Genomic DNA, 71,897 nt, shown 5'->3' with positions numbered 1-71,897 from the left:
GTTATAGGCTAGCCTGACGTTAGTTGAGAGCTACCATCAGCTTCGGGTCATTTGCAAATGTGTGTTGCTCACATAGACGAGTGCCTTGCTAGGATGTGAAAAATATATCTTCGTGACTGTGGATATCTTTTATCTATTTCTTTCAGTTATTCATTTCCCCCAGAGGGTCATATCGAGTGTACTACGAAAGGTGTTTGAGGGCAGTACTTCAAGTAAAAAATGTCTGAAGAGCATTGCAGTCAGCAGTACTTCCATGCTGTAACCGAAGATAAACTACAACGTTAACAGGCAACAGATGGAACCATGAGAAAGTAAAATTTAGAAAATGCAAAGTTAGGCGACAAACCAGATACAACTATACTTGCGCAACCAAATAATTAATAGAAAGACGGCGCCGCATGGGAAAGATTTCGCATATGTTGCTTTAAGTTGGCACATTGCGTTGTTTGTTAGTAATTGCGAGGATCAATGGTAGACATAAAGTATGATCAGACCTAGTAGATTTGTAATGGCAAACTGTTCAGTACGAAGGGCGTGGCCTTAGGGATAGCAATTATGATAGTCGACGCATGGCCTTTGTAACAAAGTTCATGGCGTTAGAAACAAAATATGAGTTCCCAAAAGAACTTATTTTCATGTCGGATTTGGTTAGGAGGGTTGATAGGGATCTTGCGCTTGTTACGATTATTGTAACGGCCATCGCTTCAAGCGAATAATCAACGCTGAGACGCGTGCGAAAACTACGATCTCCATCTGGCGGTTGTGGCCACGGTGCAGCAAGGTGTTCACCCTGGTGCGGCAGCTACGCAACGCCACAAATCCGTCTCTGCTGGAGCCCTTCTGGGCAAAAAACATCTTTCATTTCGGAATCCTGGACACGGGCACAAGGAACGTGAGACAAGCTGACGTGCAGCTCGCCGTTGAAGTCTTGGAGGTGAGTAATGCGTCTAGAAGTTTCCATGATCTTGCACAGAAAGGGAACCAGCGAAAACAGACTCAAGACAAGAGCAAAGAAGGCACACACCACAACGCTGGACTTACAACTGATTTATTGCGATGAAGAATTGCTCATATTAAAAGAATTTCCTTCCTGCGCACACACCCTACAGACAATACACTTCGCGCACCACATGGTGACAAGGCTACTATAATGATAAAAACTTGCACTCCTTTTCGGTGATAATTACGGACGGCTCACTGACGCATTTCTCCTTATTCTTTCTGATCATGAATGCCTCCAAAGGCTCACGCTAAACGTGAGCGTGAGCTTTTGGAGGCACTCATGATCAGAAAGATTAAGCAGAAATGCGTCAGTGAGCCGTCCGTGATTATCACCGAAAAGGAGTGCAAGTTTTTATCATTATAGTAGCCTTTTCACCATGTGGTGCGCGAAGTGTATTGTCTGTAGGGTGTGTGCGCAGGCAGGAAATTCTTTTAAAATGAGCAATTCTTCATCGCAATAAATCAGTTGTAAGTCCAGCGTTGCGGTGTGTGCCTTCTTAGTTCTTGTCTTGCGTCTGTTTTCGCTGGTTCCCTTTCTATGCAATATGAACCAACTAGCCCAGCAGTTTGCTTTCCATGATCTACTACAGCGCATGACGATAACCAGTACATGAGCTGGCATTAACTTCGAATAATGCAAGTAACTAGGTGCAGACGACACAACACGGCGTTAGTGCCCAAATTTTCCCTACTTGCAATACCAATCAGGCGTCCCCGTTCTAGTTTTGAAGAAGCGCAGCTTGTTGGGCCAGTTGGTGCATGGTAAGTGGAAAACCAGCGGAAAGGTCTTTTCTGCTGGTTTTCCACTTGTCATGCACCAACTGGCCCAACAAGCTACGCTTCTTCAATGCTATGCTTCTTTTCTGGGCCATCTTTCTACACGTTCAGCCTCCATCAGACCAGGCTGCCTTCTGCCTCAGCACCATCGCCTACCTCTCCTGCAAAGCCCAGTTTTATTCCCACTGCATAAAAAACGGTATTCCGCCACAGGACGTCATTGCTTTGTTTGGTTTCCAGCGTTGTCCTGTCTACTTCTCCTGCATGTGAACGGGTCCTTTCCGCTAGTTTTCCACTTACCCCTTCTAGTTCTACGGGCAATAGCCTGTACCTGTTGATTGGTTTTGGACAGCGCTTGTGCAAGACTTCCGCTTTTAGTATCTAAACAAAAGTTATTAGTAAAATACCGAGCACTGGTCAGGATCATGAACAATTGTCAAATAACAGTAAGAACGAAGCGACAAAGGCCTCTAAAAAGAGGACCTCCAATCAGTGCCGTCGGCCGGTTCTTATGATGTCGTGGGAAATCCCATTTGAACCTGGAATCATGGCATTGCAGGGGACTGGCAGGTGCAAGGTATTAACAATGTATTAACGGATTAAGCACGAAGGCATTCGAATGCACCGACGCCATCGGTTAGAATGCTTATTTTGAGGGACATATTACCACTCCTCTCTCGACTTGAAGGGGGCTGTGACACTCGCGTTCCTCGCAGGTATTTGTTGATATTTAGGTGCTTCGTTTCATGTGATGGGAATAACCATTATCCTCTACCTAGACCCCTCTGTTTTTCTCTCTCCATCGCAATCTAACTTTCTCTTCATTTCACATTATCTGGCACATAATCATGCAAACCGGGCAGGACATTTATTTATTTTCAATTTACAGAATACCTGCGTCCCCTTTCGGGCATTATCGTAGAGGAAACGGTTTTAGAATGATGTGCATTAATTATTCACAATGCTCTAGAGGATGAGATCAGGAAAGATATCGAAATCCAATGTTTGGTTTGGGATGTGTTAGTGTGGACTTGGCTAAGTATTCGGTTACTGGCCGGTACAAGTGCGAAGCGTCTTAATGAACAGACAAAGCATGAGAAAGGCGCTCGATGCGAAATGTAAATTAGTCCTGGCTTTCTTTCAGTGTCGTTTTCTTTTTGCGCTGGTCAAGAAGCCTTACATGAAAAAAAAAAGTAAAGTACGGAAGGTCTCCCAGCGGCTTCAACGAAAATCACTTCACAAGTCCATCGAATGTGAAAACCGCTTCGAAAGCGAACACTTCAGAATCATGTGTTTGGAATTCATCGAGTTGATTTGCGGCAGTATATCATTTTGGATGTCTAGCCATGGGTACAAAATTTGTTCAGCTAGTTCCTTACGATCCATAGGTGTTCTACGACCTATGCATAGAAATTTATACAAAGAAAGGCCCCAGTAGTAGATAGCGTGTTTTTCGCTGAAGATAACCTCAAATTCCTGCTTATCTTCAGCGAAAAACACGCTATCTAGTACTGGGGCCCTCCTTTGCATAAATTTCTATGCGCAGGTTGTAGAATCTCTATGGATTGTGAGGAACTGGCTGAAAAAATTTTGTTCCCATGGCTGGACATCCTTCCAAAAAGATATACTGCAGCAAATGAAGTTTGGTTTGGTTTGGTTTATAGGGTTTAACGTCCCAAAGCGACCCAGGCTACGAGGCACGCCGTAGTGAAGGCCTCCGGAAATTTCGACCACCTGGGGTTCTTTAACCTGCACTGACATCGCACAGTACACGGGCCTCTAGAATTTCGCCTCCATCGAAATTCAACCGCCGCGGCCGGAATCGAACCCACGTCTTTCGGGTCAGCAGCCGAGCACCATAAGCACTGAGCCACCGCGGCGACAAACATGATTCTGAAGTGGTTTTTGAAGCAATATTCAGGAGAAGATAACAAGGAATTTGAGAAGATCTACGCGTTCTCTTCGACAAAACCTTTACACAACTACACAGGAAAACTGGGCGGCCGCATCATCGTTTTTAAGGTATGAGTTTTTTTTAAAATGTGTTTTCGTATTGCATTAAAACGCAGATATACTGTAGACGTCTGATTTGAGCGAGTTTAACGCCGGTACGTGCGAATCCGGATACTGGCTTCAACTGATTTCGTTGCTTAATTCCTTTCAGGCCCTCGACATGCACGTGCAACGGCAGAGACAGCTAGGCAATCCATCCTTCATTTTTTTCGCTGGTCTAATTACCGAAGATAGCTGGCTCACGTTCTATGAAGACAAATTTACGTAAGTAGTACGTGTGGTCTGCGCCAGAATAAAAAAAAATGGAACTTTTAAAGTTCGCATAAGAGCATGATGCGATAGCTTTAATGGGTGAATGCCGATGTAAGCGGAATTGGTCAATGTCTACTTTGCATTCATTGAGAGGACACAGTAGTAGCGCTAAAAAAACAGACACGACAGGATAGATGAAAACACTAGCGTCTGTGTTCTCTTTTTCTATCATGTCGTTCCTGTTTTTTATGTCTTATAAGGGTCAGGGTTCGGGCTAGTGGGTAGTCAACATGAGGATCCATAGCGCACAAAATTGAAGGGACACAATAAAAGCGCTAAACTTCCACTAAACGATCTTTATTTGGCGCGGACAACCTTATAAAGATCATAAAGATTATAAAGAGTGATGAAAAAAGTGGGATTGGAAAATTGCGTTAGTGATCCTTCGGTGCCATTATCAAGGAAAGGCTTAGATTTCTTAGATTCAAGGCAGCCTGCGACAGTGTGAAACGTGCTCATTGATTGGTGGCTTGCATTGTGTTTTTCTTATTCCTTGACACATCATGAACTTGACAAAATAATCATTGTTAGTCATCTATACCTGTACCATACGTGATCTTTATAAGGTTGTCCGCGCCAAATAAAGATCGTTAAGTGGAAGTTTAGCGCTTGTGTTGTGTCCCTTCAATTTTGTGCGCTATGGATCCTCATACTATGTCTTCTCAATGAAAACACCAAATAGCGCAACTTTCTGCCTCAAATTTACATTCATAGATCCTTGGTGGTCCTCATACCACGCCTGGAGCAGTGGTGCAGCGGTTAAGCGATGCACCACTGCCCTGCGTAGGCATGTGGGGTCACCCATGGGACTTCCGAGAACGAGGTTTCCTTTTCAGAGCAACTTAACGCGACCAAAAATTAATTTATTTTCCACCTGCAACGCTGGGCGATTTACTCACAATTCGGTGGGCAGGCTATGATGACGCCATAAGGTAACGTGACCTAGACGGCCCACTTTGGTTGCACCTCCGGTAATTTTTCGTAGATTTTCTCCCGTGGTCCACGACGCAGACAGCAAGCGCGGACGCTGATGACGACGCCGGCTTTTCCGGGACATGGGCTCCCTTAACGCTATAGCGTAAAAAAAATTATCCGCCTAAACAGTGGTTTGAGACAAGGGGCATTTCAAAAACTCGCATTGGTTTTCAACAATCGTGAGCAAAACCCGATTCTTGAGCATTTTTGACAGTTACTCTTATAAATTTTTTTAGACAGTCTATAGACAGTCTATACACTCGCGTCTATAACGTCTATAAACTCTCTATATACAAATCCTATATAGTAGTCTACAGGCAATACAAATGCTATAGACCGTCTATAGGCAATTTATAGATTTATGGCCATAGACATTTAGTATAGTTTTGTCTATAGAAAGTCTGTACGCTATTTATAGACTATGGTTTGGTTTGTCTATTGGGGTTTAACGTCCCAAAGCAACTGAGGCTATGAGGAACGCCGTAGTGAAGGGCTCCGGAAATTTCGACCGCCTGGGGTTCTTTAAAGTGTACTGACATCGCACAGCACACGGGCCTCTGGAATTTCGCCTTCATCGAAAGTTAGCCTCCGCGGCCGGGATCGAACCCGCGTCTTTCGGGTCAGCAGCCGAGCGCCGTAACCACTGAGCCACTGCGGCGGGACATTTATAGACTATGAATTGACAACAGAAATGTCTATAGTAAAAAAATCGAGCATATAAGAGGTAGCGCGGAACGTTGGGCCAGTTCGTGTAGAGACATATTCAGGAAAACTTTGCGCAGAATAAAACAGGATCAACAAGGGGAAGCTTTGGGCCAGTTGGTCTGACATGTTGGAGAGGAGGAGTAACCGCGAGCTTGGACAGGACTGAAGAACGAGAAGAGGACAGGACGAGCGGTAACTAGCAACTTCAGTTTATATAGCAACTTCAGTTGCTAGATACCGCTCGTCCTGTGCTCTTCTCGTTCTTCAGTCCTGTCCAAGTTCGCGGTTACTCCTCCTCTCCAAAAATAAAACAGGACGGGAGGGATACACACGCACACACACACGATCGCTCATGTGCGTGTCTGTCCCTCCCGTCCTGTGTTATCCTGCGCAAAGGTTTCCTGAATAGAACCGACCGACCGACCGACCGACCGACCGACCGACCGACCGACCGACCGACGTTTCGGGCGTGCAGAATCCTAAGTGCCGGTCTTTGAACCACGATGTCTTTGGGAAATGGGGTGCCGGTATTTGAACCACGACGTCTATGGAAAACTGAGGTCTCGGCTTGACTCGGAGCCAATATGTTTCATATTTTTTTTTTTCAGCCGCTAGCAAATCCCCTTAAAGTGAACATCAAATTACTTTGAGCTCAGACATGGCTCTTACATGGCGTCACATATCCGTCCCAGATGACTCGGAGTGGACGTTGCACTGAACCACACGCACGCATGGTTGCCGCAGTGCCCTATTCATGTGTCGGTGACCTATGTGGTGACATGCGGAGGTACAGTCCGCGAGCAAGCTTGAGAAGGTGCACGACGGTCTCGTTCAGTCCGGACAGCATACTTAGGAATCTGTAAAGCTTCCAGGAATATGAAAGCAGTCCAGTGGAAAGCGAAACTTCCGAGTTCCTAACGAAAAGTGCCGCCGTATTTTGGAGACAGCGCTTCTAACTTGGGGACGCCATTTTGGGCTGCTGAGCTCGTAGAACCTCTATTGATTGATTGACTGAAAACATCTTTATTTACTGAATATTATTGGAACATGTGGGTGGGCCGCCTAGTCCGGTAGTCTACTGGCTATTGCTGCTGCACTGGCCCTCCCCACCAGCCAGATGCTGAGGGTCAGGATCATCGCTGAGCAGAGCAGCCTCCCACTGCTCCTCTGAGGGGTTTGGAATGGGGCCAACTAAGGGATTAAATTGGGATGCCCACACGATGTGGTAGAGGTTAGCTACCTCTCCACAGTGTGGCAACTGCGAGAGTATAGTGTAGGGTACCACTGGTGTAACTTAGCTGGCGTTGGGTATGTGTTGGTTTGGAGTCTCCTAAGAGTGTTCTGTTTGTGCAGGAACTTCTACAAGCCGGATCTGTTCATCGCCCAAGCCCACTACTTCTACGGCGACAACACCTTCCGCAACTGCCGTGTGATGCCGCCCACAGTGTTGACCACGCCGGACGGAGTCAACGACACCTACCAGAACGACCTGGTCGGAACCGCTCTCTTGGCGGCCCCCTTTTAATCGCTAAGTGCTTTTTCAGCTGGACGTTTACAGCGTGTCCGGACTAGGCTGTAAAATAGACGCAGTGTCCTAGACGAGCGATAACAATTGCGAGCTGCTCATAGTCAAGCGCCTTATTCCGTACTGTTCTTTTTCCTTGTGAGAAATTAATTAGGAAATACTAATTACCGAACTGCGTAGATCGCGCCTTAAGGAATAAGATGAAAATTAGGAAGTTGTATGTCGTTTTGAAAATGAGATGGCTTAAATGGTTACAATGCACCAATTTATTATTATTTTTTTTACCGGACTTAATAGCAAGTCTTTTTTGTTTTATGGAACAGCGAAACTTCCCATAAAGTTAAAAGCGGCGATTTTATTGGGCGAAAATGTGGAAGTGTATAAACTCTCGCGATGTCCGCGGTCAGTTACGTAAGCAGTGTTCATGTTACAAGCTGCGAGATTATTGACAAGCGTAGAACGACCAGACAACAAAATCAGTGACTGAGACGCAGTAACAAAAACTTGCGAGGACACTTTGGCAACTAAGGTGTTGAGAGGCGTATAAGCCGAGGACACTATACTCTGACGACTTCCGGTGGATGTGCCGTCACACCGTTACCGTGGCTATATCGATACCCAAATTATATATCTTTCGGGGATCTAAAGTGTTTATTACGCTTAATTACTCATTTTTCCATCTATTGTGACACAAACAAAACGCTTTCGCGTCCATTCTGTGACAATTTTCGCTATGCCGTGACGACTTCCGTTGGATATGACTTCCCACCGTTCCCATGGCTATATCGACATCCGAGCTATTTCGACGCAATTTCAACATTTTTGCCTATAATTAAGTAACTAATTGCGCTACAGGCATCAAACTTGGGTTCTTGATTAAACTTTTCCTCCTCTATCTGAAGCGACTTTTGTTTTTCTTCTATCTTTTTTAGTTCCTGAGTTAAACGCGTGTGACACGCTTTGTTAACGGATGGACGACAGTATGAGCCATTAAAGGGAAACTGCATAGGTTTTAGAAATTAACGAGCTTAAAAGAGTCGAATGTGCGAAACTTGCAGGTAAAGCATGCGAAGTCTTTTTGGGCTAGCGCTTGAAATAGTGAAGTAGTCGCTGATTAAAATCCGGACGACCTTCAAGCTTCTCCGCCGAGCACAACGCCAAGTGGGGGTGCATGATGACGTCATCGAAAGTATCGGCATAAATTTCCAACTCGCAAACGCCTGCTTTGAAGGAAAAAAGCAACGCCACCGAAGGCAAACCCTGCCGAGAGCTGTTTGGCAGCGTCTAACGAGTCAGGGCAGGGTGTGGCTGACGACAGCGGTAATTTGAAATCATTCCTTCCGTGACGTCACGCTGAACTTTCTTGCACACCTCCAGTGCATTGAGCAGAAGCGCAAAATTGAATCGCTGATTACGTCCCTATTTTAAATGCTAGTGCAAAAACACTTGGCATGCTTTACCTACAGCCTATATAGATTTGAATCCTTGAATATCGCGAAATTCTGAAAAAAGTGCTGCAGTTGCCCTTTAAAGGCTTTCGCCCCAAAAATCAGAAGTGATAAAGAACAGTGCGACCCTAACCACTTGAGGCCTTCTCCCAGACCGTGGCAGCCGCCACCCTGAGCAAGCTATCGGAGCGGGGAGTACCGATAATCTGGGCGATGTCGGTCACCATGAAGGGCCGCTGGACGATGACCCCGCCTACGCAAGGACCCGCAGATTTCTTCTCCAGCTGCGTGCAGAACATCACCGCGCCTTCCTTCGGTAGCTATACCGAGGTGAGCCCATTGTGAGCAAAATGACGTTTGAGTAGCAATTATCTGGGTGTAAACAATATACCGTGCACTCATCAACATCATCATCAGCCTGACTACACCCACTGCAGGGCAAAGGCCTCTCCCATGTCTCTCCAATTAACCCTGTTCTTTGCCAGTTGCGGCCACTGTTTCCCTGCGAACTTCATAATCTCATCCGCCCACCTAACTTTCTGCCGTGCCCTACTACGTTTGCCTTGTCTTGGAATCCATTCCGTTACCCGTTACCATTAAGGACCAGCGGTTATCTTGCCTTCGCATTACATGCCCTGCCCAAGCCCACTTCTTCCTCTTGATTTCAACTAGGATGTCGTTAAACCCGCGTTTGTTCCCTCACCCACTCCGCCCTCTTCCGATCTCTTAACGTTACATCTATAATTTTTCATTCCATAGCTCGCTGCGTTGTCCTTAACTTAAGCTGAACCCTCTGATGAATACTGCCCCATAGATGAATACTGGTAAGATACAGCTGTTGTATACTTTTCTCTTGAGGGATATTGGTAAACTGCCATTCATGATCTGAGAGAATCTGCCATATGCTCTTCACCCCATTCTTATTCTTGTAGTTATCCCCCTCTCATGATCCAGATCAGCGGCCACTACCTGCCCTAAGGAGACATCTTCTCTTACTACTTCCAGCACCTCGCTACCAATTGCGAACTTCTGCGAACACTCATCATCAATGATCACTATCTAGACCAAAAAAATCTGGCCAACAGGGCACCTCTAGTGGACACCTATTGATCTTGACGACTAGATGGCGAATATAGCAGGTTGTACTGTTAAAGAAAATTCCTAACTTGTATTGATGACAATTATAAGATGTAAATTTTAATTGACATCAGTTTAGATATACAGTTGACTTGATCGATAAAAATGTATTGCCACAGTGTAGTGACTGCAGTCGAGAGGTCAGGAAGAGGGCACCAAAACTTTAAAATGAAGCTCATTATTTGGTCTGACTTGCGCCCGCAAAAGAAATAAACAGCACGGAAGCGGCGTAAGCAACAAACAGGAGATGGTGGTTGCTGTGACGAGTGTCTTTTCTTTCCTTTGTCTTCTTCTCTTTCCTCTGATCTTTTAACTCTCTTCTATCTGCACGTGGCAGCGGTGGTGGCTCGCCTGGAGCCACTTGGCAGGCCCGTGCACTTTCCTTTTCATCCTTCTCTCAGTCGCAACAACAACACAAGCAACAAACACGCTTGTCAGTCGTCAAACTACGAATGCCCGCCGCTCGCTGCATCGCTCAATTTAATGCCGGCAAGGAAACTTCGAGATAACCGGTCAAAATCAGGTACAGTAATCTGAAAAACGTAGATGCAGTTCTTCATGGCTGTGATCTGTCAAGATTAGTCCGGTCGCTTCTGGCGTCACGAACAAAAATTATAACACCCCTTTTCTGCGGCCTTGCGCGAACGATCGGACACAACAATGATACGTGGCAGTATATTTTAATTGGTGTATATCTACCTGACTGGTGGTGCCATCAAACGTTTATTAATTTCAATCAAGGTAGACACCCTAACCTGTATGAAAATGTTTGACGCTGCTACGAGTCCAGTAGGCATGAAGCAGCCTCTAGAAATGAAGTTCAATAAAACTTTTTGCTGGGCGAGTTGGTTCATTTTGCTTGAGGGGATGTTTGTAGCGCGACAAAAAACAGACAAGGGAACAGTCCCGTTCGTCTTCTGTCCCTTGTCAGTTTTTTGTCGCGCTACAAACATCCCCTCAAGCAGCCTCTAGAAATTCATGCCAAATTATAGGAGCCGTGACTAGGCGAAATAATTTGATGTTGCTACTAATGAAGACTGTCTATCTGTGTCTGCGCACATCGAAATTGGGAGTCAGTTTTTTCAACTCTGCGTTTCCTGGCTAAACAAAGAAGCTGGTCGGGGTACACCATTTGCTGTTAAAGGCGCCCGTAACCATTCTTCATTACGAGTGGAAAACTATTACGTTGGCCTTAGGGCGCGTCATCAGCGATGCCACCTCACAATTAGTTTTATTAAACGTGCAACAGGAGCGAAGAAGCTAAATGTACAGTAGTGAGGTTTTTACCTTAACATCAACGGCAACAATTCTCAGGTTCCCGTTGACCAACGCCTTCTGGAGAGTCGTACCGTTTACCTCTAATGCGTCCGGTGTGATTGCCATGGCAACTCGCTTAAGCGACGGAATCGATTACATGTAAGCGCCTTGAAATTTTGACGGAAAAGTATTAGCTGATCTTATAGAATAGAACGGAATGAGTTTTAAAGGAGGTTACCGGACGTAAGCGTTGCCCCACGACTCTGGATCCTTAGTAGACGAGGCTAGCGATGTACAGTCAGGCCGGAATGAAACGCGAACAGAGCATGTCAAGAAAACAAAATATTTTACCTGCCTACTTTCAGCTGAAGTGTACAACTAGCCTGATTCATGTGTCTGGGTAAAGGGCCTACTGAAATGAATAATCGAAAATATGTTGTAAAGGAATATCTCGCTGCAAAGCAGATATGTATGACATATGCGTGTTCGCGTTTCATTCCGGCCTGACTGTGTAGATCATTACAAGAATGGAGTTATGTTAGCACACTCGATTAAACTGGAGAGTTAGTAATGCGCTAACAGTAAGACGCATTTCATGAGGGTTTATATAAAGTTTAGCATCATAATAAACTCGGACACATTCCATTCCAATTTCTGTAACAGGGCAAGGGATTTATAAGCCATTCTTTTCTCTTTTGGTCCTGTCGCAGATCTGCACGAGCTCAAGCTTCCGTCAAAGAAACTACAGCCAGACCTTTGATGCCATTCTGGCCAGGCACAACACAGACAACGTGCTGTTCGCCTACGACGACGAAGTGGGCCTATGCAGAAAGGTGCGTTTAAAGAGGCACAGTCTTGGTCAACCGTCTTAAGGCCACAGGCTTTTCGGGGGTCGACACCGCCTCCTGATTGTGGGCGATTTCAACGCTCCCGCTCGGATGTGTGGTTACTGCCGTGAAGAGAAGCGGGGACGCAAGTTGGCGGAGCTTGCGTCAACGCTGGGCCTCACTCTTCACACTGACCCAGTCCACCCAACTCGTATAGGCAACTCCGTGACTCCGTGAATTTTTCTTTATAGGTTGAAAGAGCATGTCCCAGAAATATTAAACACTCCGGCTGGCAAGAGAATTGCGTGCCACTACAGCTACCGCTTAGGTCCGCAGTACCAAAACGGCGAACTTCGAAAAAGTTTTGGGAATAGCCCACGCAGTCAAATTACCGAAGTTCCACACCACTTAGACGGTGTCAGACGCTGTAGACATTTAAAAATACAGGCGTTCTTTCGATGTCGTCTGACTTTAATTAGTGACTTTCTTAGGTTAAGGTTGAGAAGTTTTTCATATAGAAAAAATAATTCTTTAGAGTTCGTAGTTTTTTTATTGACGAGAAACTTATTTTTCATCACGTATTTTTTTTCCCTTTCTCAAGCAGTTGTGTACCATCAAGTCTCAGGTGCCTTTCCTCCGTTTCGGCATCACCGTTTACGATCTGGACTACGAGGACTTCTCGAACACGTGCGGGACGAAGAACAAGTTTGGAGCCTTCTCACGGCTGCATGCGATCCGGGGCATCCTCAACTTCTTCAGGACGAAGTTCCGAAGTACCACACAGTTAAGAGAGTGCCGGCAGCTCATCACTTGAAGTTCCCTGACGAACTGCGGCCAATGGGGCTACTAACAATTCGAATAGAAAACGTAAAAATTACAAGATTGCACTTGTCTGCCTAAGAGCGGAAATGCGACAGCCTTTCCCTGTCCCCTTTCTTCTTCTTCATTCTTTTGTTTTTATTTGTTAAATATTTTTTATTTTTGTTCTTGTTTTGTTTGTTCGTGTTATTTTTTTTTCGGATCACTCCGGCGGCCCACATTGGAGGAAAGAGTAAGCAAAACATCCACGTACTGTATCGATGTCCGTGGCTGCTGCGACGTCCATGCATTATTTTTTATTTTTTATTTACAGGTACCTTACAGGCCTCCAGGGAGGCATTGTGTAAGGGGGGAGCAATAAATATGTGCAACAGTAGCTAGAAAAAACCAAAAATGTGTAGAAACAGACAGTGTTACGTTCTAAAAGCTGATTACAAATTATCACGACAGTACAAAATACATGCAGAAAAACATTGAATAAAAAAAAATATAAATACGACATAATAGTAACGGGGAAAAAAACGAGCAAATACACAGGAAGGCAAATAGGCTGATAAACAGGGTGTGACAAAAAAAAAAAATCGACTCCATGACTATTTCGACGTCTAAGAGTTTTTTTCTCGCTTTTTTCGCGGTTAAATAATTACGCCTCATCAACCAAATTTTTCCCACGGCAACATTTTATCACACAGCATCTTTCACAATCACAGTTTCACACATTTCAGATAACCGCGTAATCTTGGGGATAAAATGGCGGACACTTTTTGGTGACGCCACAGAGCCCGCCGCAGTGGCTCAGTGGTTACGGCTCTCGGCTGCTGACCCGAAAGACGCGGGTTCGATCGCGGCCGCGGCGGCCGAATTTCTAGGAAGGCGAAATTCTAGAGGCCCGTGTGCTGTGCGATGTCAGTGCACGTTAAAGAACCCCAGCTGGTCGAAATTTCCGGAGCCCTTCACTACGGCGTCCCTCATAGCCTGAGTTGCTTTGGGACGTTAAACCCCAACAAACCAAACCATTTATCTTCAGATAACCGCGTAATCGTGCGGACAAAATGGCAGACACTTTTGGGTGACGCGACAGAGCCATATAATGCTCCCGCTTTAAAAACGAAGAATTTAGTGTGTAGAATTCTTAATTGTAAGTGAGAAGGTAAGAAGATAAGTGAGAAGGTATGATTTGTTACGTGAGGGGGGCAATATATTCATGCGAGCTTGCGTGCAAAGAGAACGCAGGGAAGACGCAAAGGAAAAAAAAAATTCTGTGGTTTGACCAGTGGCCACCCTGAGTAGAACTGCAGAAGCAACGGCGCGGCAATCGCAGCGGCGGAGGCATCTCAGGGGGTAGTTTGACTGTCTGAAGCGCGTAGAGGCGAAAGCGTTTTCCGCACCACTTTGACTGCCTCTGTGGCACTGGTGATGTCACCACCGGATGACGTCACACATAGCTAATGACTAATCACTAAGTAATGACTAATTACAAATTGATGCCTATTTACTGATTAGTGGCTAATACTAATTAATTGCTAATTAATGACGCTTAAGCTTCGCCTTCAGGAGTGGAACGCGACAGAGTGTTGTAGCGCTGCCAGGCAGTCCACGGAACGCCACCGCCCGTTCGGCGCGATGCCTTGCCATTTGAACGCAACGCTCTTTGAGGAAAGGAAATGGCTCAGTAATGACGCAAGCGGCTTGGCCTGGGATGGCTGTTTCTATTTTCGGTAGGGAATCATTAGTTTACCATCAGATACCCTCGACTGCCTCCAGCTTGTTTGTGCAAGCACTGCAAAGGAAACTTTTCCGTTTTTATATTCACCTTAGTTTCGGGGTATGTAGTGACAATAAGGAGGCTAATGAATAAATTCCTTGGACCATTTCTTTGCGCAACACATCACGTCGCGCGATACTTCGTGCCGATGAAGAAGACGTGAGCCCCTTGCTTCAAGCTCTCCCGTGTGCTTTCCTTTTGCCTTTACTACGTACAGGTGAATACCAACCTTTACCACCCGATTCTAGGCCGATCCCCCAGAGTGGGTATGTGCCATTCTGTCGTAGGCTACAACAACAACAACGACAAGCTGTGCCTGCGATCCGCGCCCTGCGAAGAAGGCCCCACCCAGGCCGGCGTCGTCAATTGTAGTGGGTTTCTTAACACCGGTGTGACGCACCTTTCAAGTGCGCGTGGTGAGTCACTCTTTGCTGGCTTCCTCACACGTTCGTTTTCAGCATAAAGGTGTTGACTTAGTGCAAGGCAGTGTTCCGGTATGGCCTGGACTTAAGTTACGCTTAACTCGGCCGCACTCTGGGTTGTTCGGAGGCTTAGCCCGAGGTCGGGGGATGGAGCCCCGACCGTTGCGGCTGCATGAGTACTCTGACATCTGCTCTGGCGTTGTGGTGCGCCCGCGCGCTATATATGCGATGTCAGTACATGTTAAATGCTTCTAGTGGTCGAAAGGAATCTCTAGCTATTAATAACGTCCTGTTTCATATCTTTCACTGCAGCTTTCGAACGTTGAACCAAACGCCACATGCCATATTGTTTTGTGAAAATTTTCACCTCAACAAAAGCATGAAGCCTATATGTGTGTAATACGTTTAAAAGCATTTTTTTTCTGGCCGTGGCCAGCTGTAATGGCTGATGCAAGGAGGTGGGGGGGGGGAGGGGAACAATTTAAGGAAGCGAAAAGGGGGGGGGGGAAGCGCCATGGTATCGTAGAGCAATCTAGCTGCGAATGCATGCCATGTGTACCTTCTTCCTCTCACACGCCGCAGAAAACATTTGCCCGAGCGCAATGTAAAGATAGACGCCATGAATTAAATGAATTTAGGTGCGGTTCGAAATACTTCGTACGGAATTGCCGAGAGAAGCGGTGAGTGCTTAGGAGACCTCAAGTGCTGACAGTGCCTTAAGAAAGGGGCCCCCATGTTTCGTTACTGGACGAATGCATATAGAAAATTCCATCGCTTCATGTCGCAATGAGGCACTTTCTGTGTCAAATATGAACCCTTGAATTCCGATTCCGCTCCTCCGCAACCATTATAAGCCTTGTTCTTATCAATAAGTTCTGATCACTTCTTGACGCGGTAGTTTATGGCTCGAGCTGCTAAAACAAACCAGCGCCACAACAAAGAGAACCAAATGAGCGAAGTGCTTGCTTCGGACTTTGATTATTAAGGATCGAAATTAAAAATGCCGCTTTTACCTGGTAACTGTCTGTATTCTCCGGACCACATACTGACGACCAAGAAGAAACATTCGCCAGTTGGTGCTTGTCGGATATGGCTCAGGTACGATAACTGTCGCGCGAAACACGCAGTGGTCGAGAGCTGAAAACTCCGCAGGGGAGGTGCTAGATGAAAGCTCAAGTTGACTAAACACAGTTCTGGCGAAAGGATGAAGCATCCACCCACAAATACCAATTTTTTTCTTTTCTCTTTAGGCAGATCTAGTTGCTGCAGAGCCGCGGTCCACCCATATTGTTAAATACCTGCTTTATTAAAACCACGTTCAATTTTTGTGCGATCTCTGTGCTTTTCCGAGCCCTTACGAGACAAGCCGTATATCTTGTCAAAGCACGTGGGTTAGAGATGCGTGTCGGCTCCATGTGGTGAATGAATGAAGAACTAATTCATAGCTCAACCTCATCTTAGTTTTCTGTGTACTCTTTTATATAGACTTCATTTCACCTTTATATCGATAATTCCGTGAATTATTCCGTCGTTTTTCTTTTCCGCGTGAGAGTAGAAATGGATTGGCCATTTATTCGGGACACAGAGCTCGTGTTGACACCATCATGTTTGACTGCAATTTCCGAAATTCTTTTCAATGGCAATTGAGTGGTGAGTGACAGAGCGAAGAAAGCAGCTGGGATGCAAGCTTCTTGAGTCTTGTGGAAGATGTTCGTGCTTGCGCGGAAGCATTGCTTTTTGAGCCAAGTAGCTATGGCCAGAGGTCTCTTTTTTAGCGCTCTATAAAACACTTAGCGCTCTAGAACTAGAAGTCAAGAGACTGACGCGTTGTGTACAGTCCACGTACACCTCTCCAGAATTCGGGAACGGTACGTGCCAAGGAATGCAGGAGCCTTTGCCGCAACCTCCTTCATTCAATAGACATTTTCGAGGTATAAGAAGCAATCTAGAAATCACGAAAAAGCGCGCGAATTCTCCGGCATTGCTCTCAGCCCGAGTTCACCTCTAAATTGAGCAAACAGTACAATGTCTAGTACACCTCCATGCGCCCTATACACCTACGTAGATGTCTACACGATTCAAGAAAACCAATCGTCGTCGTTGTCTGTTCTCCGAGTAATTAACCCTATTTTTCCTTTGCATGATGCCAGTTCCCTGATCAGCATGTCGACCGAAAGTGTGATCTATCACCGGGCGCCGGGCGCCTCCGATCAGAGCGGACAGGGCCCGTACGATTACACTGCAGCTAGCACGCAGTACCTCACGGCCGGACCTCCAGGTACCCATTGCTGATGACGCTTCCACCCCAAACCATCGAGTTGACCTGAGCTTGCAGATGCTAGCTTCATCATTCGCTGTCTATGGGCTAAGCAGCAACTTTTACGTACTCATGAGCAGTTCATCTCAGTGTATATAGATGGCGCCACGTTTTGTAGATTGGTAGGTTTTCTAATGCAGCATGCAGGTTGCTCTTGGAAGCTTTTGGAGTGCAAGGCCAACGGTGATGTTCCGCAACCTCGGGCAGGCGACGCTTTCCAAAGCTTAGAAATATTAACCTGCAAAAGAAAAGTCAAGCGCCATGCATAGCCGTGCTAGATATCGCACCTGGCGTGCGTTGGAGCTGCCCCACTGCGAAATCTTGTTTCTGCTGGTGCCACCTTTGCAGCATACAGTTAATGAATGCAATAATACAGTGGTTTGGAGAGAATGAAGCTGTGGTAATAAGATGAACATATTTTATTTCACGGTATTTTACATATTCAGTTATTTCAGTTTTTCAAACATTTCATTATTTTGGTTGAGGGGAGCTCCAAGGGGCATTGTGAACATTAAAAACCTCGGGTTCGGCAGACGCAACTGCTACGGCCATCAAGCACATTCTTCAATGCTATGAACGCGCGCCCAAAACTATTGTCACTGAATGGACTCCAGGTCACGCGTACGAGTTAGGGGGCAATGACGCAGCATACGTCGCGGCTGCTTCGGCAGGTGGATGTCCACGTTCACCTCTCTCCTACCATTCCTTCATACTTATTTGACATTGGGCGGTCAATACACCCCTTCACTTTCCCTGATGCACAACAAATGAACCTGACTTCGCAACCTCAGTCGGGGTTAAGTGCAGGCGGCCGCGCCCGCCTCTCTTTTTACACTCAAGGCCCCTCTCACCCGATATCACGAGGTCTTTCTGATTAAGCTCCTCGCCCACGCGGCTTATACACCCCATGTTCTGGCTCGCTGGTGTCGCTACACAGAATAAATGATTACTCGCCCTCATCGCACGATGCTAACGCACGTCGGAATATCCCACCATCTTTGCGACTGCCCTGGCTTCGCTGGCGGAAGTGTCACCGTTAGTGGCCTGATTAGAGCAGTTTGAAGCTACTGACTTTTGAGCAAACATTGATTGAAGACACTGTCGACTATTCGTTACCCCCTCTCATGACCATGCGGCTTTTTACCTAATGAACGACTTTCAACTCAACTCAATATTTTTGGGAACGCTCGCTGCCACAGGCTTATATTTTAAACTTCAAAATAGATAAATCGATGGTTTCGAGTTCTGCCTTAAAAAATGCTAGTGGTTCAGCATTGCTGAGCGCGAAGTGTTGTGCGAGAGCACGCTGGGCCACTCATATTTCGGGTGTGGGCCAAGGAGATTTTAGGGGCGTCCCAGGTCGGTGCCGAACGTAGGTGCACCCAGTTGTCAAATTTTCGGAGGTGGATCAACCCGATTTGTGGAGGAGGCTAATTCTATTTTGATACTCGGCCAAGCCCTCCTTCCACACAGGCACACCCATATTCATCGGCAATCAAATTAAGCCAAGGTCATTCCAAGGGCAAATTTCGGCTGTCCTAACCATATTTGGGGCATGTGCGTTACCGTGTGTTATCTTTCTTATCCTGCAAGACCATCCACAAATTGAGTTTTTTTTTGGTGTCTCATACGTCTTTAAAGTCTTACCAAGGTCACTCCTTGGTCGCATTTCGGGTGTTCCTAACCATGTTTGGGACATGTCTCATGTGCCATACCATGTGTTGCCTTCCCTAGGACCACGGCCATCCCCAAATTTGAGATTTGCTTTTATCCATTGCCTTGCACACCCATTCCCTTATTAAGACTGGCTGAGGCCTGAATTTCTTCGCGCGAGACATCGTCGAAATTACTGGGGGTAAGCTAGAAGTGCTTTCGAACTAATAAATCTCATTTCCCCTCAAATGCATTCTTCAGCGCATTTACACAGGAAGCAACACAAACCAAAAGACAGGCACACAGGACGAACGTTGAAGGATGCTTTTGGTGTTCCGTCTGTGCGCGTGTAGATTAATGTTCTGCCGTCCTGCTTAAATGACCCGAAAAAATTTCTTTCAAACTGCACCAAGAAATATCCCGTCTCTCTGCAATAGATCGAATCACCGATTCTATTCTGTTTGTTGAGCCTGTGCGTAGAAATTGTTCACGAACATATTACTACGTGAAGCACACGACACAACGTGAAAGACACCAGAATAGCAACTGGTGGCTGTTCTTAATTTCTACATATAAAGTGGAGGCACTAAATATGATGCTGGTCTTATTCACATGGGTGTAGTGGATTCAGCCGCCAATTGCGGTTGACTGCTCGGTAAGAACTATTTTCAGCGTGCGTAAATAAATATATATATTTCTCTTAGCAAACTGGCATAAAAAATAGAATACTTGCAGTGCATTTTCCCTAAACATTCTCTTTGGGTGGCCTCTTTAAATTGGAAAGTGAGGTTGAAATGTTAGTGTCTCTGCACTCTAAAATGACTTTTTCTCAAACTGAGGTGGAGGATTTTTAAATCTTGCCTCATCCCATGCCAACATTTTAAGAAGCTCTTTTGCTCAAATTTATTTTCTATTACAGGGGTGCGACTTGAGCACCTTAAAAGATAAATTTTTCTCCTGCATATTTGTTCACGCTGAGTGCTGAACACTTGTTTAAGCCCAGATAAACAATGCAATGAGTGTAAGGCTTACTATAGCGTATTTAGTAGCACGAATTTCTTAAGATAGTCTCAAAGCATCCTGCTTAGAGTTTTTGTTTTTGTACCGGACTTTCAGATTCCAAGCATCCGTCGTAAGTATAGCCATTTTTCTTGTAATTAAAGGTAATTAGCTAAAGTGAAGAAGCGCAAGTGCTTTTTTGTTGCTGAGTAATTTGGCTGAACTCGATTGGACTTTGTTGGTAGTTTGTTTGGAACAAAAATTATATAACAAATGATGTCGTCTTAAAAATAACAATATAAAGTCGAAGAAAACTTGTTAAAATGCCACAGTAATTTAATCAGTACCGTCTGCACCATGGTTTACATCAGCAGAAATGTTCACGGTGATACTGTTGTTGGCTACTTCCAGCAGTTGTCGGGAACGAGCACACAGTGGCCATGGAATCTTAAAGCGCTAAGAAAATCGCAGAACATTGACTTGTGTAAAATCATATTAGCATCCACTGAGATGCCATGCAATTTTATGTTGTACAAATGACTTGAGAAAATAGCTCGTAACATTGTTATCACTCAACTAACATGCATCGTGGAAGTAGTGGTGAAGAACAGACTCAGAGAGCACATTTGTCACAGCATACAAGCTTCTTGTGTTCCCATTCACTACTTCAGCTGCCAGACTTCACTCCCCTTGCAACAACTATCATAATTCAACATGGCACTATGAAGAGCATTTTTGGATAGCCTGCAACCTCACGCGGCACACAAATTGCGATCCAATATGTTTTATTTGTACGGATTAATCAGGGCCGTGTGTATTAGTTTTCTAAAATTCAAAACAGCGTCCAGGCTATTATGTATTCCGATTTCTTTCCGGTTGGTTTGGCACCATCAAAGAGGCTTCTAGAATTCGGATTGCAATGCCGGATATTTTGTAGTAATTATTTCCTTTAGTCTGATGCAGTGGTCCACGGCTGGTTTTCCCTGACAAAAAACTGCCATATGGTATGTTTAGCTGCGTAGCACTCTTAATGGAGTGAAACCCGTGAAGTACATAAACATACCCAACAGTTCTGGACAAAAGCATTTCTGAGTGGCAAACCGTTTATGACGGCACTTTTTTTCATATAACCCAAAATTTCACTATAAGAATCAATATATCCGCAGACCAACCGACGGCAGCCTTGCATTTATTTTTCTATATTAACGTTCTTGCTACCGCCAGAAGCGTCTCCCATTCGTTTTCTATGGAAGTCTCATGTGCTCATTGCCGTCGATGCAAACACTCTAAAAGAAAGATATCCTACATATCAGAAGAATGGACTATTACCTTCAATATTTCTAAAGCAGTACCTTACAATTTTTCGATTTTCAAAATTGTTGTCCCAGAATGTTGCGCATCTCTAAGACCGACCTCATGGTAGCCCAACGATCGCAATGGGCGCATGGTGACGTGTCTGAGGCTTCGCATGTCGGGCTGCTGAAGGTCTGAAAGGTTTAACAGCTTGCGCTGAAAAATTAAGAAGTGCTTACACTATGCTGCTTGACATACTAAGCGGAGCTGTCGCCATGCGGCCGGCTGTAATCCACTAATGCCTATAACCTACAGTATAGTTTAATACCTACAAACATTGCTGCCACCCGCACTACCGCAACGATAGCAATGAGTGCTCGATCACGTGAATGGCGCTGCTCCCTTTGGAGGCGCATGTAAGGTGATAACAGGTGGTCGTCACGTGACTGATCACATGACCATTCTCTCAATGATGATGGTCTACGCATTGAATCTGGTGGAGAGAGCTCTGTATAACGTAGTGGATTCTCATGCTCCTGTCGACACGCGCGTCTCCCTGGCACCCCCGTGGCAGTGGCGATGTAGCCGCACGTGTTACGTGTTACCACCGGTAATCCGAGTGCATTTAGATTGACTTTAATTAGAGAACCTCCAAAATCCTGCAAAGATTGCTTCCGTTTATGGCGCACCACTTAATTCAGGCGCGCCCAGGCGCGCCCAGACGCACACCATTTGGGCAGAAAGATTCCTATATTTCTGCTTGAGTTTCCGTAGCGTGTTCTAACCTAATACCTTACGATAGTCTCCTCATTCGGTCGAAAATTGCAGCTAACGTCTTTTTGAATAAACAGCGCGAAGACGAGCACAAAGTACAAGGAAACGGACGACACAGCGCTGGTCTTTGTGCTCGTCTTCCTTCGCGCTGTTTATTCAAGATGCTTAACCAACTAGCCCGCGAAAACGTGTTAACGTAACGTCTTTTGTTCATGAATAAGCTGGCCCTTACCTGTTTAAGGGCTACTCAGTCGGTTTATACAATGCCTAAGCCGTTACATCCTTAGGGGCTGTTCATGGATTCGTGAAGGTTTACCTGTTCGAAATCCTATTTAGAACTAGTAGATATTACCGAATAACAGTGTGCGTCTTATGCTTTCATTGATTTGTATTCACTTTTTTTTTTGAATTCCAGAGTGCACTGCTCGAATTTTTATTACGTTTGTCATTTTTGTTCGCCCACCTGCTATGGTCCCTGATGGGACTGGCAGCATTGCAAATAAATAAATAAATAAATAAATAAATAAATAAATAAATAAATAAATAAATAAATAAATAAATAAATATGTTACCCCGTGATCTCATTTACTGTTTTATGTCTCACGCAGGCAAAGTGACATGATCTCAACCACGGGGACAATAATGTGCTGCTTCGTCGCCCTGTTTGTCTTGCTAGCGATCTTCACGTCAGTGGTCCTTGTAATGGGTAAGCGGTGACTTGTCCCCTCAGCGCATTGACATATGACGTCGTATTTTGCTCCTGCAACCTTCACCTCCTCTGTGCTGGTCGGTTTCGTGTCCGCAGTTCGATCCTTTATGGAAAAGTGTCGTCGTTGTAACTGAAGGAAGAATGAAAAGGAAAATGCACGGGCCTGTCCAGTGGCTCAAGCTGAGCCACAATCACTGCTACGTGCCGACAGAGGAGAGTTGAAAAAGACGTGAGAGGACAGATTGAAAGAGGCGCGTGTCAGAAAACCTTGTCCGCTGAACGAAGCCAGTTTTAAGAGCAGATACCCAGTTCACAACCATGGAAGAGTTTCAAAGGCGGCTTAAAATTTATAGTGTGGACATGGGTGTCGCTTTCTTGCATTTTTTTGTCTGAGGAAATTAAAGGCGCAGTAAAAATTCTTAACTGCTTCACTTCGCGATGGACACCTCAACACAGCGCGAGGGAAGGAAGGAAGGTGGGAGTGAAAGAAAGAGGGAAAGACGTGCATAAAAATTCGCTGTGGCTTAGCTTGGTAAAGCCCGGTAATTGCGAAAGCAATATCCGTACCTACGCCATGGTGCAGCTGGTAGTGTAGCTGGTGGTGGTGCTTGTGGTTAGACTTGTGGTGATGCATCGGTTATACAATCCAATCCAATCTAATCCAATTCAATCCACTCCAATTCAATTCAATCCAATCCATTCCAATCTAATCTAATCTAATGTAATCTAATCCAATCCAGTCCATTCCAGCCAGTTCAATCCAATATAATCTAATCCAATCTAATGCAATCAGGGTCAAATGAAAGTCAATACTGGTCACGGCCGCGGCACGATGGTGGTTCCGGCCGCGGCACGGCAAAGGCATGAAAGTGCAAGAAAGTGCTTTCGCAATAATAGAGAGGTCCAGAATAATTTCGATCAAGTGGAGATTTCGATCACCTGGAGACGCAGCGGCGAATGGCGGCGGCTATGAGTTTCGGCTTGGGCATGCAGGATTTCGCCAGGAGCGCGCGCAGTGAGAGCAGCGCGCTTCCCCGGCTGCGGAGCTGGTTACGAGGGACATGCTCTAAAAGTGGTAGAGGCTCTACGGCAACGTACTTCCGTTCAGGTCTTTTACTCACTCCGAGATGAGAGCCTAATTCCTGAAGTTTCCTCCAGGTCACCGCTTTACCGTAACTGACTAGCTGAGCAACAAGCGCTTCTTCTCCACCACTCAAAGAAAATGAAACTCCCTGCAGACCTTTCGGGCTCACCCAGAACAAATAGTTGCAGCACTACCTCCACACATCCTTACCCACAAACTCTCCCCGGAAGGACGACCTCAAACTTATAGACACAGACTAGGACTACTTGAACCACATGACAACGCATGATGCATTTTAAGGAAAGTGCACACTTGTGACCCCCCATGCTGTTACTTGTCCGGAAGCATTTCAACACATTGTGAATGCTATTTAGGTGAACGCGGTACCTTCCGGTCGAGGCATAAAACGGCGCAGGCGTTGTAGCGCCTGCCCGCGGTGATAGCAGTGGGTAGGCAGCAGTCACTGCAAGCGTGGCTGACCACGCCACTGCTCTTTACCGGTGTACCAGATTCGGGGATTGACTTCGGCGCCGAGACGGATACGCCGGGTGATCCGGACAGATACACTCCGCCACCCACCAATCCTGGCCCCGTGTTAGTCGTGCCGGACCATCCTATGGCGTCGAGGACCACTACCGAGAGGACGACGAAGGCGGCGACTACGGTGGCGACGACGACCACTACCGAGAAGAGGACGACGGTGGCGACTACGGTGGCGACGAGGACCACTACAGAGACGACGACGACAGCGGCGACTACGGTGGCGACGAGGACCACTACAGAGACGACGACGACAGCGGCGACTACGATGGCAACGAGGACCACTACCGAGAAGACGACGACGGCCGTGACTACGATGGCGACGATGGCGACGAGGACGACGACGGTGACAACGATGCCGACAAAGAAGCCTTCGAAGAAGCCTTCGGGGAAGCCTTCGAAGAGGCCTTCGAAGAAAACGAAGCGGACGAGGAGAACGACCACGGTGTCTACGACTGCCGCCACGCTGACAGCACACACTACCGAGAGCACGACGACGGCCGCGTCTACGATGGCGACGGGGACGGCGACGACGGTGACAACGATGCCGACGAAGGAGCCTTCGAAGGAAACGAAGATGACGGGGAGAGTGACCACGGTGTCGCCGACTACCGCCACGCCGACGGCACCTACCGTGTCGCCCAGGATAGGTGAGTGTTCTAGCGCGCCCCGTGATGAGTCGCAGTATGCGTGAAACACGATCATCAGCATTGGAGGAAAGGGGCAGGGAGGCGCACGAGCTGGGAAAGAAAATTGAAAAAATTGGTTTGGTTTATGGGGTTGAACGTCCCAAAGCGACTCAGGCTATGAAAGACGCCGTAGTGGAGGGCTCCGGAAATTTCGATCACCTGGGGTTCTTTAACGTCCACTGACATCGCACAGTACACAGGCCTCTAGAATTTCTCCTCCAAAGAAATTCAACCGCCGCAGCCGGGATCGAACCCGCGTCTTTCAGGTCAGCAGCCGAGCAGCATAACCACTCAGCCAAAAAATGTTCTTGAGGAAATAAAAGGCACAGTACTGTCTAATTTTAGAGCGTAGGCGCCCGTTTCTACGTTTCACGGCGTCGCTGTTGCCGTTGCCGTCGTCCGTTGTAACCAGCAGTGGACACCCTTTAAGCTTCGAAAGCAATAGAACGGGGGCTAGGAAAGGAGAAAATAAAAGCGCAACCTCCTCCCCTCCTTAGCAACCGGAGCGCCAGTGGTGGGCGCAGCTGTGCATAGCAACCGTGACGTTACACAGTAGTGGTAGAACGAGCGCCCGCGCCGGCGGTTGCAGCTACACCTCCGCCCATTCGCCAGACGTCTCGTTGCAGTCGAGGGAGTGCGATGCATGGTTCCGAAGCGGACAAGTGATTCCGCGCCAAGCGGTTCGGGGAAGCGGCAGTGGGTTGACCACAAGGCTTTCGCCAAGCACGCTTTAGAATTTCCAAAGTGTCTTCGGTATTTTTTTGCTGCACAGCTGCAGAGTCCGAGGAAGTAGCCGTTGCTCTAGCGGTGGCGGAGGGCTATAGAACCGGGCGGTCGCTAGCAATACTCACCGACTCTCAAACAGCCTGCCGAAATTACATGAATGGCAGGATAGGTCGTCACGCGCTCCGTATACTCCTCGCAGCGAGCGACAGAATTAAAAACCAGGAAGAACAAAGCGACAAGATCCCACACAAAATTGTGTGGGTACCGGGGCATACGGGGGTGGCAGGGAACCAAGAGGCCGACAGGATAGCTCGAGGATACATTACTTTCCGAGCATCCGATGAGCCCGCGGAACTCGCGCCAGCACCCACGGATTACTCGGCCATACTACAAAACTACAGAGGCAGAAGATTGCGGTATCCCCCACCGCACAAATCTCTCAGCAGAGAGGAAGCTGTCACTTGGAGACAATTACAAACAGGCTCTTTCCCAAACCTACATATACTAAACAAAATGCACCCTACCATATACGCGGACAAATGTCCCTGGTGCGACGGAAAACCTACTCTCTATCACATCACATGGGCCTGCCAAAAGATAGACGTGGTCCCCAAAATACAAAACCCGAGTGCGGAGCAGTGGGAGACTCTGCTGTCCAGCGACCGCTGTGAAGACCAAGAAGGTCTGGTACAGCGAGCTCAACGGGCGGCAGTGGCCAGCGGAGCCCTGGACTGAGGGCAACCGACCACTGATTAGAGGCGGACGACTTCGACAGAGAAGACTCCTGGGGGTAAAATCAAGGAGAAAACGTCTCTGAAGATGCTCCCAAACCGCAGGAAAAAGGACTAGAGTAAAATAAAGTTTTTCCTTCCTTCCTTCCTTCCTTCCTTGAGGTAAGGAAATGCGCAGTATCTCTCTCCCACAGCTGCGAAACCAATATAGCGGGGGCTTTGAAAGCTGATTGTAAAATTTGTAAATTGGTTTTTGAGGAAAGGAAATACGCAGTATCTGTCTCACACATTTCGGTGGACACCTGAACCAGAGGGAAGGCACACAACTGCCCTCTTGGGAAAGTGGACACCTCAGTCGTGCTTTAAACTACGTGGCGATAGTGACAGATGTGCGCTGCATGCTATGGCACCGACAACGTTGTGCCAGAAACGCAGCCACCTGCCAGGGTGGCAGGGTGGATGGGGACTTTAATGTAGATATAAAGACAAGCGGGAATTTGTTACCTCTTATGAGAGAGAACATCCCGTTCATCTGGCTCGTATCGGCTGTCATGGCTAAGACACTATACAAAGGGGAGGGACAGCACCTCCGAAAGCTACAGACCAACACTTACAACAACCCATGAAGACTACACGCAATAGACCCGGAGTCATTTGACTCACAATGCAAATTCTGCGGGGAGAAGGTGAATCTGTACCATATGGTATGGGCCTGCCAACGAAATCTGGCGATCACTGTTAATAACGAGCCAACGCAGGAGGGGTGGGAGGCAGCTGTGACCATCTCGGACGAAACGAGTCAAAAGCAACTCATCGAAAGAGCTCGGACAGCAGCCTACGGCAATGGGGATCCGGAAAGAGAGCTCCAACCGCCGCTACAACCTCCTAAACTATTTCATTAAAACATTTTCACCTATCCCACAGCTGTGACAATTTCGCGAAATACTTGCGCAGACCTCGTATTTGAGAAGCAAACATTGCTGCAGCAAGTCGAGCATACGCGTATATGCATCTATTTCTCTGTCCACAAAGCTTCCTTCATGACAATCAAGAACTGTTACTGGAGTGAAGCTGGAGCAGCTGATGAGCTGCGCTGAAATTTCGCATTAGGAAGTAACGTAATAGTCGGCAATTTTTTTTAGTGGGCACTTCAACCACGTCGCAAGAGAAGGCAGGAAGGTAGGCGTGAGAAAATACAGGACTGCTTTCAGCCGAGATGGTGCGCCCACCTTTGCGGTTCGAGAGTAATAAATCAAAAAGGTGTATTATAAACGAAGAACAGAGCGGTACCCATACACACTGAGATATAAATGGACCGCGGCAAGGAATTTAAATGTATTCATACTGGTGAACAGCGCAAAAAAGGCGGGACAAGAAGACAAGCGCTGAATATATCAACTGGGTTTATTGAAGGACGGAAGGGTATATATACAAAAACATAACACAAAGAAGTAAGAGATAGTGTGAAAAGGGCCGTGAAAATCAAAACTTATGTCACATGTGAAGTGATGTAAGCCAATTCCTTGTTGCTAAGTGCCACGGAAGGACTGCTGATGCATTCGACACCTTGCCTGTGGATGTGATGCGCTTCCATTATTTCGCGCGTGAGTTTATCTTTATGGCGGAACAGAACTTCGGTTTTCTTGTACTCCGGTGCGCACTTGCACTTTTTGCAGCGGAACTTTGTGCGCGGAAGCCCGCCGTCCTGTTCCCATTTCCTTTCTTGCTCCCTTTCATGATGGCATTTGCACTCTTGACAATGAGCAGCAACGTGGCTAAGAGGGTCACTTTTCCTTGTGTTTTTATGCTCCATGAGCCTTTTGTTTACGCATCTGCCGGTCTGCCCGACGTAAACAGCACCGCAAGAGAAGGGAATTTTGTACACCACGTTTTCTGCACATGGTACAGAGGGTGAAACATGGCGTACATGGCAGCCTTCCTTCTTCTCTTCATTAGCCTGTGCAACCTGCTTGCACATGGAGCTCAGTTTGTGGGGAGCAGAAAACACAACGTCGACATCATACCTGCCGGCAACCTTCTTGAGACCGTGAGACAAGCCGTGCGTGTAAGGAACCACCGCTGGTATTTTCACCTTCTTGCCTTCATTGGGTCGGCCATTTTCTACAAATTTTATCAGCTTTTCGGAAGCCCTGGAAATTATTTCATCCGGATAACCATTTGCGCGTAATCTGCAAACCTGCATTGTGATGCTATCAGCAGTCTTCTAATGGCACGACTTTTTGATAGCGGATTTCAGGCACGATACCGCTATACCTTGTTTTATAAGTTTGGAGTGACACGATAAAAATTCAACAATGGTTTTTCAGACCTCGGGCAATAATACCAGCAAACATGTCCACGTTCAATAAATAAAGCCAAATCCAAAAACTGAAGCTGATTGCCGCTTGGAACCTCAGTTGTAAACTTGTAAAATTTGTAAAAAATGGCCGACCCAATGAAGGCAAGAAGGTGAAAAGACCAGCGGTGGTTCCTTACACGCACGGCTTGTCTCACGGTCTCAAGAAGGTTGCCGGCAGGTATGATGTCGATGTTGTGTTTTCTGCTCCCCACAAACTGAGCTCCATGTGCAAGCAGGTTGCACAGGCTAAGGAAGAGAAGAAGGAAGGCTGCCAGGTACGCCATGTTTCACCCTCTGTACCATGTGCAGAAAACGTGGTGTACAAAATTCCCTTCTCTTGCGGTGCTGTTCACGTCGGGCAGACCGGCAGATGCGTAAACAAAAGGCTCATGGAGCATGAAAACACAAGGAAAAGTGACCCTCTTAGCCACGTTGCTGCTCATTGTCAAGAGTGCAAATGCCATCATGAAAGGGAGCAAGAACGGAAATCGGAACAGGACGGCGGGCTTCCGCGCACAAAGTTCCGCTGCAAAAAGTGCAAGTGCGCACCGGAGTACAAGAAAACCAAAGTTCTGTTCCGCCATAAAGATAAACTCACGCGCGAAATAATGGAAGCGCATCACATCCACAGGCAAGGTGTCGAATGCATCAGCAGTCCTTCCGTGGCACTTAGCAACAAGGAATTGGCTTACATCACTTCACATGTGACATAAGTTTTGATTTTCACGGCCCTTTTCACACTATCTCTTACTTCTTTGTGTTATGTTTTTGTATATATACCCTTCCGTCCTTCAATAAACCCAGTTGATAGTCAGCGCTTGTCTTGTTGTTGTCCCGCCTTTTTTGCGCTGTTCACCAGTATGAATGCATACCAACTCGCCCAGATCTCAGCCTTACTAAATTTAAATGTATGATTTTAAAGCGATATGCTACATTTTCTATTTAGCAATATAGTGCTGTATTCTACCGTGCAACCTACTGCATCAGTCGTAAGACCTTATTAACTTTATGAGTGATTTTAATACGCTTGGATTCTCGGAATAGAATCAATTTTAAATTATTTTTTGAAATGAGATAAATTCAATTCAAATGCCACCGGCCGACCGGGGCACGTGGCGGTCTCCGGAAGGTGGTAGTTTGGTACAAGAAACATCCTTCTTCAGGTTTGAGAGAGCCAAGCCAGAGGAATTAGCCTAGAATTTCTTTTTTGCAACAAAATTGGTGGCGGCGCAGAAAAAAGACCGACAACTAGCAGAGAACGAATGCCGTCCGCCCCTCTCTTGAATTAGAAGAAAGAACCTGTTCAATGACCTCACTGCCGTCACAGTGAAGGCTTGGGTGCCTGCGCAGAAAGCGATGAGATTAAAAGTGCAAATGGGCTTTCAGTTGAAATTTCACCGCTTTTAAGCGTGCACTTGGCTATTATATTTTGCGCTAAGATCATAACACACCGTGCTTGTCACGGCCTTTAACAATTATTCAATATATACCGACATGGCATGGTATATTAACGTCTTCGCATTTCGCCAGCACCGAAATTCGGGCGTCACGACCGGAATTTGACCTTTCTGCTCTGGTATAAGCAGCGGATAGCCAAAGCATGCGAACCACTGTAACGGGTCTAGAAGCATAAAACATACTACGGGGGTTAAAAGTCTTCAGAACGATTGAGTGAAAACAGATTCTGATAACTTTCAATTACTTGCGTCCAGTTGAAACCTCTGGAATGTAGAGTCGTACTTAGGTTCTCCAATGTTATCAGTTAGTGAAATTGGGCGAATACTGACAGACGCAGCACGCGATAAGACCGCATTCCGCGCTTTAGCAAAGCTTTAGCAACATTAGGCTAAGGTCGCGCGCCTGTTCGGTGTCAAGCTCTTCTTCACGTCTGTCTACAGGTTCCGACATTAACGTTTATGTGCACAGAATGGGGCCTAAAATCATTTCATGCTTAATAATCGTGAACTAATCAGTAGTCTAGATTTGATATAAATATTGTTGAGAAATATGTGCAGATTTGCTTCGTAGTTCTAGGTAGGGGGCTATATTAATATTTCTTGCACTAACACTCGCTACAAAGCGGTGCCATACATCAGCGTCCATACTAAACCTAGTGACACACCAGAAACACGCAATGTCCTCCTTTAAACAAATCCTACGAAGGCGCCTGAGTTGCCTACGTTGTAGCGTTCCTGACTGGCAACCCAGAGCTCATGAGTTCGACTCCCTAGTAAATTTCGCCAATTTTCTTCCCAGCGTCATAAAACTACTATAAATCTTTGTTTGTCGCAATTATAATTTGGTCGCGCTACTATCTGACAGTCCCAATTTAACTCGTGTTTTAACCTTTTTCATTGCGCAGCTCAATTTGTGACGTCACGACCCTTTCGACCCTTCGTGAATTAGTGTGACATCGCGCACTGTTATTCCTGAGTAGTACGGCACAAGAAAGTAATTCGTTGTAAGAAAAGACAAACTTATCACGGGGTGAGAGAGAGTTATGTACGCAGATGAGATTATGAAGTGTGCTGAGATAACGGTGGGGCCAGCTAAGACTGGTGAGAATTAAACAAAGATCCCTGCAAGAAGTCACGTCCTCCAGCGGAGGCAAGTGGGCTGATGACGATAATGACGATGAGATGTTGGCATCTTCTTGCGCAGCCATGGACCAGCAGCCCTTAGTGTGCACCATGGGCTCCAGGACGAACTCGGTGCTGCAGTTCCCAGCAGATGGCCTCTGCGAGTACATCTTCTTCGACTCAGTCGAGAAGGATAACCGTAACCCGCTGGCCTACCCCAACCGGTGGAGCCAAGACCTGCGCGTCTTCATCGACGCCTATGCTCGATTCAGCATAACGGCCTTCGGCATCGGCTTCGCCTTCGCGTAAGGGGAAGATACCTTTAGCTATGACAATTGGAGAAACACAGCTGAAGCGCTGTGGTACAACTCAATTTCACTGCATCCGTCCAGTATCAATGCCCGCACTGGTGATGTGAAGCATGGATAGGTCATGGAAGCAGCGAACGCAAGCATTCGATATTTATGAAACACTCCGTATATAAAACGGCACGTATGGCGTCTGCAGTCAACAGCGGCGCACTCTTGAATGCGAGCGCAGATGACTAGTGCTCATGCCGTAGCCCAAGCATGCAGATATGACACACGCCTGGGTGAGATGCCTGCCATTTTTTTTTTGCCTGCCTTCGGACAAGCACCTTCAACGACGGCGAAGGTGATTTTCACCCGCCAATAGTGAGTTGCGGCACCGTTGCGATTCTGCTATAGAAATCCTGCTAGACCAGCTCGACGTGACAATTACCTTGACAGGTTTCGAGTATTCATGGCTACGGATATGAGGGGCTCGTTATAGCACACAAAAGAAGGAAGTTAGCAGTCTTCGAAACCAAGGAGAGCATAGAGGCGTTATTGTTTAATTTTGTCGTGTTGATCAATGAGGAGTAAGTATTGTAATCAGTTTATTGCTCACAGATAATTGGTTACAAAGCCGAAGAAAAAAAATAGACCTAAACATATCGGCTTAGGGCCTTAATCAGCGAAAGCTGATTGTCGTTAGGGGCCAAGCGGTCGGGAGGGGCATGCCCCAGTTTGATGCTTCAGAGGCGCCCAGTTTGGCGTGTACACGCTCACGTGCATACTCAGCCTTCTTGAGGTCTTTGGTTGGATCGCGTTCTCGGCACACTTCAGAGACTCCAGGGCTCGCTTGCAAGCAGCAAATAGTCTAGTTCCGACTGTTGTCTTATTCGCTGTCTAAACCCTCCGTTGGTAATGAGAGGAGAGGAAAGGCTTAATACTGAGTCACTGGATCAGTGAGCACCTTAATATCATATCGCTCTTTGAGGTACGTGGCGGCGGTGTCCACCTAAAGCGGTACGCGCAACGAGTTACATGGGGGCCGTTGTACCCCCTAAACTGCTTCTACTAAACGGCTCGTTCAAAGCTATCACAGCTTTCGCTGACAAACAACGTCGTGCAGCCAGTGGAAAATCGAACCCACGAGCTTTTTACATCACGTATAGTGCTTTACGAACTGAACTATGAGGACGGCTGTCCAGTCTTCTGCTTTCGGGGGTATTTGTGCTGCGTGTAAGCGAACCTTGTGAATCTTCGCTTGTGTTACCGTAGTCTGTAGCAGCAGGCATAGAATACCGCGAATGCCTCGTGGAACGTCATAGGACGGTGATGGTGGAAGCTGTGCTAGGTTGCACGGAATATAAATACTACCGAAAGTGCGATGCATAGCCGCCGCTTATCTCAGTTGGTGGAACGCACCATACACGACACACGGAAGTCGTGGATTCTCATCTAAATGACAACATGTGGTTATTTGATAGCGCTAGCATTAACACCCCCCTGTCGGAAAAATTTGTCTCTTTCATCCACCCGTCTGACGAACACATACCCTGCCGCATTATATGCATTCATCGTATACAGGGTGTTTCACCTAAGACTTTCTGCAATTTTTAAAAATAAGCTATTTGAATTAGATGCGCGCTTTTTCTGGCATAGCATTGTAAGTGGTGTGGTACATTATAATGCAGCTAAGACGTGCTAACTAGCAGGCTTATTAACCAATATTTAATAGTTAACTTTTAAACTATTACCGTTGGGCTCCTTCATTATTGAGAGGCATGTAGCCCACCGTAAGTAATGACCATATCCGTTTTAAGAATTTCGAGAACGCGATTATCCTCGGCGCTGTGGCCCAACAAATTTTGGCTATCTCGACGAGTTAGGTTCACTGGAGAGGTTGCTTTGCCTGCAAGCTTCTCGGACCGCATGTATTTTGGCGCGATGTAGGCGAAATTTGTTGGGCCACAGCGCCAAGGGAAACCGCGTTTTCGAAATTCTAAAAACGGATATGGTCATTACTTACGGTGGGCTACATGCCTCTCAATAAATAAGGAGCCCAGCGGTAATAGTTAAAAAGTTAACTATTAAATATTGGTTAACAAGCCTGCTAGTTAGCACGTCTTAGCTGCATTATAATGTACCACACCACTTACAATGCTATGCCAGAAAAAGCGCGCATCTAATTCAAATATCTTATTTTTAAAAATTGCAGAAAGTCTTAGGTGAAACACCCTGCATAATCTTAACGCGGTAGCGTAAGAGGCACCGTTGCCCACAAAATCCGGCGTCGACGTTGTTGGCGTAATGCGCGAATAATCACGAGCATGACTGGCAAGTCGTGCCCAGAGAGCAACCTATTAGGCAGGAGTGCCCCCTAGGTCACGTGACCTTGTGGCGTCATCACAATCTGCCCGCGGGATAGTGAGGAAATTGCCCACCGGAGCAGGTGGCAGTTAAATTAATGATTGCTCGATCGGGAAGAGCAGCCTGGGACACACAAGGCCCACCGCAGGGAGCACCTGCCATCGCAGGGCAGTGGCGCATCACTTCACTGCTGCACCACTAGGCTCGAGCGTCACGAAGACTCTCAGGGATCTGTGAATGACAAGTCGATGTCGATGTATGTATGTACAGAAATGCTATCAGTAAACGTCTGTAATGCGACAGCATCGAAAGGTATATGGAGCCGAAATAGAGAGCATTCCCATTGGGTAGAAGAAATTGACGTCACCAGACCGGAACTGACGTCTTTTCCGCTGGTGGTCGTAACAGCTGCTAATGCTATCGCACTGACAACACAATGAAATTGGGTGTCGCTGTGAATTTTGTTTGTTCCTCACAATACCATCATCCGTTTATCTCTTTCACTTCTTTATTCGCCCCTAAAGTCTGCGTAGAGAAGGTACTCTGTAAGGGGGTTGATTGCAGCGTTTGGAGTAAGAGAGTCAGTAACAAACACAGTAGTAAACAATAGACAATGGCAATAATCTAGAAAAAACACGTTATCAGCGGAAACAATGTAATAAAGTGCAAATATGGCATGTGGAATTCACAAAATTTGTAAATAGCGGACACTATTCAGATACGAAGCCCATGCAGCATCCCAAGGAAAGATAAGCAGACAGCATTCAAAAAATAAAAAAGGAAAGATTGTTTGTTCAAATGCACGGATTTTTGCCACACGTCAAGTAAAATCGGATTCACTGCATATGATATAGTAAAGTGATCGATTTGGTTATGTTGCGTGGTGTGAAACCAATGATGAACGCAGTTTTTACATAAAATGTAAAATTTCATTATAACAATCAATCTATCCGCAGATCAGCCGACGGCAGTCTTGAATTTTTTTTTCTATTAACGATTTTGCTGCCGGCAAAAGCGTTCCCCATTGGCCTTCTATGGCAGTCTTAACTGTTCGATATGACAGATAGAAACACTTTAAAAAGATTTTGCAAAAATCTTCAATATTTCTATAACAGTGCCTTACAATTTTTCAATTTTCAAATTTTTTATACGAGAATGTTGGGCATGTCCAGTTGATTGGCTTTCATAAGAATGTTTTCAAGACGTTATAAGCTGTTTAGTTGTTTCTGAAAGAACTAGTTCACAGTACACCGGTCAAATAGGGCTGATCCCACCATTATTCAAGTTGTTGTAAACGCAACTGCTTGTAAACTCAATCCTCTTGCTGATGCGGAGACGAGGAATGCAATACCCATCTGGTGCTTGCGGTCGTGGTGCAGCAATGTGTTCACTGTGATACGCGGGATCCGGGCTTCCAAACATCCGTCACTGCTGCTGCCGTTCTGGGACAAGAACATTTTCCACTTCGGGATCTTGGATACGGATACGAGGAACATGGCGCAACTGACCGTGAGCATCGCCATGAACCTCTTGAAGGTACATTCAACTACGATCGCTGGCAGATCATCGTATCTACTTTGGCACACATGAAAGAGCAATTAGCAAGGGTTGTTATATGATTCTTTGAAAAATGTGGATATCTAGTACAGCAGATGGGGCATACGTAATTGACCACAGTAAATCCGTTGCTATGAGCGTAACAAAAAAAGCATAATTTCGTTTTTCTTTATACCATCAACAACATTTCAAACTAGAATGTAGTAAATTTTAATATTTAGGCGTTATATGTATAGAAACTTTAAATTGGTGTGAACACAATGATCTCAATTTGTGAATCAGGTCAGCAAAAGCTGAGCCTCGGCAACACCGCACCTCTCGTTCAACGGACAAACTATTAGAAGAATGCTGCATGAAAAACGTAAAGCATTGAACCGGAGCTCCCAGATGCCTCAATGTATGCATGCAAAGCCTCTTACAAAGTCTTGCTGAGCTGACTGCGATTTCTGAATTTATTTCAGGTGCTCGACAACGAAGTTCAGGCGCAGAGACGGCTGAGGAACCCTTCATTCATTTTTTTCGCAGGTCTAATTCCTGATGACAGTTGGCTCGACTTCTACAAGGACTTATTTACGTAAGTATTACGCTCAGCTGTTAGAAACCTATGGTTCAAGGCACAGGCACTCTTGAAAGCTTACGGAAGCTTTCTAGAATCTACAACAAAATCCTATTCATCACTAATCCTCAACCAGTCAGTGCTAGCGAACACGTGCTTACCGCGTGTGAGAATTTTTTAGACAACAGAGCTGTATTGGTTGACCATTTTTGATGCCAGAAGTTTAAACATAAAATTCATGGTTAATTCTTTTTCAGGAATTACCTAAAGGCCTAACGCAAAGTGTTTAAAGTTAAGCTTGAAAAATTTCTCTCAGTTGTATACACTGAGTGGTGGATGACAACCACCTCTGCACATACGCCGTGCAGGCGGGAGAACACAATGATAAGCACTGCTATCGTCGTGCACCTATTTAACTAAAGTTTACTTATAAACTTTTTAGCCATGGTGGCTTGTGCTTATCTTTATAATGTAAACATCAAGACGGTCTCATCTATAAACTACTTTACTTGGCAGAATTCTTCTGTAGCATGCAAGTGCCGAAATATTCGCCGCCAAAGCTTCTAGTGTTTTTGCGTACAGACGCATGCGAGGCTGTGGCAGTCGACGCGAAATTTCTCACTGTCTGACGCAGCTATTGCGTCGGGCTTTCCTTGCAGTTCGATAGCCGAAAGAGGAGGCAAAGGAGTTACAAGCTTCACCGTTTGCTCTACCCTATTTGCAGATGAAACACCGAGTCGCGCCGATCCTCGCCGCCTTGCCATGCGCAAGTTACGCGGATAGATCTGAAAATCTGGACACGAATACCTTAAAACGGACGTACAGAGGGCCAAACGCTTGCCTAGAACAGGTGCTGGGCGTGTTTAGGGCTGAACACGCGATATCTATAACATTTAGCCCCGCCGCGGTGGCTAAGGTGTTACGGCGCTCCGCTGCTGACCCGAAAGACGCGGGTTCGATCTCGGCCGCGGCAGCCGAATTTCAATGGAGGCGAAATTCTAGAAGCCCGTGTACTGTGCGATGTCAGTGCACGTTAAAGAACCCCAGGTAGTCAAAATTTCCGGAGCCCTTTACTACGGCGTCCCTGATAGCCTGAGCCGCTTTGGTACGTTAAACCCCAATAAAAGAAATAATAGATGACATTTAATTAAAAATGGTCTGGACGTAAACATGTGCAGTTAAACTTATAGAATTTCGTTGTCATTTTTCGATTTCCTGGTTGCAGCGGCTTTGGGAGGAGCGGAACTGAGAGTTCGCTCGTTCTAGACATGCGTTTTGCCCTCAGTACGCTATTAGTATTCAAAGGGGAGTTATGCAGAACAAAAAAATTCTGATGGCTTAGCTCTGTAAAGCACGAAATATTTTGCGAAAGGACAGTTTTTTGCAGACGGACACCGCCGCCACGTATCCGAAAACTCGATCGAGAATTCCGCTGATCCAGGGAGACAGCTACGCTTGTCTTCAACTTTTTCGTCGTCAATGCTAATGTACCAAATACACGCACTGGCCTATGCTCCAGTGCTGCGTTCTGTAGCAATGTTGTCAATGCCAACGTGCAATGCTCTAGCGCCATGTTTCTGCAAAGACGTTGTTTTCGCCAACGAATGCAGGGCAGATCTCTCACTACCGCCACATAGCTAAAAGGATGGGTATTAGTGTGATAGCAGTATTACAGTGGAGGAAGAAAACTATGTGCAGTGCACAGCGCAAGAGTGTGTTGCAGTTTAAATAGAGGAATGTTCGGCTCCGACGCTAGGCTAGTGCCCTCCGAGGCTCAGCGGCTTCCGAAGCTGATCTGTTCGCGCCACCGCGGGTTGGAACCCCAGTCATGGATGTTTATTTGATATATTTATATTGATTACTTTCACTTGGCAGAAAGCCACAAACACCGATAGCAAACAAACATCCCAAGATCTTGCTTGGGGCTGACCAGTCGGAATAGTGGAACACGACTCCTGGTCAGTTTCCAATAAAAACATGAGTTCGCAATTGGTAGCGAGGAGCTGGAAGTAGTAAGAGAATATGTCTACTTAGGGCAGTTAGCGACCGCCGATCCAGTTTATGAGAGGGAAGTAACTAGAAAACTGAGAATGGGGTGGAGCGCATATGGCAGGTTCTCTCAGATCATGAATGACAGTTTGCCTATATCCCTCAAGAGAAAAGTGTTCAACAGCTGTATCTTACCGCTACTCACCCATGAACCAGAAACGTGGAGGCTAACAGAGGGGTTCAGCTTAAGTTAACGGCAACGCAGCGAGCTATAGAAAGAAAAATGACAAGTGCAACGCTAAATCGCAAGCGGGCAGAGTGGGTGAGGGAACAAACGCTGGTTAGTGACATCCTAGCCGAAATCAAGAGGAAGAAAGGGGCTTGGTCAGGGCGAGTAATGCGAAGGCAAGATAATCGTTGTTCCTTAAGACTAACGGAGTAGATTCCGAGCGAAGGCAAGTGTAGCAGGGGGCGGCAGAAAGTTAGTTGTGCGGATGAGATTAGGAAGTTTGCTGGGATACGGTGGCCGCAACTGCAAAGGATAGGTTTAATTGGACATAGATGGGAGAGGCCTTTGCCCTGAAGTGGGCGTAGTGAGGCTGATGATAAAGTTTTTAAACATGCCTGCCTCATAAAATTACTAAAAGTTGATTAATCAACTTTAGTTAATTAGGTGCCTGGTGTTTGTAATCCTTATTTCACTTTCTGTCCCCGTCGCCGCATAACTTATGTGCTTTATGCGCCAAGGTGAGTTTCATGCACCACTCGTTTCCTAATTTGAAGAAGCTTGAAAAAGTTCATTTTGGACATCCTGTATTTTTATGTCCTTACGACCAGTAGCAATGCTGCTTGAGCTAAACCTCCAGTTACTTTGAGTTCATGCTCAAACCTTGCGTGCCGCCAAATGTTAAGTTGTGAGCGACGCTGAATGACATTTGAAGTGGATCGCGCATAGGGAGAGCTCTGCCGCAGAACTTCGTACACATTTCGTGTGTTGATCACTCCCCACGTGACTGCGCGGCAAAGCAAAGGCTGTGTGCCAGCTTAGTCAGCAATGCGGTGTCTTGTTCTGTCCAGGCAGCACCCTCAGTTCTTTTGGAAGCACATCTAAGAGTTATCAGGCAGTGAAGCTAAAAATACAACCTTCGTGCTCTTAATGCACACAAAAAGAAAGTCCCATGGACGGCCGTATGTATTTGGCCCAAATAGCTATGAATCTTCGCTGTGGCCATATATAGCTGTAGTTCAGGCTGAAATATTTTTCTATTCGCAGCAAAAAAACAGTTGCGTGTTTCCAAAGCTCTAGCTCTAGTGGCATAGATTTTTTCAATAGCTGGCAATAGGCACCGCTTTGGGTATGTATACAAGTTCATACAAGGCCATAGATGGAGATAGCTATTTCCACACACGCCCATACAACGTTTTCTATAGGAATATCGAACGCGGGACGTTTTACGGCCAGAGTATCCAGCGGTGATGATAAAATGGACTGTTTAATATGAACAGCCTTTATTTCTGCGCAGGAACTTGTACAAGCCAGACCTCTTCATCGCTCAGGGCCACTTCTTTTATGGTGACAACACCTTGCCCAAGTGCCGCGTGATGCCTCCTACGGTGCTCACCAGGCCGCCAGGTGTTGAAGAGACCTACCAAAACGACTTGGTGGGAACTACGTGATTGGCCAGCGTGTTATAGTCGCGCACGGTCTTCTCAGCTAGATGCAGTATAAGATATCGTAGCGAAAATTAACAGGGTGAAAGGGACCTGTGCGAAAGATGTAATGCAAAAAGTAAGTATGCTGTGGCATGTTTTAAAATGCACGAGTGACTAAGTGATCGTGCGTCAAACGGAAGTTAAACCAGCTTGCTTCGTCAGAGAATAAGAAGTTAATTGTGTGCTTCGTTTAAAGAAGGGATTCATGTGAAAGGAATAAGGCAAGGAAAGCACATAGTTGGGCGGGAAGATGAGATAAAAGTTTTTGTTATAAGCTGATCACGGAAGATGAAGGGCAGAATAAAATGAAAGCTTTTTTTGATTGAGAGCTTTGTCCTGCAGTGAATGCAATATGGATCGTAACTCTTTTACAGTACTCTTCCCTGGCATGCCTATCTGAGCTCTTAAAGATCACTGCTCAATTGAATTAAAGTGTGCAATGAAAAATTGCCTTCCAATTGTTACTCGCTAACGAACAAGTTTGCTGGTGGGCAGAAGTTACATGGTGAGTGTTTGGTGCGCATGGAACGTTGTGTCCAGTTTCGCGTCGTTGTTATTCGCTGAACAAAGTAAATTGCTGGGCTAGTTGGTTCATAATGCACAGATGCTGGAACCAGCGAAACTGACCCAGGACAAGACAAAGAGGCAAACGCACACATAGCTCCGCTGAGCCTGGGACTGGGAATAGCCATTCGCAATCGTGGCACCAGTTACCCGCCCTCATAACCACTGCCAGTGACTGAGCCGGGGTAGCAGCTTGTAGGCGTTAGAATAGATTGTTTATTAACCTTCCATTTCCGAATTTTCTGCCCGCACTGAACTTGTAACGCGGCTGCCACAGTTTATAGACGAGCACACTTGTGTCTGCAAGCATTGAGTACAGTGATCATAAAGATGAATGACACAGACTGTGAAACAGCTTCTAGATAACGTTTCTCTGAGCCCGTGGAGTTTCCAGGCTCATTTCTTAGCTACCAACTATTGGCAAATTTGTGTGTAGTGCGTTTGCAGTCGCAAGCACTGTCTCTGTTTTCGAACCATAGTGGGGACGGAGAATGCCTGCTGGACCTCTGTGCATGGAGAAGACGCCGTGTGTCGCCGCTACTTTCATTGAAAGTTCGTTTTACCAAACGTACTAGATGCGCAACTGCTCATACTGCCCCCGTTGGAAATGCAAGACTCTGGCTGTGTTCCTTAGGTGGGCCAAACATAGCTGCTAGCCTATGTCTAGTTTCGAGATGGGAAAACCCCACAGTTTACGATTTCCGACGTTCTAATCGGGTCAGACTTAGCTCGTAGCCGACTGTGACGCCACCTACGACATTCATAAGTGCACAGCAGTGCTCTAAACATTCTGATGGCATGCAATAACAGCTGCATGTCACCGTCAAGATCCAAATACTCGCAGGCATCGATCTGCAAAATTTTTTTCTGCGTTCATTTTATAGGCACTGGTTCCGATTATTCTGCGCAGCTGCTCGCAAATGTTTCCAACCAAGAGTGACAGCTGTTTGCAGGGAATCAGACAAGAAACTAATAAAAAACCGGCTAAACAATCTGCGTCCACCAACGAAGTTAGCTACTGCTTCCTCCATTCATACATAGTACGATGAGGTTCGCAGTCTGACTGACTTGGGGCTTGTACAGCATGAACTGGTTGGCACGTTGGTCAGACATGATTTCTAGTGCAACAGCACAACGGCACGAGACCGCGGGAAGAGGAGGGACGAGGCACAGCGCTGTCTCTCGTTCTTTCTGTTCCCGTGGCCTCGTGCCGTTGCACTGTGGCACTAGTAATCATGACTTCGCGGTTGTACAACACTGAGCTGCAATGAATTGGGAAATTAGGAGCACGAGTTACAGAAACCTCCGGAACTGTGCGCCCCTAAAGACTTCACGCTCTTTTTGCAGAACATGGCGGCCGCCACCTTAAACAGGTTGTCAGGGCGAGGACTGCCGTTGATTTGGGCGCTCTCGGTGACCATGAAGGGCCGCTGGACGATGACCCGGCCCGGACAGGGGCTCGCAGATTTTCTCTCAGACTGCGTGCACAACATAAGCGCCACCTCCTTCGGTAGTTATGCCGAGGTGAGCTGCTTGTCTTGAACCCTGTGGTTCCAGAAATAGATTCGTGGAGTGGATGTATCGGGGTACACTAACCGGACACTCTAAAAGGGAACACTTAATTTTTATTCATGAGATTGTAGGCGCATTACTCAGTTTTTCAAAGCAAGTACGTAGCCCTTTAGCCTCATGAGGTGTACACCTGTTGTTCTCAAGGGCTTGATGTCAAATACACTAGCGTGCATTACAAATGGAACACATAGTTTTCACGCATGCCAGTAAGGTGCACTACCACTTATTTGTCTTAACAATTATTTGGTTTGGTTTGGTTTGGTTTATAGGGTTTAACGTCCCAAAGCGACTAAGGCTATGAGAGATGCCGTAGTGGAGGGCTCCGGAAATTTCGACCACCTGGGGTTCTTTAACCTGCACTGACATCGCACAGTACACGGGCCTCGAATTTCTCCTCCAAAGAAATTCAGCCGCCGCGGCCGGGATCGAACCCGCGTCTTTCGGGCCAGCAGCCGAGCACCATAGCCACTGAGCCACAGCGGCGGCTAACAATTATTTGGCTCTATAAAGTATGAAATCCAAAGTAATATGCTGAAGGACTTCACGCTGAACGCCAGGGGTGATCAGTGCTAGAGCCATTTAGGTGTTCTCCCATAGGGGACCATCGCACACATCTCATTTCATTTCATTCCTTCATTTCATTATATTACATTAAAGACCCCATTAGGGGTATTACATAAGGGGTGAGGAGAAATAAAATAAATGCTCTCTATGTAAATGATGCGCGGAAACACTTTCATGGAACATAGAGGGACACTTGTAATCTTCTTTAACAGTTTGCTCACTGCCTAAGTAAAGGAAATGGCCAGTTGACGCTTTCATCATTTCATGGCACCTATGGAACGAACATTTTGTAGATGACGAAAGGCTTTATATAAGCCCATGGGCACCTCATCTCAAAATGCATATGAATATCAAATATCCGGTTGCCACTGAACTGGTTTTACAGTAGCGTCACGGCGCTATCAACATCACGTTCGGCGTCAATGTCCTAGAATACGCTGCTCCCGCAACCATTTAAAACGGTGGCACGGGATTTAATTCAATGCACATAATTTTTCAGGCTAGAGCTCAGGGCATTGAATTGAAGTAGGGCAGGCTTTATGGCATAGATAAAGTACACAACCTTAACGCTGGCGCACAATTTTCATGAGAAGCTAATGATGGCGAAATCAGTGGTCTTATGATGCTGTAAATACGTAGACGGTTATGGGTGCTGCCTTTGTAATATGTGCTGATTTAGAAGAGATTTTTAATCGAGCGTAATACATATCATAATCCAGCGTAATAAATATCAATAGCAGCCGTTAAGATTTTTGCGCGTCTGCTGGTGAATGTAACTGATCCTTTCGTCTTGTCACTCTGTTTCAGATTTGCACGAACCCCGATTTCCTTCAGCGCGGCTACAGCGGTACGCATGATGCCGTTCTGGCTAGGCACGATAAAGACAACGTTCTCTTCGCCTACGACAATGAAGTGAGCCTGTGTAGAAAGGTTAGACATCATAGGTCGTTTGTCAACATTCAGGACGTGTGGGATATTTACAATCGGTAATTTTGGTCGGATGTTTAGGGGAATCCCCCAAGGTGGAGTAGAATTGGAATAAGTGAGTAATTACTCACTGACATCCACTCGAGTGCAGCCATACGGCTACAACGGAAAGCTATGCAACTTTCTCAGAAACTTTGTAGATAAAAAAATTTCGTCCTGGTCCGGGGTTCGAACCCGGTACTACCGCTTCAACGGAGCAGTCGCTCTACCAATTCAGCTAACCGGGATGGCAAGCTTATGGTAGGGCGAGAGCGAATTGATCAATAGCTGGAAGTTGGAACTGGGTTGGTCCTTTGTGGCTGGGCTCGGGTTCAGTTCAGTTCAGTTCAGTTTATTTACCTTAAAGGCCCCCTTGTATCGGGGGTATTACATAAGGGGTGAGTGAGTAATTGCACCCTTATTACAATCGTTAATTTTGTGCCTCACATTCTTATGAGTGCTGCACTCTCGTTTAGCTACCTTAGGTTTCTGGTACTTTGGTTCACTGACTCGCACGAGAAGAAATTTCACTTTCACGCGGTATGAAATCATAGCCTACTTTAAGCGAGTAAACGCGTCAATCATAAATGAACGGGAGAGCCTTAAAGGTATGTGTGCACTTTGAAAAAGAGCAAAAAACAACAAAAAAGAAACACTAAGCCTGCAATAATACTGAAGTAAAATTACTAATCCATTTCAGTTTATTTTAGCGGAAAACCGAAAGCCGCTGAATCCACATTCGATTATTATCTTTAGACGGACATCTCTAGCACGCCTGGATTGTGGAATGGATTTTCTACTAAGATACGAGGGCATCTTACTAGCTTTGCTGCAGAGCCAAGAAGTGCTGAGAAACCACAACCACAACGTGCTCAAATCGGCTGGCGCCGGCGAGCAGGCGTGTGGTGACAAGAAGCACGCACGAAGGTTCTGTGCAAATGATTTATTGACAGTTCTTGAAAAAGAGGTCGCGCTAGAAGGCAGAGGAGATTGTGAGTTTTGTTTTCAGAGTCCGGTATCGTGATGGTCGATGAAGACGGCGGAGCACGTTGTTCGACAGACACGCTGCAGCGAAGGCGATACATAAATGTCGTTCTGGGCAAGGCCTCGCAGAGTGGAGTAACGGTGAACATTTGAAGATCTAGCAAGAAGACATCTTGCACGACGCGCGGCTCTCACTGCAGGGCCAGATGTGAAGTGAGAAGACACCAAGCACGATACGGGAAACAGCACGTCGAGTTGATGTGGGTAGTGCCCAGGAAAGCCGGAGTACCTGCAGAAACAAAAGGCGATGTAAACAAAGATTGCAAGAACAGGAAATTTGCTTGCGTGCTCCGATAGCATCCAACCAACGCTGCTAGGCCTAGAAATTTATTATGTAGCAAAAAGTTATGAGGTCCCCTGACATTTACCTTTGTGGCAAGGCTGGCATTGATGGCCGAGGACATGAAGGCCGTGTCAGCAGTAGCTCCGAGCGGGCACACTGGAGCTCTCGCAGCGGCGACGACAGCCCGGAAGCAGCAGGTCATCGCGTCCAAGTCTTCCAGAGGTGTTCACGAGGGGACTCCGTTGCGATGACAGGAAGCAGCAGCGTGCAAAGCGTTGGTGTCCATGCCCTGTCGGTAGGCCTCGAGAAGCAGGCGACGAAGCCCGCATGTCGCGTTGCATCGCTGGTACACCTCATCTGGTCAAGAGGCTCCCTTTGGAGGTATGCAGATATTAGCATATACAGGACGTGAGGAATGACTGCCCTGATGATAAAAGTATGGTTTGGTTTGGTTTATGGGGTTTAACGTCCCAAAGCGACTGAGGCTATGAGAGACGCCGTAGTGAAGGGCTCCGGAAATTTCGACCACCTGGGGTTCTTTAACGTGCACTGACAACGCACAGTACACGGGCCTCTAGAATTTCTCCTCCAAAGAAATTCCAGCCGCCGCGGCCGGGATCGAACCCGCGTCTTTCGGGTCAGCAGCCGAGCACCATAGCCACTGAGCCACCGCGGCGGCTGATGATAAAAGTAACCTTGCACACCACAAAAGAGTCGGACTGACGTCCACCCTGCCTGTGCAAGGGGCTCCCTTGAAAGTATGCAAAGTTAGCCAGCTAGCACATACAGGAGATCATTAACGACTGCACTGATGAGAAATGAAGCTTTGCACACCACAAAAGAGCTGGTCTGATGACCACCTTGCCTGGTCAGGAAGCCCCCTTGAAAGTATGCAGAAGTATCCGATATCAGGAATGATTGCACGAGACAGACAATACGAAAAGAACAATTTATATTGCAAGCAGGATTAACAGACCGAGTGTCATGTGGGCTGTCAACTGTTGTAGACTCGTGACACAGACGGGTACTGTCAGTAGTAAAGCTCTTGTGGAGGGAGGAGGTATCATACATGAGGCAGGCAGGAATGGAACATCTTATGTGGTGCATGGATGCCGTACCTGGCCAGAGATCCGAGCTCGCACTTGCTGAGGTGGCGTCGAGAATCCAAGTACGCGTGTCTGAAAAGACAAGTGGAAAGCATGAATGTGTGCATGCAATCAAAGTGTCCGGCGGACACGCTGGACACGTCCCCTGCTGAACGGAGCAAAAGCGGCGTATGCCACACGAGCATTGATGCAACTGCGCTTACCACCGCATTCCTGGTGTCAAGACGGCTAAAAATATGGGGCGCATGAGAGCCAGGAAGGCGACATTGCGTGGTGCATGGATGCCGGACCGAAGATCCGAGCTTGGACAGCTCCCTGCTGTCCGCATACAAGGGAGACCGGAAGACGGTATACGAGGTCTGTTAGAAAAGTATCCGACCTTTGGCCGAAGAAAAAAAACTGTCATAACTGGAGCGTTAGAAACCTAATAAACTTCAAAGTAGTCTCCTTGGGGCTCCATATACATCTCCCAGCGGTGCTGCCATTGTTGGAAGTATGCCGAAAAGGCCCTTTTCGGAATGGAATTTAGCTCTGCTGTCGTTGCAGCCATAATGTCCTTTCTTTTCTGAAATCGCGCTCCTTTCAATGGCCTCTTGATTTTAGGAAACAGCCAGAAGTCGTAGGGGGACATATCAGGAGAGTAAGGAGCCTGTTGAACTACAGGAGTCTGGTTTTTCGCCAGAAAAGTCTGAATCAGATGCGAGGAATGTGCAGGAGCAATGCCGCGAGGGATGCGCCAATTTCTTGTTGACCTCAATTCCAGTCTCTTGCGCCGCACAGCGCCACGGAGGCGATGGAGGACATCTCTGTTACTCTTTAGTCATTCTTTGACCCTGTGGGGTGCGTACTCGTGGTGTACCACACAGAGGGAGTCAAAAAAGCAGTCAGCATTACTTTGACATTGCCGCGCACTTGGCGGGCCTTCTTTGGTCTTGATGACGTGGAATGCGTCCTCTGTGACGACTGTGATTTGGTTTCCGGGTCGTACCCGTACACCTAAGACTCGTCACTAGTGATTACGGCGTCGGTGAAGTCAGGGTAACTGTTTGTGGAATCCAGCATCTCCTTTGAGACTTCAACACGAAGCTGCTTTTTCTCCACTGTCAGCAGCTTCGGCACGAATTTCGCTGCCACTTTCTCCATGGCCAAATCTTCGGTGATAATGGAATGTGCAGAAAAATTGCTGATGTCCACCTCTCCCGCAATTTCTCGGATAGTCACACAACAGTCCCGCATCACCACAGCGTTCACTTTGGCAATTACCTGGTCATTTCGGCATGTTGATGGCCGACCGGAGCGTGGCTCTCTCTCCACGGATGTGCGGCCGTCTTTAAACCAGTTGCTCCACTGCTTAATCTGTGTGCTGCTCATAGCATCATCACCGAAAGCCGCCTGAACATTTCGAATGGTTTCCACTTGGCTATCGCCAACTTTCTGGCAACATTTGAGGTAGCAGCGCTGCTCCTCTCGCTCCGCCATTTTCCTTGCAACAAAAAACCGACGAGAGCACTGCGCACTGCCTCACTCAAACGCTGCTTGCCAGCGACTAACGCTATCGGCAGGCGGGAAAAAATTCGTGCATGCGCCCGACGGTTCAAGGTTGACTGCTGTAAGCGCGCTTGTTTCATATCCATCAGGTGTTCGCAAAAAAAAAAATGAAGTCGGATACTTTTCTAACAGACCTCGTATCTTCAAAGATAAAAAGTGAACCGAGGGAACTGTGGATGCCGTCAGCTTCCCAAAGGCGTCCGAGCGTACGCTGTACAACTGGCTGCACTGTCGGGAACAAGCGTGGCGTACACCACGCCATCTTCGACTAGCTGCATCATCCGCCTCCTTCAGCGGCACTTGGTGTAAGTACACAAACTTTGGGGGTACGGGTTTCATCTGCAGCCATTTCAGTTTTCTCGTTCCGATAAGTCGCTGTCCTATACTTATCGAAAACGCAGAAGACTGAACGCTGCAATACAGTGACGTCGAAGATTCCGACAGTACAGTCCTTAGGGCGGTGGGCAGAGAGTGCACGACAGGAACACTGCACGACCCGCAGCTTCCATATCCGGCCCAATGTCATCGCGGGCCGAATGCACCAGTGCCCAGTATATCTGCAAAGAAAAAAAAAAGAGGGTGACAGGCGCACGAGCATATCGCAGTTCCAGATACTCACCGTTGCAGCCTAGTGAGCGCGACCGAAGCCTGAAGCCGCGGGACTGAAAAAGAAGGAAGGCGAACAACCCACCTTGGCTGCAGCGGAAACACGATGTGCCGCAGACCGTAGGCAACGTCCGTTCTTCGGAGTTGCTGGATGAGAATGGCGAGAATTTCCGAGCGCCGTATACGGGCACAAACCACATGTGGCTAACACGACATAGTGGCTTGGTCGCAACCCCGTTCGGAACGGATTTTTCTCTGACGTAAACGGCAGTGGGCTCCCACATCTAAACCCCCATTGAGGCAGCGAGCAAAGCTGGCTTTATATGCAGTTTCCTCGCTGGCTCAATACCTATACCTGGCCTGCCTAGTGTGAGCTAAAACCTAAAGCTGTATGCACCGCGAATCCTAGCTCACCGCGCTTCCGTCACAGAAAAAAAAACCCGATGGCGACAGTACGTGAAACCTGTGCTTTACAGGCTGCGTGTTGCTTCATTAATGTTATCCAACTGTCGCGGAAATAGCGATAGTGAAGTTTAATTTTCGCTCTAACAGCACACAGCAGGTTTCAGGGACATGTCGCCCTCGCCGCGCGAGGCCTTGCCCCGCACTCACCTTCGATGCCGTTGGCCTGGCTCGAAGGTATATTCCGCGGCAGTCGTCGGTCGGTTGTGGGTGTAATGGCGTACAGGCGGCTCCGGGGGACAGTGAAAACGATGGCAATCCACTGGCAACGGAAATTCACGTCCAAAATCACTGGCACTAGCACGACAATCTAAGAAGAGCCAAACGCACTGGCAGGCGCTACACTAACAGCTGCGCTACCCTTCCGGAAACCACCCTTACGTAAGCCAATAAAAAAGAGACAAATCAGAGATAAGTTAACAGCCACGCGAGCTCAGGAACTTATACTCGGCTGGGTAGAGGGAAAGGGAAGTAGCGCGCATGCAGTCATCTGCTTTTTTTCTTAATGTGATAAGCTTCCAGGGACAGCCGCACGTGTTCAACTTTTCTTCTGACAAGAATCAACGTCTCTTCGAATCGCGGTGCACATTTGCTGCAGTTGTTGATGTGCGACACAAGATGGGGGCATTTGTCAACTTTCTTCTTTACGGTTAGCGCATGCTCCTTGAGTCACTCATTAATTAATCACCCTTTCTGCACGATGTAATTCTTTCCACGTGAAAGAGGGGAGGCACACACCACTCTGATGGAGCCTGGCACGAAGCTTGTCCTGTGCCTGGTTCGGTAGCCATGCCTTCCATCACCGTACGCGTTTGAAAGCTTGTTCGGCGCAGAAAACGCCAGAGGGATACCATGACCGTTCGCAACTCTCTTGAAGTGGTGTGAAACCTCACGAAGACGAGGTACAACCACTCGCTTGGAATGTTTCACGTTCGACCGCCGCCTTCTTATTTGGTGTTGTTTTCCTTCTGAATCAGGGCCTCGGCAATAGCTGGCAAGAGCGACGAAGGGAAACCTGCTGCCAAAAGCCTGCGCACCTGACTGTCAAAGCTTCCCTGTATTTTATGCACACACGATTTTCTGAGGGCTGATTCCATGCACGAGGACGCTATGCCCCTTCTATTGTTCAGTGTTTGCGCGCATCTTTCACCATAATAATATCGAGCAGTAGCTAGCCCCAACCGAAGTTCTTGAAAGGACAGTGAGGAGAGCTCTATTAATATTTTTCAAAAAGAAAAATCCGATAGTTCGGCATTTCATGGCTTTGTTGCCACTTGGCCAGCAGCGAAAGTCTAAATTGGATTCGAAGTCTAAAAAGTTTTTCCCGCCGCTATGATTCAAACTTGGGATTCTCTTATGACGACACCGAACTAAGTGACGTGAAACATGACGTGCGCATGGTGTAACGCAGACTCCGTGATTTCTGCTACCAGCAGTGCGGCCTAGCAGCAGCCGAAAAGAAAGCAAGCTACCGCCGGCCGCACGCTGAAGGCATCTATCGGCTATTGCGGCCGTCGCTACCGGCGCTTCGGTTACGTTTGCACCGGCGTTTTGCCAGCGTTACGATGTATCCCGTTCTCGAAGTCGTCAACGAGGTTCTCGCAAATAGACACCTTTAGCATTTTTCAACTTAAAACAGTGCGCAGGGACAAGACAAAGTCGAGAAACACACAGACACAGCACTGACTGATAACTGAGGAATTTACTGCTTTGCTTGCAATAAATACAGAAAGTATCGTCTAAAAATACAAAGAAAGCCATGGAATCGTCATTTGTCACTTCTGTCGTCATTGCTTGTCCAGACAACACATTTCTTTTTTCGTCAATGTTAGTGATGGTGTGCTTACTCAGGTGGAACGATTCTTCTGAATGATGAACGCTTCGTATATCTCTCGCATGAGCTTTCGGGGGTATCTTCTCAGAATCTTGCAGCGTCGAAAGTGTGGAATACATTCACAGTCCGACACGTGTCCCGCAAGATTCTGAGAAATAATTACGGCTTTTGCGGTCCCTCTTCACGACTGGTGAAACAGATGGAAGAAGTACTGGCGCTTTGTGGATCTTATCAAAGCAACTACCCTATTTATTGGTGCTTTGTACTCGAGACGTGGGTTTTTATTGTTTGGGACATTTTTACACCGTTTCCAGAGCACGTCTCCGTGTCAAACGGCACCCATTATGTTCGCGGCCACCAGTTGCACTCCTTTCTAAGTTTCCTTATTACGACACGCTTAAAAATATTTTCCAATTCCTTTATTTGGTCGCAGAAGATATTACAGACCATCTGTGGTGAAGTAGACATAGTTAGGAACATTTAATTAAAACTGCTGATCAAGTTATCTAAGACCATCTGGTCAGTTAGTGAGATAGATTAAGTTATTGGTTGCGGTGGTTCGATGTGCACTTGGCAACGTAAAATATGGTGAAGAACGACAAGCGACGGGTTAATGATCATAAAAACGTTGCAAAATAACGCAAAAGGCAAAGGAGTAGACATGAGCTCGAAAAGCGATGTCAAGACACGGCGATGTTAAGTCGCCAACTATTTCTTCACATGCGGGAACTGTTATTGTATTTTGAGACATCGTACGATGAACGGAGGGACAAGTAGTCTGATACGTAGCCCAGTGTAGGACACAAGCTGTTTATATTCAGGTCTCCTACTAGAGACAGTTCTTCCAGTGAGTTTGGTTTGGTTTATTGGGGTTTAACGTCCCAAAGCGACTGAGGCTACGAGAGGCGCTCTTCCAGTGAGTTCCACGACTTCAACGTTTCATCGAGTTCCTCCAGAAAACGGGCAATACTGCTGCAAAGTGGCCGATAAAAGGTTGCGACCGCGACCTAATGGTCGAAGCCACTGCTGGCGCTGCTTTGGAACTAGCCTCTGCCTATTATAAGACATCTAATCCGGATAAGAGTGGACCATAAATAGATACCAGTGCCCTGCTCTCAAGCCTACAAGGATCCGGCACTTGTACGTGTCTTTCACCGCGCAACCCTCTTTCGTATATTGCCTGAACGCAGGGACAGTACCATCTTTCACTACTAGACTTCTTAAAATAAGCTGACTTATTCTAATTGCTGTAATCATTACTGCATCTTTCATCCCACTTTCGCTCATTGATGCCCTGAGGCAATAAATCTCTAAGTATAGTTGGTTTCTCAGCGCGTTCGGCAGCAAAGCACGCTTTATTTGGGTGGGATTCTTAACATGGCGGCCATGTGGCGAAGAAAATGAGTACGCTAGACCGAAGGACACCCATAAGCGCACCATACTTTCATGAGATCGCGAAGTCTCGCAGCGCTAGCGCTGCCAACAGGTGCCCAAGGCCTCGCAAGTGACTCGCCTAAGCACGCGGAAAGCAATCGAACAACTCCATTCAGAAATGCTCCGCTTGCAGGAACAAGAACAGTTCGATACATCAACACTTTTCAACGCAGTTCAACACTTTTACACACCGTTTTCAAATGAATAATCTTTGTACAATATAGAGAATGAATCGAAACATGCAGGCTTGAGAAACTCGGGCTCAACTGCAACTGCACCGCCATACCAGGTTGCGCTAAACTGCCTGCGAGTCTCGAAACATCGCTAAATTTTGGATAACATACATTGGGCTGACTTCTCTAGGCCGAACATGGAGTCGACGCGGCAGCTCACATTGCACACACGTCCTAATACTTGTAAAGAAATTTTAGGGGGGCTGCTTGATTCTGGCTGACAAGTAAAAAAATAGTGTTGATGTTGAGTCCTCAGGGCCCAAAGCGGGGAAACTGGGTACGGTGCTGCCCCGAAAGTACCCACATCAGGTCCCGGTGCGGGAAAAAGTGGGCTTGCCCTAGCAGAAGCGGCATCGGTCGAATGCCGGTACTGCAGGGCCTAACCAAGATGAAAAAAACAAAACAAAACAAACTTTGCCCTAAGGGGCTTCTCACATCTGTCCAGAGTACAAGCAATGCAGGAACTAAAAGAGCCGCCAGGACTGCGCAATGAAGGCCTTTGTGCGCATTGGTCTCAAATGGGAACGGTCGGGATATTTGTGGGACGCCTACTTGGGGTCCATGTGGGCCCCGTTGCAGGGTCCACATGAATCCCACAGAGGTTTGGGTGCGCTACGCACACCGGGCCGGCAAGGGCCGACACTTCATAGCCCCCCTTTGGCGTACAGGTACGAAGGACAGATCGAGTCTGATGCTACACTGGCCGAAAAATGCATTTCCTGCTCCTGTGATTCTTTCGACACGCATATTTCATTGACTGCAGTGCTCCCTTTAAATCACCAGTACGATTTGGCTCATTGCACCTTGACTTCCATAACGTCTTCACTGAGTCATCTCTGGAGCTTAGGTTATGCGGCACGCTGTGCTAGCTGAATATTGTAGCAGTAATACGCCGTTACATGTTCTTAGTATTGCATAGAATATTAGTGTTGTCCTACGATTGATTTTGGCTCCATTAATTGTATTCTTTAGATTTCTCCAAAGGGACTTCAGATTGCGGACAGCATGACGCTAGAGGTAATCTTTGCACCCATAGCGACGAAAAACCTAATGTCATCCTCTTTCTCATTTTTTTCCCCTTCATCCTCTGCAGTTGTGTACCGTGAAGTCTCAGCGTCTTGTACTACCATTCGGCATCGCCGTGTACGATCTGGACTACGAAGATTTTTCGAACACGTGCTGGGCGTCGAACAAGTATGGGCCCTTCTCGCGGCTCCACGCGATCCAGGGAGTCGTCAACTTCTTCAGGACGAGGTTCAACCGTTTCACAGAATTTATAGCCTGCCTACGGCTCATCGCGTGAAATTCCTTCACTCAGAGCTGCCGCGGGGGCTATAGTTTCACGGAATGGAATGTATTATAGGATATAATGAATACCTTTCACTATTATTGCTTTATAATGAAGAAAAAACAGGAAAAGACAGCGCAAGGATGCAGTCTTTGAGCATGAGTCGGAAGGGCTACAATGCACTCCCGGTAACGGACAAAGGGGATTCGATAAAAAAGGAAGAGGGAATGTAAAGGCGAAGGGGAAGGCATGTTAGAGTAGATTGAAGCCAGTTTGCAAAAAAAAAAGAAAACATGCGGCAAAGTGAGAAGCTATTGCGCCCGTAACTATAATTTGTTACGGGCACAAATACGCCACAAAAACTTCCCTAATTATAATAGAAGCTTTCTGACCATACCTTCCACCCCCCCCCACCCCCCCCCCCCACCCCGCTGTTAGCTTGGTGAGACCTCCCCCATTTTTACACCATTAAGATGCTTTGAATCTTTTCTAAAATGCTATTGACTTTGGATTTGTTTCGGCTCCCATAGCATCTTTTTCTTAGATTTGGCTAAAGGTATATAACTTAAAGAAAGCATGGTAGCTAGGGATAATTTGTACTTTTCATGGTGACAACAAGCTTCATATTTTTTTTTCCTCACATCTACGTCCCAGCAGCTATGTGCTGCTGTGTAGGCTCAACGCTTCTGATTATGTTTCGGAATCGCTGGGTATAACCTGAATGACGAGAATTTTCCTAAAACCTTGGACGCTGTGAACAAGTACAGAACCTTCTCACGGCTCCACGCTAACCTCGGCATTCGCAACTTATATAGCACGAGGTTTAACTATTTTAAGGATTTGGCAGCCTCGGCTCATGTTAAATGACATTCGCTTCTGGACTGCTCACCCTCTGGGGCTTTTGACGATTTGAATAAAAATTTTATTCCATGAAGGAGTGAGCTTGTTTGCCGATTGTCGTTATAATACAGACACACCGAAAAAAACGAAAGAAACAGGACAGCCAGCAGCTGCAAACTGAACCGGGAATGACTGCCCTCCTATGCGCAAAAGAAACGCAGAGAAAATACAAAAAAAAAATACTTTCAGGCGATCGTACGATTTGATGGGACGAATGTGCGTCAGCATGGTTTAACCTTTCGCTCAATGTTTACGCATTTTGCTTTAAAAGTGATTTCCTTCCCACTTCTTCGAAGAACTTTATTTGGCCACCGTGTTTTTATTCCGCGGATCCGTGGCCTTTTGTTGGGCAAAAGCTTCTAAAGGGTTGGAAAAGTCAACATTCCCTTTTGCGTAATTTCAAATTGAAGTCTTTATAATCATCACAATCGCGGGGTCACCACCAGTTCTTGCACATCGCCAAGAACCAAAATAATTATTTCCCGGGAAGCAACAATGTAGGTATAATTGCGACGGTTATTCAGAAGAATAAGAAACTAATAACCTAGTCTAATATCACGCTGTTAGTGAGGGCGCCTGTATATTATGCAACTGGGAAAGTCCGTAACCTCCCAACGCAAACAGCGATATTCATACCCAACATTTCTGGACACCAGCATTTTTGATCAGGAGACAGTTTACGAAGGAAAATTTTTTGTTATGACGTAAGGTTTCACTATTACAATCAATATATCTGCAGGTAACCCGACGGTAGTCTGACATTTCTTTTTTATTGATGTGCTTACTGTCCTCAAAAGCGTTCCGCTTTAGTTTTCTAGGAATTGTTAACTGTTCGGTATGATCAAATGAAGTACTTTAAAAGAAAGATTTTGCTACATGTCACAAGAATGGAGCATTACCTTCAGTATTTTCATAAGAGTATCCTAGTATTTTTTAATTGCAAAGTTTTTTTTTTCAAGAACGTTGGACACGTTCACGCTGTGTTGGCTTCAAAATTTGAATAATCCACCAGGCTAACTTGAGCACTGAAACTTAAGAGAAATCACTCTAAATCCTTCGCGGTCTACAAATTGTGTAGACAATAGTACCAGGGCAACTTTTATGAGGTGCAGCCAAACATCTTCAGTAAAATCACACAACAATAATGCGAAAAGAGTTATCCAAGAAACATTATTCGATGAACTGAAGGCGGTGCACTTTCATTCAGTCGCACGTTTATGCAAGAATGTTCCCCATTCTAGAGTGAAAAGGGCGCCAGTTTAAACGGCCCATTTCAAAATACCTGCTAAAATAAGGCTCTTTCTGTCCCTTTGTGAATCATATGGGCTTATTGCCGCCTACTGATTACAATGCGCTTTTTTTTTGTGCAGACGTCTTAGACGTATGAAAAAATTCAACAAATAAACGCCTCATTCGGAGGGAATCGCTCTATATCATAGGATCTCGCTTAAAGACCACAATACGAGGAGATGCATAAGTGCAGCTCCTAGACGACGCAGAATACAATCGTTCCAGGATGGAGTTCTTTGAGACAACAGAAATGTCAGACATGGATCAACGCACTCCTCTGCAAAAAGTAACGCAGACGAAAAGATCTGCATTCGTTTGTTAACTCGGGCCTACATCGTGAGACATTTTCCTTTTTAACATATGTGTGCCTGACCGACATGCGTGCAGCCGTCTACGTCAGCACAATGTCTGAATGCACCTGCTTTTACGGTGAGTCTGATATGCGAGCTCTCGCTTTGGCTGCGGCAAATGGTTCCGATGAACCCCAAATAAAACGTACGAGCATACAAACCCATACAAAGGAAACACGAGAAGGGTAATTGAAAGATTGGTTTCGTTTATTGGTTTTGTAGTGTTTGTATCACGATAAGCAAACGGCCAACTCACGGCCACGTGCCGGTATTTGGGCACCGCCCCCTTGCCTGTCTGTATCTCGATATAAGCACATGCGTGTTGGTTTTCGCGGCAGTCGTCGACCAGCGGGACGCGCGGTCTGACGGCCGGCTGACAATAAACCCGAGTTCTTGTTGCACCTCGGCTACAGTGTCGTTTCCCTTAGCAAGACACGACAACTTTTTGGCGACAAGGATGGGATTCTGAAGCAGAACGAGGACCGATCCCACGGGGACCGTGAAGACGGATATTCAGCCAAGCGTACAAGAAGGACCACGACGGAGCGACTCGGAAACAGCCAGGATGGTCACGATTGGGCAAGTGGAATCTTTCGATGAATCTCAGTCTGATTGGGAAACTTACGAAGAAAGAATTAATGCATTCCTTTGAGTGAATAAGATTCCAGACGAGAACAAAGTAGATGCCTTCCTGAGTATCGTGGGTCCGAAGACGTACAAGTTATTGAAGAGTTTGACTGCCCCGAACGCTCCTACTAGTCAGTCTTTGTCAGAACTGCAGAAAGCATTACGAGAGCATCTGTCACCCAAGCCATCGGTTATTGCGGAAAGAGCAAGGTTTCACCGAAGAACGCAACAACAAACGGAGAGTATCGCGCAGTTCGTGGCAGGCCTCAAGCAATCTGCAGAAACATGCAACTTTGGAGCTAACTTAGAAGAAACTCTGAGAGACAGATTTGTATGTGGTATTGCTAGCGCTGGCATCCAGAAGAGGCTTTTTGTTGAGGATGCATCTCTGACCTTCAAAAAGGCGGTTGAGATAGCCTTATCAGTGGAGGCGGCTTCCAAGAACGTCAGAGTGCCGACCTAGCAGTGCAACCCAGGGAGACCTTCAGAAGTTTTCTGCAGAAGAGTCCCTTAGACGGAACGGTTCACCATGCACGCGATGTGGCTTGCGTCATCGCAACCGGGCTTGCCGGTTCCGAACAGCGACTTGCTTTAAATGCCACCAAGTAGGGCATATTCAAAAAGTCTGCCGCTCTCAGCTTGAATCTGATTCGCACCCTTCGAAAGCGAGCGGGCAAGACGCACGACAAGGAAACTACCGGAGGCAAAGCTTCGGCGTATTCGAGACCGAGGAAGACATCGAGCCACTGTTGCAAACAACGCTCGAGAAACCACGTCAAGAGCCGATACGCTTTACGATGTGTATTCAGGGAATTCCGCTTGACATGAAGCTGGACACTGGAGCAGCAGTGTCAGTGATGCCGTACAGTTTATTTCGCTCACGCTTCCCACAGATGAAGTTACGCCCGGCATCGGTGTTGCTTCGTACGTACACAGGGGAGTGCGTGCGCCCAAAAGGAGTGGTAACAGTAAACGTGAAGCATCAGCACCAGTCTCTCCAGCTACCTCTGCACATTCTCTGCCAGGAGGGTCCTGCTCTCATAGGACGAGACTGGCTATATCAGCTCAGGCTCAATTGGAGTAGCGTTAATCACGTGGGTGCGCAAGACCACCGGGACTTGGAACAAGTCTTAAAGCGACATCCGCAGTTGTTCAACGATGAACTCGGCGAAATTCAAGGTGAGCAAGCTCAACTTTCCCTGAAGCCAGAACAGCATCCAAAGTTTTGTAAAGCTAGAAGCATTCCGTTCGCACTGAAAGAAGCGGTGGAGAAAGGACTGGAAAAACTAGTTAGTCTGGGCGTGATCGAGCCCATTTCGAACAGTGCTTTCGCCTCACCAATTGTACCTGTGGTAAAAAAAGATGGCAGCGTACGCATCTGCGGAGATTATAAGGCCTCTTTGAACCCTTGCTTAAACATTGACAACTACCCCTTGCCCAAGATCGAAGAGATCTTGGCCACACTTTCGGGAGGGCAGGTGTTCTCGAAGATTGACCTGAGTAGAGCGTATCAGCAAGTGGTAATGGACAAGGTTTCGCGCGAGTACCTCACCCTCAACACGCACAAAGGACTGTATGCAGTAAATCGCTTAGCCTTCGGGGTGGCGTGTGCGCCTGCGATTTTTCAAAAGATAATGGACAACATGCTAAAAGGATTGAAAGGTGTGATATGCTACCTAGATGATATTCTCGTCACGGGCCGGAACGAAAAGGAGCACCTAGTGAACCTGGATGCGTTACTGAACCGGTTGCACGAAAGAGGAGTGCGGATTAAGGCAGAGAAGTGTGAATTTTTTAAACCAGAATTGCAGTTTCTGGGTCACGTGGTCAGTAAACAAGGAATTGCAGCATCACCAGAGAAGGTAAAGGCCGTATTAGAAGCCCCCGTCCCAGCCGATAAACAACAGCTGAGAACGTTTACGGGCATGGTGACATACTACGGAAAATTTTTGCCAGAGTTATCAACAGTCATCTTCCCACTGAATCAGCTGCTGTGCAAGAATGCGCCGTGGGTCTGGAGTGAACAGTGCGACATAGCATTCAAAAAGATAAAAAGGCTGCTAAGCGCCGGTGCTGGCACATTACGATCCGGAAGCTAAGCTTCAGGTAGTGTGCGATGCCTCATCTTATGGGCTGGGTGCAGTCTTATCGAAAGTGGAACAAGATGGTTCCAGGCGGCCGATCGTGTTTGCATCACGCACATTATCGCCGAGTGAACGGAACTACAGCCAGTTAGAGCGAGAAGCGCTCGCCTTAGTCTTCGGAATTAAGAAGTTCCATTACTATATTTACGGTAGAGAGTTCAGCTTGGTAACTGATCACAAGCCTTTACAGACGATACTCGGTCCCAAAACAGGAATACCAAGCATTGCCGCGGCTCCTTTGCAGAGGTGGGCAATTACGCTGTCGGCCTACCGTTACGATATAGTATATCGTTCAGGGGAAAGCAACGTAGAGGCAGACTGTCTGTCGCGTCTACCGCTGCCCGGGAGTGGCGAGAAGGAAGAGGACGACGAAGTAACCGCCTGCTACGCACTTCGGTGGGAGACTTTCCCGATAACAAGCTCGGATATTGCGCGGGAAACATCACGTGACCATACCTTACGGCAGGTTCTTCACGCGGTAACGGGTCAATGGCCCGAGCGAGTGGCTGATGAGATGAAACCATTCGTTTCAAAAAGACTGGAGTTGTCGGTTAACCAAGGATGTTTATTTTGGGGAATGCGCATTGTGGCTCCCCCTTATTTACGGAAGACAATCCTGGACGAGCTGCACGAGGGGCATCCTGGGGTAGTGCGGATGAAGGAAGTTGCCCGGAGCTACGTCTGGTGGCCAGGAATTGACGCCGACTTGGAGACCACCGTGAAAACGTGTGCGGCCTGCCAGCAGCAACGAGCGCTGCCTACCCAAGCTCCCCTTCATCCGTGGGCTTGGCCTACGAGGCCATGGGCCCGACTCCACTTGGATTTTGCTGGCCCGTTTCTTCAGCGCAACTTTTTGGTGGCGGTAGACGCTCATTCAAAGTGGCCGGAGGTTTTCCTGATGCCGTCGACCTCGGCAGAAGCTACCATCGGTAAGCTGCGTGACCTCTTCAGCCGTTTTGGATTGCCCGAGGTCATCGTGTCAGACAACGGGCCGCAGTTTTGCAGCGAAGAATTTCAGTTATTCCTCAAGATGAACGGAATAAAACATGTACGGTCCGCGCCATATCACCCGTCAAGTAACGGTTTGGCTGAAAGATTTGTACGAACAGTTAAAGAAGCCCTGCGAAAGGACAACAGAGCCCGGCCCATTGAAGAACGACTAGCCAGTTTCCTTCTAGCGTACCGGAATACACCTCACGCAACCACCCAGCAATCTCCGGCTTCGCTTTTGATCGGGCGACCTCTCAGAACTCGACTCGATTTACTTAAGCCTAGTACTCGTTCAGTGGTCGAGCAAAAGCAATTTCGACAAACCGGCAGTCGAAGAGAACTTCAGAGAAGTTTTTGCGTTGGGGACAAAGTGTTTGTGAGGAACTCTAGAGTAGGTCCAAGATGGTTAGAGGCAACGGTGACGTCACGCTCGGGGCCAGTGTCTTATGTGCTACAGGTGACAACACCACGTGGGGTCATGGAGTGGAAGAGGCATCAAGACCACATACGCACAAGGCAGGCAGACCCGGAGGCAACGTCTGCAGACCACGGTTGTGGCGCCCATGGTGAGGACTCCTGGCAGCCGTGGCAACCATCTGGGTCATCGACGGGCACTGATGAACAGAGTGCCATGCAGCCGCCGAAACAAGCAGCGGGCACAGCTGAGAAAGATCCAGGGGCGTTTGCCGCAAGAGGCGGAGTATCGACGGAAGCCCTCGGTTCCGAAGACATCGATCACGACTCGGGGTCTTCTCCTGGCGACAGGGGCCACGAAGCCTCAACACGACATCGGTATCCGACAAGGGAAAGACGTCCGCCGGATCGGTACACATCAGTGCCGTGATTGTGTCAACCAATTTTTGGAACTAGAGTTTGAACCGTTCACTTGTGTTTGTTATTTCTGTATAAAAACTAACCGTTTGTCATAAATGTCAACCATGTGTAATGAGAGCATGCATCGTCTAGGGAAGGGGGAATGTAGTGTTTGTATCACGATAAGCAAACGGCCAACTCACGGCCACGTGCCGGTATTTGGGCACCGCCCCCTTGCCTGTCTGTATCTCGATATAAGCACATGCGTGATGGTTTTCGCGGCAGTCGTCGACCAGCGGGACGCGCGGTCTGACGGCCGGCTGACAATAAACCCGAGTTCTTGTTGCACCTCGGCTACAGTGTCGTTTCCCTTAGCAACACACGACAGGTTTATTAGGGTTTAACGTCCCGAAGCAACTCACGCTATGAGGAACGCCGCAGTGAAGGGCTCCGGAAATTTCGACCACCTGGGGTTCTTTAACGTGCACTGTCATCGGACAGTACACGGGCCTCTAGAATTTCGCCTTCATCAAAATTCGGCCGCCGCGGCCGGGATCGCACCCGCGTCTTTCGGGTCAGCAACCGAGCGCCGTAACCACTGAGCCACCGCGGCGGGAGGTAATTGAGAGAGAAAGTGCGGACACTGCGATGCAAATTCCTGGCGGCAGACTGATTTACCGATCGTGTGAGCAATTTACGGGTGGGGAAATATTATTTTCAATTCTTTCTCAGTCGTTCTACCATTGGGTTCGTCAGTACAATGCTTCGGAATGTGGCGCTTGGGTACTCATAAAAATATGTGGCCCAGCTCACGAATTTCTCTACTGAACCACTACATCACAGTGAAACTACTAGAGCGGCCGACTTTCTGCGGCTAAATTTCATGAAGAAATTTGAAGAGATAGAAAATTCAAAGAGAAAACTACCCTTGGATCTAACAGGTATGTGATTCTGGACGTATTTCATCACTGTACAAAACTGTGATAATTCTGCTGAAGCATTTATCTGTGAGCCGCGGGCCCGAAATTATTGAAATATTAACCGTGTACGATATGGAAAACATAGAATGACCTATCCTTTGCGTACCTGTTCTGTGTTATTTTCGTCTACTCTATTTATTGCGTGACTCTCATCTGAGGTAGTTTACTTGTATTTAAATCTCTATATGTTGTTTCTATAGTCCGTATAAATTTTTATATGGTAACATTGAATTTTGCATAAAACATATGAAATCCATATCGAATTCCAAACGAGATGTGGCCAAACCATGAAGACGTAAACGAAAAAGTTTAAAAGTGTCACTTTTTTCTCATTGTTCAATGAAGCCTTACTGGGATGACGCAGCGAGCGGTTCGAAAAAAGTGGGCGATATTTTAAATGTTTATTGCCGCGGAGACTGCTTCGAGTGCTTAGAGCTCTCCGCTTCTAATTCTTCTCAAGCTACCACAAGCAGTAGCATGCCCTGCACTTTCTCTCAACATTTTTCGCCAATTTTCAGGGGCGGAAAAGGGTTTATACACAAACAAACCAATAGGGCAGTAAAATAGCAAAACAGAAGAATAAAAGAAAAGCAACAGAAAATATTACGGGGCGTGACATAGCAAGCACTTGAGAGGAGAGCTGTACACATTTGTGATTCTGATAATACAGCCTGGAACGTCTGTTCGGATCGGCACTTGGCAATATTTTAAAGCAGCGGATTCCAATCATGGATGGATGGATGGAAACAACTTTATTACACAAAAAAAAAAATCTTCCAGGGTGGTCCCCTACTGGTCCAGGAGGCCACTGGCTTGCGCTTCACGTAAAGCCCGATCCACCAGCCATTTCTGGCCGGTGGGCTGAGCGGTCCGTAAAGCAGCCTCCCAGGAAGAATGAGTGGGATTGGGGATGGGGGGTACTGCCTTTGGGGAAGCACATTCCCAAAGGTAGTGGAAAAGTGTAGATCTGGGCACGCCACAGGTGGTACAATCAGGAGGAAAGGTGGGGTGAAAGCATGAGAGACGGTGGGGGGAAATAAAACAGCCTGTCTGTAATTGTCGCCATGTGGCGCTGGATGAGGGCGACAAGGTACTGTGGGGTGGTGGCAGTGTCATGCGGCTGAGTTTGTAGAATGTTGTAATTTGATATGTATACAGGACCGATGTAGCCTCTTTCGCAGGGTTGGGTGCCTGATCATCCGGGGTCCGGGAGGAGAGTTCTCGGGCTAGCTCATGAACGCGCTCATTACCGGGGATCGAGGCATGCCCAGGGACCCACGACAGAGTAACCGTTCGGTCGAGAGAGGTGACTGTGGCAAGAATACGATGTGTTGCCGGCGTCGCCACGCCCTTTAGGTAGTGGCGGTACGCGGCCTGTGAATCTGTGCAAATTTCGGTTACGTTTTTGTCAATGGTGCAGTGGGCCAGAGCAAGTGCGATGGCGGCTCCTTCCACTTCTGCAGGCGAATTAGTCCGGATAGTGGCGGCGGCCCCCACTGTGCCGTCTTCATAGGCTGCGACTGCCGTGAAATATCCTGGTTTCGAATTTTGTGCCGCGTCGACATAAAGGATATCGGAGCGGTTGCTGTATGTTATCGTGTAATAGCTCGCTCGTGCCTGCCGCCTACCCTGATGGAGACTAGCGCTCATATTGCGCGGTAGGGGCTTCTGATATATGTGATCCTGAGTGAGCAGAGAGATCATGTAAGGTGTAGGACTTGTTGGGGTGGGAATGGGTGGATTGAGACGTAGCTGTCGCAGTAGGCGTTGTCCTGTTTCTGTGCGACTCAGGCGGACTAATTGGTTGGTGCGTTGAGCCTCTATTAATTCGGTCACTGTATTGTGGGTACCAGTGGCCAGGAGACGTTTCGTGCTAACCGTCCGTGGAAGACGTAGGGCGGAGGTGACAGCCGTGCGTATTAAGATGTCTGCCTGTTGTGTTTGCCGCTGAGTGAGTATATGGTATGGGAGGTGGTATATAATGCGGCTAATGATTAGTGCATTTGTCATATTGAGGGTCTCCCGTTCAGACAGCCCATGATTGCGTGCTGCCACCCGCCTGATAAGTGCAGCGACCTGTTTGGTCTGTTTTTGCAAAAGCAGAAGGGTGGTGGTTGCATCGAGTGTGTTGCTAATGAGAAGGCCGAGAATCTTCACCTTAGGCACAATGGGCACTGGATTGCCGTACATGTGTAGTTCGATCGGGGGGTCACTGAGGAGGGGCTTCAGTTGCAGGAGTTCCGATTTATTTGGAGAGCAACAGAGGCCTGTGTTTGCTAAATGAGTGGTGGTGATGTCTATGGCAGATTGCAGGATATCCTGGGCTGTTCCAAGGGATCCTCCCGTTGTCCAGAGGGTTATATCATCTGCGTATATGGCTGTGTGCAGCCCTGGGACAGCAGCAAGGGCCTTTGCCAGTGGCGCTAGGGCAATGTTAAAAAGTAAAGGTGACAGAACCGCCCCTTGTGGGGTACCCCGGTTAGGCAGGGGGAAAGGCTGGGAGGCAATATCCCCAAGGTGGAGTTCTGCCGTGCGTCCCTGAAAGAAGGCTCGAATATATTGCCATATGCGGGTGCCGCATCCCGTGGTGGCTAATGTCGTGAGGATATGGTCATGGCTTATTGTATCGAAAGCCTTATGAATATCCAGGGCCAGTATGGCTCGCGTACTGGCTGTACGGCGCTTGGTGCAAAAGAGGGACTCTTTAAGGGCAAGAAGTACGTCCTGCGCCGAGATGTTTGGGCGGAAGCCGAATTGAACGTTGGATAGAAAGCCTGTTGTTTCTAGAAACGGTTGCAGGCGATTGATAATGACATGCTCGAAGAGCTTGCCGACACAGCTCGTTTAGGAGATGGGGCGCAAATTTTGAATAGTGAGGGGTTTGCCCGGTTTGGGTATAAATCGCATGCTGGCATGGGTCCAGGCTGATGGGAGCGTCCCAGCTTGCCAGTGGTTATTAAAGAGCTCCGTTAGTTCCTGGAGGGAGACTTCGTCCAGATTGAGTAGTGCCTTGTACGTTATGCCATCCGGCCCCGGCGCCGTAGAGCGGCGAATACTGAAGAGTGCTCGGCGGACTTCGTTTAAGGTGATGTCGGCATCAAGTTCTGGGTTAGGTGGAGGTAATTAGGTGGATCTGCCGACTGAAGAGATGTGGGTATATAAGTGTCCCGTAGTTGGCCAATTACGTCGGTGCCCTTTTGGAGCTCTAGTTGTATTAGACGTTGTGTGTTTACTTGTGTCTGAGATTTAGTGGTTGTTGGATCCAAGAGAGCACGTAGGAGGGACCACGTGCGTTTAGTGCTTAATGTACCCTTGAGGTCGTTACAAAATGTTGCCCAGTTTGCGCGGGCTAGCGTGTTCGCATATTCTTCTGCCTCGCGAGTGAGAGCGGCTATGCGGAGTCTCAATTTACGATTGTGTCGCTGGTGACACCCGCGCTTGAGAAGTCCCTGTCGGGCCTCCCATAGATGAGCAAGATGCGGATCAATCTGCGGTGCCTTAGGGGTATTTTTAATGCTTTTGCTGTTCGCCTGGATGGCCTTCACCAGACGGTCAGTCCAGTCAGTAACAGTACGGGGTTCTGTAGAATCAGTTGCCACATATAAGCGCAATTTATCCCAGTCAGTTAGAAGCTTCGAACGAGGGTTGAAAATCTTGGAATCATAAGCTATAATAGTGCAGACTGGAAAGTGGTCACTTCCAAGGCTGTCTAGGAGCACCGTGTGAGATTTAACGATTATGTTCGGTGTGGCCCATGTGAGATCGGGTGTGGTGTCGCGGGTGACGCTTGTGCCAATGCGAGTGGGTACGGTGGGGTTTGTGATCAGGCTAAGGTTGTAATCAGCCATTGCGGTAGAAATCAGGTTACCTTTGGGGGTATCCGAGGTGTATCCCCAGTGCGTGTGACGTGCATTAAAATCACCCACCACAAGGAGCTTTGAGGAACGGAAGGAGCCCAGGATACCCGGAATAACTCTGCCTTTATCTTTAGGATTGCTGTATATGTTAATAATAGTGAGGACATATGTGTGTCCTGGTGAGCTGAGCTCTATCGCGGTATATTGAGTGCCTTTGCTGTCTGCGGTGTTTGTCGGTGTGCGGTCTAGTACCGGCATGGATGCGAGTGTCAGGATTGCCGTACGTGGTGTAAGGGCTGCCGTGTGATAACCGCGGATATGAATGTGATTTGTTTCCGTCTCTTGCAGAGCGATGACATGGGGGGGATTAGGGGAGTTACATTTAAGACCTGCTGCTAAATGGTTAATACAAACCAGAAGTATAAGTGGCCTAAGTACAGAGTCTTGAGGCACTCCCGATAGCAACGTGCATTGGAGTTGATATGTTACCGTGTTCAGAACAGCTTGCTAGCTCGCCTATGTTGTGAGAGCAGTCCGGTGACAGCGAAGTGAGCTTTGATTTGTGTGGCGCCTTGGCTTCCAGTAGACTACCGTGTTGGCATGCAGCATCAGTTGTGGATACATTTTCCGGCCCTTGTAGCCACGTTGAGACATAATTTGACCATTTGGGCCAACTTTTGCTTTCTGAGCAGTGGCAAGGGACTAGTGGTGTGCACGTTCTGTTGCGCCAAGTATGAGTTCCCGAATACAATGCGCTTGGGGAGGCAAACTGTGAGTAGCGGAAATGCCCACCTGACATTAGACCCTCTGCAGGATCGCAGAAAGGTGTCGTCACTTCAGTGACTGGATGTGGTTGCAGTCACTCTCGAAGTCGCTCTGCAGAAGTTGTGGGGTTAGAGTGGCTGTCATCAAAAAGTGATGGCATGGCATATAGGGAACACGCTGGTGGACTAGCCGTTCAGAATACTTCCACAGAAGCATTTCTTGACCCAGTGGCACTGGAGTTTCAAAACGAGCTTGATGTGGCCCTGGAACAAGCGATACACTCCAGTGGGGCAGCTTTGCCTCTCAAAGGCACTCGCTGGCCGGGCAGCTTTTAGAGGCTAAGTAAGTCCACGTGATGACAGGAGTGGAAGAAAAAGACAAGCTCTGCGCTGAGCGTCACGTTGCTTACCGACAGCTGGATCAATATGTGCATGATGAGCATCTTGAATTGTGTTGTGACCACACCAGGCCCAATCTTGCAAGATAGCGTTCCTTGATAAGTGCCTTGCCTCTGCAGTGTAATCCTTGATATTTTTCTGTGTTTTGTTTCGTTTTTCGCTCGTTTTCACCTTATTTATTTCCTGAGTTTTTCATTAAACCTTCAGTTGTTAGTCAGCACCCGTGTTGTCTTCTCTTTCTTTGGTCCTTTGTCTGTTTAGCGCTGGTCTTCAAGATGAACTACTTCCGACTCGCCCAATAGAGGGTGCTGTTAAATTATACTTCTACAGGGCCTTGTGTACAGGAAAGTATACAGCAGGTGAGATGCCGAAAGTAATAGAAAAGCTTGGCAAGGAGCAAGTTTTTGCCTTGCTTGCAAGTAATGCTAGCAACATAAAGGCTGTGTGGGCGATCGTAAAGCAGCAGTATCGCAGTGTCACTACGGTGGGTTGGAGTGCCCATGCAGTAAACTTGTTCTTTTCAGATGTGGTTAAGGCGAGAACTTTAATAAGTTGTTAAGAAAGTGAAATGTGTGATTAAGTTCGCCAAGCACTCTCACGTGGTCTGGTCTCTGGTCACTTTGCAAAGAAACGGGAAGGGTGCTGCGATGTAAACCAGACTACCTCAAACTGCCTGCTGAAGCGCTCTGGGCAGACATCAATATGTCACTCGCGAAAGCCTTTTAAAGTACAAAGAAGCTTTGCAAAAAAACTGATCACCAGTGAAGTACGAGAAAGCAAAGAAATCAAAACAACAATATTAGGTGGCCATTTCTGTGGGGATTTGCAGATAACTTTTGGCATGCTGAACCCGACTGCCCATGCAATCTCTGAAACCGAGTCTCAAAGAGCTCGCTTATTAGCCATTCACAAGATCTTGTTCGAAGTGTGTACAGAAGTAGAGAAGGTCCTCCCTAATCCTACTCTGACGCCAAATGAGAAATGTGCGCCTTTGATTATAACACACAAGCTGTGGATGGCCTCGACCTGAGCGGCGGAAACCAAATTGGATGGGGGAACGCCTCTATCTTATCCAAAGAAAGCAGCCTGACAATGTGCCTTGTGCTGGAACACCTAATTATCCAGACCACGCAAGAAACTTTAAACAAGAACGAAGGCCCCATGTTGAGCATCTACGTCTGATAATTGCGTCATATTCTTCGCATATAAATTTGCTTGCCCTCCCGTCATGGTCGCTGTGATCTATAAACCGGTACGCGTTTTGAAACGTCTTTTATCATGTTTATTGGGGTTAAACATCCCATAGCGACTCAGGCTGTGAGCGCGATAAGGGACGCCATATATAGTGGAGGGCTTCGGTTAATTTAGATCACCTGGGGTTCCTTAACGTGCACTGACATTGCACAGTACATGGGCCTCTGGCATTTAGCCTCCATCGAAATGTGACCGCCACAGCCGGGATCGAACCCACGTCTTTTGGATCAGCAGCTGAGCACCATATCCACTGAGCCACCGCTGTGTCTAAAACATATTTTCCTTTTTAGTCATGGTCAGTGTCTGCTTTTTAGTTTCATTTGGCTGAACTTGTGGGCGTAAAAGCAAATAAAAGGCAGTGCGGGTGAAGACGACAAGCTGTCGGCGTGCTTTGGAACTGGCTGCCGGTCGCTTAGAGCCAGCGAATATAAGTATATATGGCTTGCACTTGACTGTAGCGGCACCCATGACGAAGAGATTGAAGCCTGGAGTGCAAGCTCAAACGCACGCAGATCTCGAAAGGTTCGGTAACGGTCCCAGCCAGCAGCATCGGCGGCATGTTCCGTCACTCTACCAGGCCTCCCTCAATAAATGTGGACGACCTTCCACATCTGGTGGAACAGCAGGCACAGCAGGCGGGCAGCGGCAGGGCCAAGTGGAGGGTATGACGAGCTGGCGCGCAGAGCCACAGTTTGCGGCGTTTTGAGCATCGAGGCTTTTATCCGAGGTCACTAAATCTAGAAAGTCGTCCGCATTTATTAAGGGAGGCCCGGTAGTCGCAGCTGGTGAACCGGCAGATCGATGCTGCTGGCTGGGCCGGTTGCCAAATCTGTTCCGAGATCCACGAGCGTTCGAGCTCGCGCTCCAGGCTTCAACCTCTTTTTCATGGGTGTCGCTACATGACGTCACGGGCGCTACGATGGTGAACAACACACAGCTTTCACGCTGTAGGCCGGAGCAGGGGGTTATAAGCGGATAATACAAATGTTCAGGCTTTTACGGTGCTCCTCATTCGGCAACATGGTAGCCTCTATGATGTGGTGTAAACCATCCATATGAGCCGCTTTTCATTTCAGATTGTGTGCTGAAAGGAATGACTAGAGAGTAAGTGTACCAGTGCAAGCATCCATGTTCACGAGTGTAACTTGTGTTGAAACAGATACACCACAAACCAGGATGTGTGCACTCAGAAGAGCAACAAGGAACATGTGTGACCGAGTGACATGTTGTTTTTCTGCATTACAAGGATTAAGCTGTGAAGACAAAGCTGTGTGAGTCTGGTAGTGGCTCCACTCCACATGACCTATAACTTAAAAGTTGGGGGCAGTGTTTTGCTAGGAAGGCATAAAGTTAAAATTTTTTATTCATTGTTTACCGTTTGTTACGTTTTTGATAGATTTGTGTGACCGCTGACCACCGTCAAACTACACACATGGGCTAGCCTGCTTGTGGTTCAGTATGTAGCACCTGGGGGACTTATTGTTGTCAGACAAGGTTTGCCTTAAATTTTCTGTGAGCTGCAGTGGCCGTAAATGTTGCACTGACTAACCCTCCATAATTGTTTGTTTAGAAGTGGTAGTGGTCAGGACGGACCAGGCTGTCGGCCAGTGGCAACACACAGCTCATGGAAGGGAAATGTCTTGCCACTTGTCCACGCATCATTGGTGACAGTGGGGCATCCCCACTGATGCGGCTTGCTTTCCCCCGCAGCCTGCTGTCTGTACAACACGGGGAGGCAGCTGGTGAAGCGGCTACGGAGCTTCTGCCTGCGACCCGAGGCTGCCCGGAGGACAGCGCCCAAGGTGGGTCTCCCACTGTGTTGTGCGTCACCCAGATGGGGAGCCTTCCGCGAGCAGTGTCACTTCTGGCCGAATGGAAAGATGTTGTCAGAGCTACTTTGGCTCTGGAGTGCTTACTACTGATGCCAGTGCTCACCCCTGCCTGGCTTTCCCAGCATTCCTTCGGGTCGTGCAAAGGGCGTGATTAGTCCATTCCCAATGAGCACTGAAACTCCACTGGACGTCCTTAGGACGTCCAGGTGAGTTTCAATGTCCATTGGGTTGGCTTGACAGGCCAACCAGTTTCACAGCATGTCACAGTGCGAGGCTTCTGAACCCCTCTCAACAGAGAAATTGAGAAAGTTAACCGCACAAGAAATAACTGTGCAGCTCACCCTTCGTTCAGCACAACTGCAATCTTTCTCTTGCCTTCGGCGATTCTTCTTGCTTCTGATATACCCGCAAAATTGGCCTTGTTAATGCTCTTTACTTTTGTGCAATGAGTGCAGTATATTCCCACGCAATTCAGTCGCTAGTATACAAATGAAAACGAAATAGCCGAGGTCAGCTTGGGAGCACCACTATCTGTGGTAGCTTGTTGATTGCCATGCAGTTGCAGCTACTGAATCACGCACAAATCGCCGCAGGCAAAACAAAATAGCTGCATTTTCTTTTCAGTTCAGTCATATTATTGCTGTCGCCAGTCCACTGCACAGAAACCATAACACACAGTATGCGATCAACGAGTGGGACCTAACATGCCTCCACGACGGTAACATGGTGGCGTTGTGGGGTACAAAAATGTTCCCACCCTGAAAGCGGAGGCGCGGGCCTCGAAGCACCCTCAAAGCACCCTATATTGGGATACAATTAAACAAAACAGCAGTTGGTAACACTGGCTATGGTCTATGGCGTCCTGTATTACTACAGTGAACAAAATCAGGGTTTTAAATTTTTACTGCATCAAACAGGCCAGATGCATAAAAATTCTTGATCTTATAATTGTCTCGTGCTTGGTTCTTGTTTTGGTGACAAGAAAAGCTTTTACAACCGTCTACTATTTTTCATGGAGGAATTCTGTTCAGCAGTCCTGAATATGGGCGGAGCTTCAGTGCATTTTTAAGTTATACTCAACTATAAATAGGTGCGCCACCGAGAGACACTTAGGGACGGATGTTGCTTTGCGGCACGTGCTTTTTGGAAGGGGCATTCGACGGCTGAAATTTAAGCTACAGCACCAAAGGAAGGCGCGTTTTCCAAATTCTAAAGAGTGATATAGATGCTAACTGCTGGCTACAAATATCTGCACTCAGGTACCTAACTATAATAGTGAACTATGAGAAATCAGTTAACCATCTTAGTAATGAGCATAATTTGTCTGTTCTCTTATGTTCGCCAACACCGGCAGAAGTCATCTCGACATCTTCAAAAACCAGTTATAAAAAATTTTGGTTTAACTTTGCTGAAACAACCTGTATAAATGCTGTCTGTGGCAAGGCAGTCATTCACTTAGCTTAAGTAGTTCAGCTCTTTGTCCGAGACGGCTGTGGAAGCCGTGCTGTGTTAGCCTTGGCCGTCGCTGGCAGTTTGTTCTAATTCCATGATCTCCCGTGTAACACATTGTTTGCCTTTCTTGGGTGGTATTCTCCCGGTGTCGCCGTTTCCGACATGTCGCATTAGGGCGGGGCCTAAAAAAAGTGCGTACAGTTGCTCGAAGAAGCGGAAAACGCCGCCTGCACTTTCGTCGGCGGTGCTTTCATTCACTCTGAGAAGCGACAATTTACCACTGCTGATTCACTAGCAGCAGTAGTTTCGCATCTTTGATAGCAAGAATATTTGCCATCACATGACGTCTAATGTTCAAAAACATTTGCAAATTTAATATAAACTCGCTTTACTTCATTTAAGTCTATAAAACACCGCGAAAAAGCTCCAAATCTATTTTTGTTTCGTTCCGGACGGTTGTGCTAGGTTTCGGCTGCGTTTCGGGCAGTTGCAGACGGTAGCAGTGTAGCTGGAGGTCCCATTAGGCTTGCGCGCTCCAGAATCGAGAGCGTATCTCAAAAACTAGGCTGAATTGCAGCTTAAACTTTATCGTTGAAGCAAGGTAAGTCGTAGCAAAAAGCAACAACACCAGTACTTGCCGGTAAACATGCCGACCGGAATCACAAGGACTGCTGAATTGGCTGAAGCGGGCGGCTCTCACCTGGAAGGACGCCGCCATGTTTTCACGCTAAGGGCGCAAAAGCCGCAACTGCCGATTGCCTTCGTACGCGAACGCTATTTCCCCATTAGCATTCTGCGCATGCGCACTCTCGACCCGCTATGCACGCAATTA

At 47.2% G+C, this 71,897-nt stretch overlaps 2 protein-coding genes across 2 annotated transcripts in view; both read left to right on the top strand.

Moving 5' to 3' along the window:
• Positions 1-12,793, top strand: part of LOC149348305 (uncharacterized) — a 24,559-nt gene extending 11,766 nt beyond the window's left edge. The window contains exons 8-13 of the mRNA XM_089541723.1: positions 778-934; positions 3,944-4,056; positions 7,138-7,276; positions 8,911-9,087; positions 11,862-11,984; positions 12,583-12,793. Coding sequence (XP_089397849.1) covers positions 778-934; positions 3,944-4,056; positions 7,138-7,276; positions 8,911-9,087; positions 11,862-11,984; positions 12,583-12,792 — 919 coding nt within the window. The 3' untranslated portion in view covers position 12,793. The remainder of the gene's footprint in view (positions 1-777; positions 935-3,943; positions 4,057-7,137; positions 7,277-8,910; positions 9,088-11,861; positions 11,985-12,582) is intronic.
• Positions 12,794-17,147: 4,354 nt separating this feature from the next.
• Positions 17,148-53,428, top strand: LOC149348304 (uncharacterized). Its single transcript, XM_089541722.1, has 11 exons — positions 17,148-17,262; positions 20,071-20,086; positions 24,413-24,888; positions 24,944-25,003; positions 31,520-31,742; positions 35,474-35,630; positions 36,113-36,225; positions 39,720-39,858; positions 41,821-41,997; positions 43,417-43,539; positions 53,219-53,428. Exons 1-11 carry the CDS (start codon positions 17,148-17,150, stop codon positions 53,426-53,428), a joined length of 1,809 nt encoding a protein of 602 aa, XP_089397848.1.
• Positions 53,429-71,897: the final 18,469 nt, after the last annotated feature.

This window comes from Amblyomma mixtum, chromosome 4 (genome assembly GCF_055824585.1).
Source record: "Amblyomma mixtum isolate Tamu chromosome 4, ASM5582458v1, whole genome shotgun sequence".
Lineage (NCBI taxonomy): Eukaryota > Metazoa > Arthropoda > Arachnida > Ixodida > Ixodidae > Amblyomma > Amblyomma mixtum.
The sequence above is the reverse complement of the archived record's forward strand: the minus strand, read 5'-3'. Positions and strand labels throughout refer to the sequence as shown.

Excerpts from the sequence above, each read along its gene's own strand:
- LOC149348304 (XM_089541722.1), top strand. The coding sequence starts at position 17,148 with ATGTCGACCGAAAGTGTGATCTATCACCGGGCGCCGGGCGCCTCCGAT. Across the intron at positions 36,226-39,719 it reads TTCTACAAGGACTTATTTAC|GAACTTGTACAAGCCAGACC; the intron begins GTAAGTATTACG and ends ATTTCTGCGCAG. Across the intron at positions 41,998-43,416 it reads CCTTCGGTAGTTATGCCGAG|ATTTGCACGAACCCCGATTT; the intron begins GTGAGCTGCTTG and ends ACTCTGTTTCAG.